Genomic DNA, 70,302 nt, shown 5'->3' with positions numbered 1-70,302 from the left:
CTGAACAAAGGGGGAAGCCCTTGCCTTCTCAAGTCAGAGTTTTCTGGTGGGATTCCAGCCCCAGGCCAGTTCTCCTTACAATACCCACTCCCTATCACAGCCATGTGCACAGGCACACACAGTCCCTCTCAGAGAACATCACAGGTACCAGCAGTGGGCCAGAGTTTGCCATACAATAATAATGAGATCTGCACTTACCCCGAATTGCAATCTGTCTTATGCAGCAAGAATCCCTGCCTCTTTCCTGATTGTTTGATTTTAATACCACACTCGGCCTCCTTTAAAAGTTGGAGGCCTCCATTGAAAGTTAGAGGCCAGGTGTGGGGGCTCATGCCTATAATCCCAGCACTTTGGAAAGCCAAGATGGGTGGATTGCTTGAGCTTACAAGTTTGAGACTAGCCTGGGCAACATGGCAAAGCCCCATCTCTACAAAAAATACAAAAATTACCTGGGTGTGGTGGGACCTGCAGTCCCAGGTACTTGGGAGGCTGAGGTGGGAGGATGGCTTGAGTCCAGAAGGCAGAAGTTGCAGTGGGCCAAGATCGTGCCACTACACTCTAGCCTGGGCAATAGATCCAGACCTTGTCTCAAAATATTTATTTATTTATTTATTTATTTATTTATTTATTTATTTATTTAGAGATAGAATTTTGCTCTTGTCACCCAGGCTGGAGTGCAATGGTGCCTGGTCATAAATATTTTTTTAGAAGTTAGAAAGCAGGAAGAATACAAGAAAAAGGCCTACTGGGTGCAGTGGCTCATGCCTATAATCCCAGCACTTTGGGAGGCTGAGGCAGGTGGATCACCTGAGGTCAGGAATTCCAGACCAGCCTGGCCAACATGGTGAAAGCCTGTCTCTACTAAAAATACAAAGTTTGCTGGGCATGGTGGCATGCGCCTATAAGCCCAGCTACTTGGGAGGCTGAGGCAGGAGAATTACTTGAACCTGGGAGGCAGAGTTTGCAGTGAGCCGAGATCACTCTACTGTACTCCAGCCTGGGTGACTGAGTGAGATGAGACTCTGCATTAAGAAAAAAAAAGTGGGGGGCGGGCACAGTGGCTCACACCTGTAATCCCAGCACTTTGGGGAGGCCAAGGTGGGTGGATCATGAGGTCAGGAGATCGAGACCATCCTGACTAACATGGTGAAACCTTGTCTCTCCTAAAAATACAAAAACTAGTCAGGTGTGGTGGCATGCGCCTGTAGTCTCAGCTACTTGGGAGGCTGAGGCAGGAGAATCGCTTGAACCTGGGAGGTGGAAGTTGCAGTGAGCTGAGATCACGCCATTGCACTCCAGCCTGGGTGACTCTGTCTCAAAAAAAAAAAAAAAAAAAAAAAGAAAAGCGATTCAAAATAGGAAAAAACAAATCGTTCAAATGATTCTCCTACCTCAGCCTCCCGAATAGCTGGGATTACAGGTGCTCCTTACAACCTTGCCATTTGCCTTAGTTTATCCAGGCTGTTTTGGCAAAATGCCATAGACCGGGTGGCTTACAAACAATAAAGTGATTTCTCACAGTTCTGGAGGCTGGAAGTTCAAGATCAATGTACTACAAGATTCAGTGTGTGTTGTGGGCTTGCTCTCTGGTTCATAGATGGCACTTTATTTTTCTTTTTTCAATTTTTCTTTTAGACTCAGGGGTTACATGTGCAGATTTGTTACAAGGGTATATTGCATGGTGCTGAGGTTTGGGGTATGGTTGAACCTGTCATCCAGGTATTGAGCATAGTACCCAACAGGTAGTTTTTCAACCCTTACCCCCCTCCCTCCCCTCTTTTGTAGTCCACAGTGCCTTTTGTTCCCATATTTATGTCCATGTGTACCCAATGTTTAGCTCCCGCTTATAAGTGAGAACACACAGTATTTAGTTTTCTGTTCCCACATGATTTTGCTTAGAATAATGGCCTCTAGCTGCATCCTTGTTGCTGCAAAGGACATGGTTTCATTATTTTTTATGACTGTGTAGTATTCCGTCATATATATGTATCACATTTTCTTTATTCCATCCACCACTGATGGGCACCTGGGTTGACTCCATGTCTCCTGCTATTGTGAATCACGCTGTGACAAACGTACATGTGCATGTATCTTTTTGGTAGAATGATTTATTTTGTTTTTTTGAGATGAAGTCTCACTCTGTTGCCCAAGCTGCAGTGCAGTGGCACGATCTCCGCTCGCTGCAACCTCCACCTCCCGGGTTCAAGAGATTCTCCTGCCTCAGCCTCCCGAGTAGCTGAGACTACAGGCATGCACCACCACGCCCGGCTAATTTTTGTATTTTTAGTAGAGATGGGGTTTCACTATGTTAGCTAGGCTAGTCTTGAACTCCTGACCTCGTAATCCACCCGCCTCGGCCTCCCAAAGTGTCGGGATTACAGGCGTGAGCCACCACGCCCAGCCATGATTTATTTTCCTTTGGGTGGAATGGTAGTTCTATTTGTAGTTCTTTGAGAAATATCCAAACTGCTCTCCACACTGGTAGAACTAATTTACGTTCCCACTAGCAGTGTATAAGCATCCCCTTTTCTCTGCAGCCTCTCCAACATCTATTTTTTTTTTTTTTTTTTTGAGACGGAGTCTCGCTCTGTCGCCCAGGCTGGAGTGCAGTGGCCGGATCTCAGCTCACTGCAAGCTCCGCCTCCCGCGTTTACGCCATTCTCTCGCCTCAGCCTCCCGAGTAGCTGGGACTACAGGCGCCCGCCACCTCGCCCAGCTAATTTTTTGTATATTTTTTTTTAGTAGAGACGGGGTTTCACCGTGTTAGCCAGGATGGTCTCGATCTCCTGACCTCGTGATCCGCCCGTCTCGGCCTCCCAAAGTGCTGGGATTACAGGCTTGAGCCACTGCGCCCGGCCCCAACATCTATTTTTTAACTTTTATTTTATTTTTTATTTTTGTTTATTTTTTAATTTTAATTTTTTTTTTTTTTTTTTTTTTTTTTTTTTTTTTTTTTTGAGACGGAGTCTGGCTCTGTCGCCCAGGCTGGAGTGCGGTGGCTGGATCTCAGCTCACTGCAAGCTCTGCCTCCCAGGTTCACGCCATTCTCCTGCCTCCGCCTCCCAAGTAGCTGGGACTACAGGCGCCCGCCTCGTCGCCCGGCTAGTTTTTTGTATTCTTTAGTAGAGACGGGGTTTCACCGTATTAGCCAGGATGGTCTCGATCTCCCGACCTTGTGATCCGCCCGTCTCGGCCTCCCAAAGTGTTGGGATTACAGGCTTGAGCCACCGCGCCCGGCCTTTAATTTTAATTTTAATTTTTGAGACGAGTCTGGCTGTGTTGCCCAGGCTGGAGTGCAGTAGCGCCATCTCGGCTCACTGCAAGCTCCGCCTCCCGGGTTCACGCCATTCTCCTGGCTCAGCCTCCCGAGTAGCTGGGACTACAGGCGCCCGCCACCACACCCGGCTAATTTTTTGTATTTTTAGTAGAGACAGGGTTTCACCATGTTAGCCAGGGTGGTCTTAATCTCCTGACCTTGTGATCCGCCTGCCTCGGCAACCCAAAGTGCTGGGATTACAGGTGTGAGCCACGGCGCCGGGCCATTTAACTTTTTAATAATACCCATTCTGACTGGTGTGAGGTGGTACTCATTGTGGTTTTGATTTGCATTTATTGGATGATTAGTGATGATGAACATTTTTTCATGTTTATTGACCACTTGTATGTCTTTTTTTTTTTGAGAGGAAGTCTCACTGTCATCCTGGCTATAGTGTGGTGGCACAATCTCGACTCACTGCAACCTCCACTCCCCAGATTCAAGTGACTCTCCTGCCTCAGCTTCCTGGGATTACAGGTGTGCGCCACCACACCCAGCTAATTTTTGTATTTTTAGTAGAGATGGGGGTTTTTACCATCTTGGCCAGGTTGGTCTCAAACTCCTGACCTCAGGTGATCTGCCTGCCTCCGCCTCCCAAAATGGTGGGATTACAGGTGTTAGCCACTGTGCCCAGCCCTCTGCCCACTTTTTGATGGGGTTCTTTGTTTTTTGTTTGTTGAATTGTTTATTTTCCTTATAGATTCTGGATATTAGAGCTTTGTCAGATGCGTAGTTTGTAAATATTGTCTCCCATTCTGCAGACTGTCTGTTTACTCTGTTGATAGTTTCTTTTGCTGTGCAGAAGCTCTTAAATTCAATTAGGTCCCACTTGTCAATTTTTTTTTTTTTTTTTTTTTGGAGACACAGTCTCACTCTGTCACCAAGGCTAGAGTGCAGTGGTGCAATTATAGTTCACTGCAGCCTCAACCTCCTGGACACAAGTGATCCTCCCACCTCAGTTTCCTGAGTAGCTGAGACTATAGGTGTGCGCCACCATGCCAGGCTAATTTTTGTATTCTTTGTACAGATGGGTTTTTGCCATATTGCCCAGGCTGATTTTTGTTTTTGTTGTAACTGCTTTGGAGGACTTAGTCATTTATAAATTCTTTGCCACGGTTGATGCCCAGGAGGGTATTTCCTAGGTTTTCTTCTAGGATTTTAATAGTTTGAAGTCTTACATTTAAGTCTTCAATCTGTCTTGTGTTAATTTTTATATATGGTGATAGGCAGGGGTCCAGTTTCATTCTTCTGCATATGGATAGCCAGTTATTCCAGCACCATTTATTAAAGGGGAGTCCTTTCCCCATTGCTTATTTTTGTCCAATTTGTTGAAGATTAGTTGGTTGTAGGAGTGTGGCTTTATTCCTGTGTTCTCTATTCTGTTCCGTTGGTCTATGTGTCTGTTTTTGTACCAGTACTATGCTGTTTGGGTTATTGTAGCCTTTTAGCATAGTTGGAAGTCAGGTAATGTGATGCCTCCAATTTTGTTATTTTTGCTTAGGATCCTTAGGTTATTCTGGCTTTTTGTTTAATATAAATTTTATAATAGTTTTTTTTTCTAATTCTGTGAAAAATTATGTTGTTAGTTTGATAGGAACAGGATTAAATCTGCAGATTGCTTTTGGCAGCATGGACATTTTAATGATATCAATTCTTCCAATCCATGAGCCTGGAGTGTTTTTCCATTTGCTTGTGTCACATAGATAATGCTTTCTAACTGTGTCTTTACTTGGTGGAAAGGATGAACAAGCTCTCAGGCCTCTGCCCTGATGATAATCACATTTCAAAAGCTCTGCCTCCTAATACCATCATCTTGGGACTTAGGATTTCAGCATATCAATTTTGGGAGATAAACATTCATACTATAGCCCCATTCTAATAAATCATTTCTAGAACTGTCTTTTAGAGGTTGTATATTAGTTTCCTATTGCTGTTGTAACAAACTACCAAAGACTTAGTGGTTTAAACAACTCAGATTTATCATTTTACAGTTCTAGAGGTCAGAATTCTGAAATCAGTCTCTCTGGGCTAAAATTAAGGGAGCATCAGGGCTACCTCCTCCTGGAGGCCTTGGGAGAAGAATCCATTTCCTTGTCTTTTTTATTTTTTTTATTTTTTTATTTTTTTATTTTTTTATTTTTTTATTTTTTTTTTTTTGAGACGGAGTCTGGCTCTGTCGCCCAGGCTGGAGTGCAGTGGCCGGATCTCGGCTCACTGCAAGCTCCACCTCCCGGGTTTACGCCATTCTCCTGCCTCAGCCTCCCGAGTAGCTGGGACTACAGGCGCCCGCCGTCTCGCCCGGCTAGTTTTTTGTATTTTTTTAGTAGAGACGGGGTTTCACCGTGTTAGCCAGGATGGTCTCGATCTCCTGACCTCGTGATCCACCCGTCTCGGCCTCCCAAAGTGCTGGGATTACAGGCTTGAGCCACCGCGCCCGGCCTCCTTGTCTTTTTTAGCTTCTATTGATTGCCTACATTCCTTGTCTCATGGCCCCTTCTTACATATTCAGAACTAGCGATATAGCATCTCCAATCTCTCTCTCCCTCCCTCCCTCCCTTCCCTCCCTCTCTCTCTGCCTTTCTTTCTCTTTTTCTTTCTTTCTTTTTTCTTTTCTCTCTCTCTTTCTTTCTTTCTGTCTCTGTCTCTCTCCCTCTCTTTCTCGCCCACTGTCCCACTCTGCTTCTGTCATTAAATCACCTTCTCTCATTCTGACCCTCTTGTCTTCCTCTTATAAGAACTGTAGGCTGGGCATGGTGGCTCATGCCTGTAATCCCAGCACTTTGGGAGGCTGAGATGGGTGGATCATCTGAGGTCAGGAGTTTGAGACCAGCCTGGCTAACATGGTGAAACCTTGTCTCTACTGAAAAAACAAAAATTAGCTGGGCCTGGTGGCAGACACCTGTAATCCCAGCTACTTGGGAGGCTAAGGCACAAGTATCGCTTGAACCCGTGAGGCGGAGGTTGCAGTGAGCTGAGATCGCACCACTGCACTCCAGCCAGGGTGACAGAGTGACAGTCTATCTTAAAAAAAAAAAAAAAAAGAACTTGTGATGACATTCTTGTGATTACATTCTTGTGATCACTTGGATGATCTAGGACAATCCTCCCATGTCAAGATCCATAACATCTGTATGATCTCACTTAAATGTACAATCTAAAATAATCACTCTCATAGAAACAGAGAGTACAATGGTAATTTTCAGGGCTGGAGGGAAGGGAAAATGGAGAGGTGATGATCAAAGGGTATAAGGTTTAGTTATATCAGATAAATAAATTCTGGAGATCTATGCATCTGACCAAAGGTCTAATATCCAGAATCTATAAGGAACTTAAACAGTTCAACAAGCAAAAAACCAAATAACCTCATTAAAAAGAGGGGCAGAGGGGGCCGGGCACAGTGTCTCACACCTGTAATCCTAGCACTTTAGGAGGCTGAGACAGGCGGATTGCCTGAGCTCAGAAGTTCGAGACCAGCCTGGGCAACATGGCAAAATCCCACCTCTACTAAAAACGAAGAAAAAAATGTGGGCAGAGGACATGAACAGGTGCTTCTTAAAAGAAGACATACAAGTGGTCAGCAAACATATAAAAAAAGTTCATCATCACTAATCATTATCTACTGTACATCACTGTGCCTACAGCTAACAATACTGTACTGTACACTTAGATTTGCCAAGATGATAGATCTTAAATGCTCTTACAAAAAATAAAAGGGAATGGGGATGGGGGAGGAAACTTTGGGAGGGGTTGGGTATGTTTATATGCTTTATGGTGGTGATGGTTTCATGGAAATATCTTAGCTCCAAACTCATTGACATATATATATTAAATATGTACAGCTTTTTATATGTCAATCCTATCTCAATAAAGTGGTTTTTGTTTTGTTTTGTTTTGTTTGTTTGTTTTTTACATTCACAGGTTCCAGTGAGTAGGATGTGGATATCCTTGGGGGGCCATTATTGTACTTACCACAGTTTGCCTCCACAGTTTTTAATGTTGGGGTTGCAGTAATACTGAACATAGATTACCTTCCATTAACACTGTAACAGAAATATTTCCCCTTAGGAAGTTTTTTTTTTTTTTTTTTGAGACAAAGTCTCACTCTTGTCCCCCAGGCCGGAGTGCAATAGCGTGATCTCGGCTCACCGCAACCTCCGCCTCTCGGGTTCAAGCGATTCTCCTGCCTCAGCCTCCTGAGTAGCTGGGATTACAGGCACCTGCCACTACGCCTGGCTAATTTTTTTTATTTTTGTAGAGACAGGGTTTCATCATGTTGACCAGGCTGGTCTTGAACTCCTGACCTCAGGTGATCTGCCTGCCTCAGCATCTCAAAATGCTGGGATTACAGGCGTGAGCCATCGTGCCCGGCCCCCACAGGAAGTTTTTGTAACCATATTTCCTCAAGGTTGTGAGTGATTCATGCCCAAGCTGGAAACCAGGTTGTGTTCCATCCTGGGCTGCTGTCCATTTTCCTGCAGCGGGCATTCCCCATACTTACAATGATGGTCTTAGCGTGGGTTCCCAGCAGCAGATCAAGGGGGGTGGAATAGGTTTATGATTCTTATCGCATATAGCCTAATTGCTTTTCAGAAGGATTGTATCACTTTACACATGTCCTGATGAACCTCATATGACTTTCTTAAAGCTGAAAAAAGTTCGTTCTTTTTTTTCTTTCTTTCTTTCTTTTTTTTTTTTTTTTGAGACGGAGTCTCACTCTGTCGCCCAGGCTGGAGTGCAATGGTGGGATCCCGGCTCACTGCAACTCCGCCTCCCAGGTTCACACCATTCTCCTGTCTCAGCCTCCTGAGTAGCTGGGACTACAGGCGTCCGCCACCATGCCCGACTAATTTCTTCTGTATTTTTTAGTGGAGACGGGGTTTCACCGTGTTAACCAGGATTGTCTTGATTGCCTGACCTTGTGATCTGCCCACCTCGGCCTCCCAAAGTGCTGGGATTACAGGCATGAGCCACCGCGCCCGGCCTGCTCTTTTTATAATCAAGGTATTATGTCCTCATTAAAGCATATTTGGAGGCTTTTAAGAATATAATTATATATATATATAATTATATATATATATATATAATTCTTAAAAATCATAGTTATGATGTTGGAACTTCTTGGAATTGTTTTAGACTAGATTTAGGACACCTCATGTTTTGGGATATGCAGGAAAACATTATTGATTGTGTTTATCTTGGGATGGTTTCTGTCCTGTTTCCCCAAGTGATTACTGCTGTCACTCAGAACCTGGAGGCCTGGCTGGGTCCTTCCCTGGATGCTGAGTGTCAGGGCACAATGCCAGAGATCCTTGACCACAAATACGCCATCTTGATTCTTCCTACTCAAACTCTAGTCTGAGGAGTTCGCTGGAAAATGATCGGAAGGCCAGGTTTTATGACAATGCAACTTTATAATCCAATTAATTGATGCTGATTACAAGCAGAATATTTTCTCTTTAAAAATTAATTTACATAAGTTACTACCATTTCTGCCTTCATGAACTTCATCTTCAAGCTCTGGTACTTGGCATAGACAATGCTAACAAACCACACAGAAATCCAGGGACATCTGGCTCTGAAAACAGAAGAGTTGGGAGTGTTTCAACCTATGTTCTTGAAAGGGTAATTGGCTGCTTTCCACTTTGATAAATATCTACAGTAGAAACCCTAAGGCTGTAAGTTAGAGACAAGAAAAAAACCAAAAACTCCCTAAAATGAAACAGTCTTACATTGGTAACCCATTCCAATATTAACAATAAAAGAAAAATCTCATTTTTCCCTGGATGCTTTACATTGTTCTACTTGAAGGGAGGAGAGGAACTGAGTTAGCATCTGGAAGCAAACAATTCAAACTGGACTAGGCAAAATAGGAATCCGTTGGCTCAGGCAGCTGGTAAGTATAGGTTGTAGGCTCAGGAATGGCTAGATTCAGGACCTCATCTCTGCCTTTCTCTTATGGGCTGACTTCATTTTCAGGGAAAGTCTTCGTTTCCGTAGCCCCAGGAATTCTCATCTGGTCTCATTGGTCCATCCCTGTGGGGCGGGGCTGGGGTGGGGGCGGGGAGGAGGGGCAGGAGAGGTATACAGGGCTCTAATTGGTCAGGCTGGGCCATGAGGCCACTCCCAGGAAGGCTTTGGAGTCAGAGATGGAGTCAGCTCCATGAAAGTTTGCTGACAGTAAGGAGAGGGAAACAGAGAAAAACTGACGTTGGGATTGTCCTGTCCTCACAAACCTCCTTCTCCACCCATCAAGATTTGACTGTCTTCACCAGGGACTTGCTCTAGCTGGGTCAAGCTCAAGTGGGGTTATTGAAGTGGCATAGGGAAACCTACACATAACAAGAACAGGGGAGCACTCAAGGAACAAGGGCCCACAGCCACCCTCTGCAGCGGCTGCTCCATGCTCTGCTCTGTGAAATGCCCTCGTTAGTTTCCCAACGCGGACAGGGATGCCAGACCCAGGTCTACCCAAGCGCCTTGAAAGCTCCCGCATTTTCCCCTCTGCCGTACTCATCTCTGGGTTTCTCAGTTCAGATTTGCAAGAGAGGATCTGATTGACCTGGCTTGGGTCAGGGGCCCAACCCCGGCCCAATCAGCTGTGGCAGATGGAGTGGAGATGGAGGGGATTCCCCTCTCCCTCAGCGTTGTGGTGGGTCAATGGATTCTAGTGATTATGGGACCTGCAGATCTCAGCTGATTTTCTCTTTAAAAAAAATTACTAGTACTATTTCTTGAGACAGGAACTCGCTCTGTGGTCCAGGCTGGAGTGCAGTGGTGGAATGCTAGCTCACTGCAGCCTCAAACTTCTGGCCTCAAGCCATCCTACCTCCTTGGCCTCCCAAACAGTTGGGATTACCCACGTGTGCCTCCAAGCCTGGCCCAGTTACTGAGTGCCAACTCTTTTTTTTTTTTTTTTGAGGCAGAGTTTCACTCTTGTTGCCCAGGCTGGAGTGCGATGGCAAGATCTCGGTTCACTGCAACCTCCGCCTCTCGGATTCAAGCAATTCTCCTGCCTCAGCTTCACCAGTAGCTGGGATTACAGGCATGTGCCACCACGCCCCGCCAATTTTTGTATTTTTAGTAGAGACAGGGTTTCTCCATGTTGGTCAGGCTGGTCTCGAACTCCCGACCTCAGGTGATCCGCCCGGCTCAGCCTCCAAAAGTACTGGGATCACAGGAGTGAGCCACCGCACCAGGCCAAGTGCTACTCTTTATGTGTTCCATTTTAAACTTACACCAATACTCTGAAGCTGAGGCTCTGAGAGGCCAGCCTTCTTGCACGGGGTCACGCAGCCAGTAAGTGCACGGTTAATCCGAAACTAGCACCTAGGGGGGCTGGTGAAGGGGCCCAGTGTAGCAGAGGCCATGGAAAACTCTCCCCAGGTTGTATTTTGTTTGTTTGTTTTTTGAGACAGTCTCACTCTGTCACCGGGGCTGGAGTGCAGTGGCTCCATCTCAGCTCACTGCAACCTCCTCCTTCCAAGTTCAAGCGATTCTCATGCCCCAGCCTCCTGAGTAGCTGGGACTGCAGGCGCACGCCACCGCGCCCGGCTAATTTTCATATTTTTAGTAGAGACAGGGTTTTGCCATGTTGCCCAGGCTGGTCTCGAACTCTTGTGGGGAAAAGATAGAGAGATCAGCCTGTTACTGTGTCTATATAGAAGGAAGTAGACATAAGAGACTCCATTTAGTTCTGTATTTGAAATGCCGTTAATCTGTGACCCTACCCCCAACCTTGTCCTTGCAAGAAATATGCGCTGTGGTGACTCAAGGTTTAATGGATATTGGGCTGTGCAGGATGTGTCTTTGTTAAACAAGTACCTGAAGGCAGCTTGCTGGTTAAAAATCCTGCCCGTCCCTGGGCAATGGAACATCTCCGGGTGAAACCCATTGTGTGCTTTGTTTACTGAGCAAGGAGAAAACCGCCTTTAGGAATAAGGTGGGGCTTGCTGGAGCAATACTGCTAAAAGGCTTATGGAGATGTTCGCATATGCATCTCAAGGCACAGCATTTTCCTTTAAACTTATTCATGTTACATGGATTTTTGGTCGTATGTTTTACTGCTGATTTCCTCCCTACAATGATCCTATTGTCCAGCCACTCCCTTATCTTTTTGATGGTAAAGGTAATTATCAATAAATACTAAGGGAACTCAGAGGCCCGTGCGGTGTGGGTCCTCTGTAAGCTGAGCACCGGTCCCCTGGGCCCCACTTTTCTTTCTCTATACTTTGTCTCTGTGTCTTATTCCTTTTCTCAAGTCTCTCGTTCCACCTAACGAGAAACACCCACAAGTGTGGAGGGGCAGGCCACCCCTTCAGAACTCCTGGCCTCAAGTAATCTGCCCGCCTCGGCCTCCCAAAGTGCTAGGATTACAGGCATGAGCCACTGCGCCTGGCCCAGACTGGTTCTTTTTTTTTTTTTTTTTTTTTTTTTTTTTTTTTTTTTTGAGACGGAGTCTCGCTATGTCGCCCAGGCTGGAGTGCAGTGGCCGGATCTCAGCTCACTGCAAGCTCCGCCTCCCGGGTTCACGCCATTCTCCTGCCTCAGCCTCCCGAGTAGCTGGGACTACAGGCGCCCGCCAGGTCGCCCGGCTAGTTTTTTGTATTTTTAGTAGAGACGGGGTTTCACCATGTTAGCCAGGATGGTCTCGATCTCCTGACCTCGTGATCCGCCCGTCTCGGCCTCCCAAAGTGCTGGGATTACAGGCTTGAGCCACCGCGCCCGGCCCAGACTGGTTCTTGAAAGCCGAGTTGAGAGGTGGCTCTGGAGGGGAGGAAGCTCTTCGAAATTTGCTCCCAGCCTCAAAACTGGGCTGCACTAGCATCTGTTCCTAGCCCAGTGAGGTTCCTGGAGACCCGCCTTGTCCCACCCGGCCTCCCTGAGTTCTTGTCCTCCCCCTGCCCACCAGTCTCTGTGTGTGGGGTGGGGACCACCAGGCTGGGAAGCCCAGAGTCCCCAGGCAACTCGTGGGCCTGGGAGGGTCATAGAATCCGTCCTACACTCCCTAGGATCTTGAAGGGGGCTCTTCCTTACATTCCCAGTCACCCCTCCCCCAGCCCCTACATAGGGCCTGGGCACCCTGTCTGCACCCCACTTCCACTCTGTATCAGCTGCCCTCTTCCTCAGCACCCTATCCCACTGGAACAACTTTTCTAACTCGAGTCGCCACGTTCACATTTAATCTGCCGCCTCTTTCCAGCAGCCAGTCCTGATTGCCTCCTCCCCAGCCCCAGTTGCCTGCTGCTTTAGCTAGTGTCGCTGCTGGCTGTGAGGAGTGTCCTGATTCTGTAACCCGGCACCTCCTCCACAGGGCCCTAGACGCCTCAGGCATTCGAGGACGTTTGTTGATCAAAGGCGAAGGGTGTGCAGAAGCTTCGTCCGTCTACGAATTAATTATCGAAACCTGCTTCAAGTGGGCCTCGCGCGGAACACAGGGGACACTCAGTGGTAAACGAGACCACTCGCTTAGGCCTAGCAGGGAGAAGGTGACCGTTCACACAACACATACTAACTGGGTCCCACAAGAGCACAGGCCCCGGCTGGTCGCGGGTTCCCCGGGGTGCCTTCAGCCGGCCGGCCGGCCAGAACCGGCGTGATTTCCTCGCGCCGAGAGACCCAGCAGGAGCCTCGCAAAACCCAATTCACGTTTTATTTTATTATTTTGCCTCTCAAATGCATGGAAATTGGCTGTTAGTAGCTTTGCTACAGGAGAAAATCGCTAATCTGCGGTGCAAAATCGGCACACAGGGGTTTTCTCCGCGATTGTCTAGACGCCATGCGGGCGGGTCGGAGGCGCCAGACACATTGTATCCGGGGCGCGGAGCTCTGGAGCAACAGTCGCCGCTGCTACTCAGTATCTGCGCCCCGCCAGCGCCCAGTGTCCGCGCTGGGCCTGAGACTGACCTCGGGGGATGGGGCCCACCCGGGCTTTGATGGGGGGCCGGGAGTCACTTCGTCCACCCAGGCAAGGCTCGAGTCCAGCGCCGGCCATATCAACTCCTGGGGGATCTAGCAGCGCGGAGGCCGACCAGGAGGCCCAGAAGCCCCGCGCGTCTTCCATTAGTGCAGTGACCTCGGGGCCACCGCTCAGAGAATCGGAAGGCCTCCTCCCCCTTCCCGAGCGCTGCCACTGGGGCCGAGGTTTCCAGCAAGAACCCGCGTGTCCCTGCGCACGCACACACGGTGCACACGTCAGTCCGGCGCCTCCCCGTGCCCGGGCTCACGCAGGTCCTCCCGCGCGCCCGCAACGCGCCCGCAGGCTCCTGTGTCTGATGCCGGGGCCACGGGGCCCGGAAGGGTAAGAACGCGACTAGCGAGCGGGATGGTGACCCAGGCCCGGCCCGGACGCTGTCCCGGGCGGGGCCTGGGGGCGGAGCGCGCCGGGTCTGGCGCGCGGGAGGGGAGGCGGGTCCGCGCCGCCGCCGTCCGCGCCGCCCCGCCCTTGGCCCCGCCGCTTGCTCGGCTCCGCTCCCTGCCTCCGCGCCGCAGCCCCCGCTGTAGCCGCCTCCAAGCCCGCCGCCACCGCCTCTGAGGTAGGCGCAGCGGAAAAGGACCCCGGCTCCCTTGCGCCCTGGACGGCGGGAGCCGGGCCCCTGGGGAACTGAGAGGGAGGCGCTGAGGGAGGAGCGGGCGAGGGGCCTCGGGAGTCCGGCCCCGGGGAGGGAGCCCGAGCGGCCAGCGCTGGCCTGGCTGGTTAGCGGGTGGGCAGAGAAGGCCACGCAGGCGGGCGCCGAACGGGTCCGAGCTGGGGACCGTGAGGCCGAGGGTCCGGAGACGCTTGCGGCTGGCGGCGAGAGGCGGCCCGAGCTTGCGGGCGGAAGGGCAGGGGCGGCCGCGTGGAGGCCCGGCGGGCCGCGCGTCTAGGTGACCTTCCCCGGCGGCGCTCTCTGGCCCTGGATCCCACCAGCGTGGATCCGGCGGGGACCCGTTCGCCGCCCACGCTCGCTGGACCAGGCCAACAGGCGGGTGCCGGCCACGCTGCCGCCGCGGGGATGAGCTCACGTGACGACCGTGGCCCCGCGTCCCCAGGCCCACGGGTCGTGGCCGGCCCACGCCCGCAGAAGCTGGCGCCCGGCACCGCCCGCCTGTGCCAGAGCCTTCTAGGGCGGAACCCGCCGGCCGAGAGTCGACTTAGGCCGTAGAGGCCGGAGCTCCGGCCTGGGCTGGAGGTTTGGCCTCGGAAAAGGAGGCCCCACGGGGAAGGATGTGGCCTTCTTGGCCTTAGGAGTGATTCCTGGTTCGGTTGTTCATTCATTTGCCAAACGCGGCAGTGCATTTGGGAAACTGTTTCGGAGCCTGACGTTGGATCAGAGGCCCGCAGTCCTAGTCATTTGTACAAGGTCACACAGCTGGGAAGACCGCAAACCTTCGTTTTCTCATCTGTAGGATGGGAGCAATTATACCTCTCCTTCGTTGAGTTTTGGGGAAGAATAAAATGAATTAATTAACATGAAACCTTTAGAACAGTGCCGGTATGGAGAAGGGCTAAGTAGAAACCCTGACACCCTTGGGGCTTTTTGGGTGAATCCAGCCCATCCCCTGCAGACCATTTTGCTACTACACGTGGCGTTGTGGAAAGGGTTCAATAAATGTAGCTCCTGTTTTTAAGCATTTTTGTACTATTATTGACAAGCATTTGTATACCAGGTATTGAGTAACTTTCACGTTAATTTATGAAAAGTCTTGTAAGTTTACAGATGGACCTTGTCAAGCTCGAGCAGTAAGTTTGCATGTGGAGACCTTGAATGCAGGAGCAGACCCTGTTTTAGAGGCCCGATCCGCCCGGGGTCCCTGTCCCCTTGACTGGCCTCTCCTTTCCTGGGGAGATAAGGGAAAGGGCTCCTCTGTTGCCTAAACTTCTCCACTGAGGCAGGGGAAGGCCAGGGCAGACTACCGAGGGCCTGCCTTCATTCTGCCCACCCCAGCTCTGGACCGACTCAGCTTTTAAGGGTCAGACTGAGGCACTGAGGCCCTGTGCTACTTTGTCTTCAGTGCCTGTCGTGATGCTGCCTGGCACACAGTAGGTGCTTGAGAACGGTCTGTAGGGGTAAATGCACTCTTGTATCAGAATTCACCCACCTTTATTGACAGAGTTTTACTATTCCAGTACATGGCACATAGTAGGTGCTTATTAGGTATTTGTGGAATTTTTGAATGGGCATATGAAGGGCTGCAGGCCCAGACCATAGTCCTTTGATCCTGAACGTTTTTTCTTTTTCTTTTTTTTGAGACGGGGTCTTGCTCTGTTGCCAGAGTGCAGTGGCACCATATTGGCTCATGGCAGCTTGTATCTCCTGGGCTCAATCAATCCTCCCACCACAGCCTCCCAGAGTATCTGGGATCCTAGGCACACACTACCACACCTGTCTAATTTTTGTATTATTAGTAGAGTGGGGTTTCACCATGTTGGCCAGGCCGATCTCAAACTCCTGGCCTCAAGCAATCCACCTGCCTCAGCCTCCCAAAGTGCTGGGATTACAGGTGTGAGCCACCACGCCCGGTCCTGGACATCCTTTTGAGGGACACAGACATCTCACTTGTGGAAAACAGCCTCACCTAGCAGAGAGTCACAGATATTTAAAGAACTGTAACAGTCTATATAGTCTCTTGAAATAAGTGCTTTGAACACATTGTCTTCATTCTCTGGTTTTCCAAGTCCCGAGGGAAACTTGTTGAACTGGTGTTTCTGGGCTTGCAGGGAGGGTGACGTGGGTGATTGGGATTCTACAGAAGGAGTTGGGTCTGTTACCCCTTCCCTCGTGATGGGTGGATGGACAGCTTATGCTGGGGTTGTCCTGAGTAGGGTGCCTGCCTCTGGGTAGTGGGGACTATTCATTGTTGATTATTTAGTTTTATTTCTGCTATTCTAGAATGGGGCTGTAGGCAGGGGTTATTTGTAGCACAGAAAGTGGGGGACCATACAGGGATGAGGTGCCTGTGGGCCCCTGGCCTTGCTGAACACTAGGCGGGTGTGGACAGTGAACTACATGCTGGGGTGGTGAAGGGCATCCACCCTCTACCCTTACCAGGAAGATGCTCCTGAAGCACTGAAGTCCACTTCGCCCTTGATGGAATTTCCCATGGTGCAGTGTCTTCAGTGGTAGTGACTGGCAGAGGTGCATGTATGGCTGAGGACCAGCCCAAGCCTGGAGGCAGCGCCTCCCAGTGCTCCAAGATTCTGTAGTCTGCGGCTTTGGGTTTTCCATGGACTCCTGTGGTAGCCACTGAGAAAAGGTGACCAGTGGGCTTCTCAGCTGGGTCTGGGCACATATCTCCATTTTACCGCGTACTCAGGGGATTTGGGATGAGTGGGACTTGAAGTTATTTACTCAGAACTGTGCTGCAAAGAGCACTGGAGAGTAGCTTGGGCCCACACTACAGGTCTAATGAGCCACAGGGTCTGTCTCATACAGGTCAAGTCACTTTCTTGTGCCTTAGTTTCTCTGTCTCTGTTTTTTTTTTTTTTTTTTTGCGATGGAGTCTCACTCTGTCGCCCAGGCTGGAGTGCAGTGGCATGATCTTGGCTCCCTGCAGTCTCCATCTCTCGAGTTCAAGCAATTCTCTGCCTCAGGCTCCTGAGTAACTGGGATTACAGGTGCCCGCCACCATGCCCGGCTAATTTTTTTGTATTTTTTAGTGGAGACGGGGTTTCAACATCTTGGCCAGGTTGGTCTTGAACTCCTGACCTCGTGATCCATTTGCCTCGGCCTCCTAAAGTACTGGGATTGCTGGTGTGAGCCACTGTGCCTGGCCCAGTTTCGCTGCTATAAAAGTATGATTGTCATCATCACAGTGATTGCTGATTGAGGGCTTGCTCAGCACCTTTCTAGGGGCTCAATGAATGTTCTGTGATGTTGAGTTCACCACCCTATACCCTGGGAGAGAGGTAATGTGTTTCCATTTCACAGGTCAGCAAACGAGCACAGAGAAGTGAGGTAACCACTCTGAGGTAACAGCCTGGCAGGAGTGGAGTTGGGATTGAAGGCCTGATCTGAATGGTGGTGCTCTCACATTGCAGTTGCCCTCCCAGGGACCCTTGCAAGGTGCTAATAGATGTGAATGCTTTTTGGAAAGTCAGAATTGGTGTTCAGATGAGAGACATTATTATTCTTCCACACCAATCAGAGTGAACTTACGCATGACTGAGTGTGGGCCAACTGGCAGTGGACAATGGAGTCACCTCTATTTCTTGCAAGGACAGTGGTGCTGAGTGTCTATTATAAGGGTCAGTTTTCCCTGGGATCTGGTGGGAGGCGTTCTTCCAGGACCTGGTTAGCTAAACAATGCCTCATTATGGACATGAAGGACTCTGGACCCTGTGGTTCAGGGTGACCTTTTGAACATGCTCAGCAGCCGTTATTATAATAAATACACAAAATGAAAATGTGTGATAAAATACTGTGTGTGTTCCCTGCTTACCATGCACCAGCCACTGTACCAAGTGTATATTAACGAGCTAATTCAGTCCTCGCAGTGTCACCAATCCAGGCTGTCTTTCTCCATATTAGAGCTGAAGAAAAAGGAGTGGAGAGGTTGCGACTTGCCCAAGCTCACATATCTAGAAAGTGGTAGGATGGGTTAGAACTCAGATCTATTTGATTCCCGAGGCTACCTGCCCAAGCACTGTCTGTCTCAAGCCTACCTGGTCAGGCCAAGCAGTGAGGCTGCAGGGAACTTGAGGTGCCTGAGGTCAGGCAGGAGTCCCGAGTGTGCCTGGGATCCAGACCATAGTGTACTGGCTGCCAACCCAGGCCATCTCCCCTTGATAGGTGTGTGGGCAGGCTGCCCTGAGTCAGCAACCTTCTCCTGAGCCTAGGAGCTCAGCATGGAACTCAGCTGTGCTGGTGGTGGCCCAGCTGCCAGGGTGTTTGAAAATAGAAGCTACCCCTGGAAAGCTCTACTGCCCACTGCGCGACTGTTGTGGAAGGATGGAGGGGAGAACAGCTGCATTGGGTACACAGACTTGCTACCAGAGCACAGGGCCATCGGCCTTTGCCAGCATCCTGGAGTTCGAACCAGGAACTGTTCCCCTGGGCTGTTTCTTCCTGGCAAGAAAGAGAAAGTGCTGGAGTGTATGTGTGTGTGTGCATGTGTATGAGCGAGCTGCTGACTGTGTTCGCCCCCACGTTGGCTTTTAGAGCTAGGGTTGCCTTCTGCTGGGGAAGTTGCTTTTCCTGGTCCTCAGGGCTAGGAAGAGGTGCTGTTGCTGTGATCCCTGGCTGGTCTGATACCCCTCCTATAGGCTGGCCTAGTTCTGCCCTGACAAACCACCTAGAATGGTGTTGGTGAAACAGCGGGACCAGAGACTTTTCCATAGTATTCTCTTCCTCAGCAGAATCATAAGATGAGGGCAATGATGATGATGATGATTGTGATTGCTCTGTTGGTTAGGTTCCTTGCAGGGATCTGGTGCATACTTACACTTGGTAATCCAAAAGAGTTTAAGGAAGACATCATTTGCAAAGCCGTGGACAGGGTGTCAGGTCTGGTCTGTCACCCTGAGGCCTACAAGAGAGGGAGCTTCTTGGCAGGAGCTGTGGCCTTGGGTAGAGGAAGGTAGCCATTACCCATCTGAGGCCCAGCAGGGAGGGAGACTCGGGGTGACTACTCCGACTTCATTCTTCCCTAAACTCTCATCTTCTGCAAGTACCTCACATTGATAGGCTAAGCCCAATCCTAAACCCACGGATAGCAGTCCATAATGATCAGTTCTGGGGGCACAGAGCAGGGTGAAAGGGAGGAGAATGGATCTGGAGGGGCAGACAGAGTATCCAGTTTAGTGGATTATGGTTACCACTGCCATTTGTCGAACACTTAACTCCATGCCAGATACTTCTGCTGTTCTGTGTGTTTCACTTCTTTCTTGTAACACCTTCCTTAGGCCTAAGGCCTTTCCTCCCAGCTGTTCTTAGCTGAGTCTTGGAGACCCATGGGCACCCTGCTTCCTGTATCAACCATTGCAGTAGTTGTTGGCTCTCCCGGGATGCAAAGCTCGCCTGCCTGCATCCTTCTATTGTTACTATTTATTTCTTTTTATTTTTTATTTAAAAGAGACAGAGTCTGACTATATTGCCCAGGCTGGTCCCGAGCTCCTGCATTCAGGCCATCCTCCTGCTTTGGCCTCCCAGAGTATGGGATTAGAGGCATGAGCCACCATGCCCGGCACATGCCTGAATCCTCTTGAGGGAGCCTCTGCAGAGAAAAGAGCATATTTCTACCAGATGGGGGCCTAGTAGGTGCTTAGTGCAGGGACCACCCTGAGCTGCTGCTTCTCAGTGGCACCTGGGGGCAGCCCTGCCTGTTAGGCACAGGCTGAGAGGTGGGGCAGGAGGAGTTCCACCTCCTCTGGCAGGCTCTTCTTGAACAAGTGCCTCCGGTGATTCTTGTGCACACTGAAGTTAGGGAGCTCCGCCCTGCTCATGATTTCTGGCAAAGTGGCCAAGCCACTAGTGGTCACCTGGGAGTGAAATGTGCCCCAACGTATCTTGCCTGATAGCTCTTCTATCTCAGTGTAGTTTAAATCTGTTCTTGCAATCTGTATGGACACTCTAGGTAGCCTTCTGGCATCGCTACTGTAGCAGCCTTGGAACATGACTTGGGACACAACACAGCTCAATTTCAGGCACAGTGGTTGGCTTTTAAAATGCTTTTTTTTTTTGAGAGGGAGTCTAGCTCTGTCACCCAGGCTGGAGTGCAGTAGCACGATCTCGGCTCACTGCAACCTTTGCGTCCGGGTTCAAGTGAGTCTCATGCCTCAGCCTTCCAAATAGCTGGAATTACAGGCACTTACCACCATATCTGGCTAATTTTTGTATTAAAATTCTTTATCCTTAAACAAATTATCAGTATACACAAACAGTTTAAATATTGAAGCAGAACAAAAAAATGAAAATTCGATTTGAAGTCCATTCCTAAAACTCCTTCTCCAGAAGCATATCTAAGCCAGCCCCAATTTGCAGATTGGCTTGTATCCTTCCACATGCTTTCCCATCCATTCATGAACATAGAATGATGTGTGAAAGGTTTTCCTCCAATTACACGGAATTACAAATTTTCTGACTTTTTTCATTTAACTGTATCTTAGCTATCTTTCAATGCCACCACATATATCCACTTTATTCTTTTTTTTTTTTTTTTTTTTTTTTTTGGTGAGGCAGTCTTTGTCATCCAGGCTGGAGTGCAGTGGCATGATCTTGGCTCACTGCAACCTCTGCCTCCTGGTTTAAGCTCGTGCCTCAGCCTCTCAAGTAGCTGGCATTACAGGTGTGCACCATCACACCTGGCTGATTTTTTTTTTGTATTTTTAGTACAGATGGGGTTTTGCCATGTTGGCCAGGCTGATCTTGAACTCCTGGCCTCAAGTGATCCACCCACCTCAGCCTCCCAAAGTGCTGGGATTACAGCATGAGCCACCCACCTTATACTTTTTGATTGCCATGTGGTACGCCTTAGTTTGCAAGTATAGTACCTTAATTTCTTTTTCATTCGTTTTCCCTTTGATGGACTTTTAGTTTGTTTCTGGGTTTTGTGTTACAAATACTGCTACAGTGAGCATCCTGATGTACATGTCTTCGAGTGTCTTAGTTGCTACAGTGAACAGCTTCCTAGGAGTGGAATTGCCACTAGGGTTAATGCTGGTTAATTGCTTTCCAAAAAGAGTGTACCTGTAGTACTCCCACTTGGCATGAACGAGAGTGACTGTTTTCCACACCCTCACTGACACTGGATATTATTTATGTTTTTGCCAGTCTGCTGGTTAAGTGAGCTTCTGAAACACAGATGTGGCAGTCACTCAACAGTGGCTCTTGGTGGCCCTGAGAATAAAATCCATGCGTGGTATTGAGGTCAGAAGCAACCAGTGCTTCTGAAGGTACTTGGTCTCCTCAACCTGAGTTCAGCTCTCCTTAGGCCGGGGTGGGAGCAGGCAGAGAGAGTGGGGGTCATTGCCAGTTGAGGGTCTCCCCAACTCCCCCACTCTTGGTGGTGCTGCAACAGTGGCACTGCAGAGGGAGCTCTTACTTCCTGGTTGCATTATAATGAGTTCCTATTGTCAGATTCCAAGTTTCAACTTTTCCCCCCACTAGTCAATAATACTTTGATGCTCATTTCTCATTCACTCATCAAACACATTTATATTGAATGCCTATTATATGCCAGCCAGGCCTTAGCATCTTTATATACATAGCTTTTTCCATATTTTGGATAAATGTATGTATGACAGGCTCTGGGGTGCTTTGAGTTCAAAGGTGTGATTTGGGGGTAGGTGTATGAGGTAGGGTGGGGTGGGGGCACGGTGAGCAGAGCAGCTGTCATTGCCATGCAGCTGATGAGCCAGGAAGGATGTGTACCCCCAAGACAGAGGTTACGTAAGTATTATGCAGACTGCGCTGGGTGATAGATACACTATCCTTCCCCTCTGAGCTTCCAGTATGGGCCAGATTTTCATTCCTCAGCTGGAATGGGGCTTGCATAATTTGTTCAAGGTCAGCCAAGGAAAGGTTGGGTAGGTAGACTGGCAGGCTGTGGAGGGGAACCAGGGACTCCTGTATCCTGGCGTGACTTGCTGGTCCTTCTCAAAGTCTTCAGTGACTGCAGGCAGGTCTGCTCAGCCTGGCCCTACCCATCCCTCTCTTTCCTACCAACCAGTGGGAACGAAGCCCCCAGGCTCTGCCCTGAAGCCATCAGTCAGGCAGAGAGGCCTGTGGTTTTGTCTCCCCCAGGACGCCCTCTGACTTCTGTCTCTCCAGGGCTAGCTGCTTTGCTGATGTCAGACTGCCCTGCTTCATATGCAGCCTCTAGAGGCTTGGCTTGTGAAGGCCCCTGGGGGGTGGATGGTGCAGAGACAGCTGTGTGTCAGTAGCCAACTGTACAGACTCCGATTTGGAGCAGATCTGGGTGGAAGGAGTGACTGGGAGGGGTGGGGGCCAGGGTTCAGCCTTCAAGTCAGCGCCCTGGCAGGGTGTTAAGTGAAAGCAGTTTGCCGACTTTTCTTTCCTCCAGTCCTTGCCTTAGAAAACGAATGCAGATTATTTCTGAAATGGGTTCAAGAGCTGTGTAAAAATGGGCATTTTGGGGGTGCTGTGCTGGGGAGAATGCTTACCTGGGGGTCCAGAACGGGGGAGATTATGCTTCATTGTCTGTGTTCAAGGAGATGGGGAAGAGAGCATGACACACAGAAGAGAAAGCCAGCATCCAGCATCCAGTGTGTTTACAGTGAGGTGTTGGATAAGGAATATGTTTTAGTGAACCAGCAAGTTCACTTGCATGCTGCTGGTACCAACTACGTGGTTGTTGTGGGACCCCACAGCCCCAAAAGAGCTTGGCCATGTTGGAGCTCCCAGAGGCCCCAGGAGGGGTCTGGTCTGCTCTTCTGAGCTCTGCTATCTGAGTCCCTTGTCCTTGGGTGGTAATCTCCTTAGTGGCCTTGTACTTCAGGCTGATGTTTGCTGTGGGTGGGGTGTTTTTTGACAGGTGGCTGTGCTTGTTGGGTTTTGGGGATTAGCGATGAGAGAAGGCATTTGGGGAACATTAAGTGGATGAGTGTTCTGCCTTTATCCTGAGCGGGGACCAGTCCAGATGTGAAGGCTACTGTGTCTGGGAGGCATCTCTTCTGTGGGGTCGGGAGAGTCATGGGGAAGGCTCTGGCTCCTAAGGTCCAGGGAGGTCTTAGCTGACCCACAGATATTACCACGGGACTGCTTCTCCTCCTGCCTCCCTAGCCCCAACCCTGAGCTGAGTTTGTAGCCCAGCTGGGAGGGATAGCACTGAAGGAGGGTGCTTGGTTCACTGATGGTTTGTTAACCCTGTCCGGTGGAGAATGTTCTGGCCATTTGCTGTTATGTTCTGTGTCTGCCTGGGGTTACATTGCCTCAGCTTTCAATCCAGAGTTGTTCTCCTAGGAAGGGGTCAGGCAAAGGATATTTCTTGAGGATCTGGTGGATGGTTTCCTGGTCTATCCCAGGGGAATGTACCTACAGGGTTAGTTTGGGAGGGAGGAACAGGTGGGAAGAGGGGAGCCCCCAGACTTGAAAGAGCCAGTGGCGGGCAGTGTAAAATGGTTCTTCCCCCCTCATCGCTCTACCCTGATCCTAATGTGGGCTGACCTGTCCATGCTTCCAGCCTGATCATGTGCAAGAAATAACACAGCAGCGACAAAAATAGGACAGAGTAAACAGCTCGCTGCTCTTCTGTCTCTGCTGTGACACAAAAGTGAGCTGGGATAAAATTAACAAAAGCATCTGGAAAAAGTAAAGTAGGACCTGGACCACAACTTCACAATTTAAAATTGTAGAAGTTTATACTGTTTCTTTTGCAAGGTACTCAGTGAGTCTGTGGCCTCCTGCAATGCTTTTGAAGTTAAAGCTTTGGCCAAGAATGCAACTTCCATTTGTTATATTGTTCCCCCCAGGATCACTTGAACCACTTTTTAGTAGGCTCCCTCCCACTTACCAGGAGCAAGTCATACATGTGTTTACTTGTGTGAGTATATATACATGTAACTTCAGATGGTGTATATGCAGATGCATTTTGATAATTTAGCTATACTGTTTTTTTTTTTTTTTTTTTTTTTTTTTTTTTTTGAGACGGAGTCTTGCTCTGCCGCCCAGGCTGGAGTGCAATGGCCAGCTCTCAGCTCACTGCAAGCTCCGCCTCCCGGGTTCACGCCATTCTCCTGTCTCAGCCTCCCCAGTAGCTGGGACTACAGGCGCCCGCCTCGTCGCCCGGCTAGTTTTTTGTATTTTTTAGTAGAGACGGGGTTTCACCGTATTAGCCAGGATGGTCTCGATCTCCTGACCTCGTGATCCGCCCGTCTCGGCCTCCCAAAGTGCTGGGATTACAGGCTTGAGCCACCGCGCCCGGCCGCTATACTGTGTTTTATTTATTTATTTATTTATTTATTTATTTATTTTTTTGAGACGGAGTCTGGCTCTGTCACCCAGGCTGGAGTGCAGTGGCCAGATCTCAGCTCACTGCAAGCTCCGCCTCCCGGGTTCATGCCATTCTCCTGCCTCAGCCTCCCGAGTAGCTGGGACTACAGGCGCCGCCACCTCGCCCGGCTAGTTTTTTTTTTTTGTATTTTTAGTAGAGACGGGGTTTCACCGTGTTAGCCAGGATGGTCTCGATCTCCTGACCTCGTGATCTGCCCGTCTCGGCCTCCCAAAGTGCTGGGATTACAGGCTTGAGCCACCGCGCCCGGCCTATACTGTGTTTTAAAACAAATGGAATGGTCCTTCTGGTTGAGACTAATGATGCTGGGAATGGAGAAGGTGCAGGAGATGAGACTTTCTCATGCTTGACCCCCTCTGCTCATGGGCAGAGCACACTGTACATTCCCAGATGAGGATATTAATCCTGTGTACACGGCATATACAGCATGCTAAAGCAAAGCCTTCCAGGAATGCAGTGTGGTCCTCAGGGCAAAGACTATTTCAGTTACTCTCCTTCCTTGAGCACTGAGGTGCTTAATAAATGTTTGTTGATTGACTTAGTGATATGCGGCAATCCCAAGTAGTCCTTTGATGGTTGGTTTTGAAAATAAAGTTACACTGGAGCTTAAAAAAATGTTTATTTAAATTAATTTATTTGTAGGATGTATTTGGGTTTTTTCCACGTGAAGAGCTGCCAAATTGGTTAGGTTTTACTGGATTTTCTATGAGAAATAGGAAGTGGGTTCCCATAAAGTCCAAAAGTTTTGTGAAAAGTTGGTCCCATCCTGGCATATAGTAGGTACTCTATAAATATTTGTTGAATGAATGAAATCAGAGCCACATGGAAAATGATGTTCCCATGAAAAGCTCTTATTTCTGTTCGGCGCATTTAATGTCCTAGTAGCTGGCATTTTGTAAGAGGATATGTTTTATTGGCAACAGTCCTACAATTCAGTAAAGTCATTGGCTCATGGGAATGTGTCTTTGACAGTTTATTCATTAAGCAAATATTTCCTGACTCCTACTCTGTTCTGGACCTGGGCTCAGTCCTGGGGATGCTGAGGAGGAGAGGTCTAAATTGTTGATCCTCTGTCAACAAAGACTCATTGAGTGTCTCAAGCTCTGGCCACAAAATGAAGTACAAGACAGCAAGGGCTTCTTGGCCCATCTGGGAGGATAAGCTACCTGGAAGTTTTAGTGCTAGGTGATTTTTATTGGTTGCTAATTACATCTAATAATTGTTATTGATGGAAAGCTAATTTCCCTAATTACCAATGCATTTATTCTGGTGATTCTTTTATCGTAGCAGAAGATGGCTGTGCCACCCACGTATGCCGATCTTGGCAAATCTGCCAGGGATGTCTTCACCAAGGGCTATGGTGAGTGTTGCAGAGAGGGGGTGCCTTTCAGCTCCCAGACTGAGTTGGCACGTTTGAGACTTTACCGATAACTGTTTAGGAGACCTGGGTAGGTCAGCTGTTCTGAACTTTCACGTGAAGGAAAAAAGAAGCTTTCATTTGTGTGGCAAATGAAGCAGTTTTGGTTGTGCCCCCAGTTGGACAGGCTCCTGCATTGATGCTGTCAAGTGGGTATTCCTGTTTTCTCTTCCAAGTGTGGAGCAGCCCTGTGGAAGCTGCTGCAGTGGAGCGCGGCTTCTATATTTAGCCTGTGCTTAGGCACATGCCCACGAGGCCCGATGACTGTGTCTCTGTCAGCTGTCAGGCATCTTCTTCTCAGACCCTGCTGGGAGTGCAGGTGGGACCCAGGTGGGCCTGTGCCCATTCTGTCTGCTGCTGTTCCATGGCAGCTGAACTCCCCCCATGAGCAGCAGCAGAGACTGGGTGCCCTCAGCCCGTGTGGCAGTAGTGTGCTTCTTCTAAAAAAGCATTTCGAAGCAACCGTGAGGGAGGCAGAGGTGCTGTTCTCTAGATAGTTATTTAACCTATTAACAGTTGTCTTCTTCTTTCTTTAGGATTTGGCTTAATAAAGCTTGATTTGAAAACAAAATCTGAGAATGGATTGGTAAGTTGTCCAACCTACATGGAACATGAGTATTTATTTATTTTTATTTTATTTTATTTTATTTATTTATTTTTGAGATGGAGTTGCGCTGTTGTCACCCAGGCTGGAGTGCAATGGCATGATCTCAGCCCACCGCAACCTTCACCTCCTGGGTTCAAGCGATTCTCCTGCCTCAGCCTACCGAGTAGCTGGGATTACAGGCGCCTGCCACCATGCCCGGCTAATTTTGTATTTTCAGTAAAGACGGGGTTTCTACGTGTTGGTCAGTCTGGTCTTGAACTCCCAACTTCAGATGATCTGCCCGCCTTGGCCTCCCAAAGTGGTGGGATTATAGGCATGAGCCACCCATACCTGGCTTGTTTCTATTTTGAGAAAAGATTTTAGATTCAGGCTGTACATGTCCAGGTTTGTTACATGGATGTATTGTGTAACAGTGAGGTTTGGGCTTCTAGTGTACCCATTACCCAAATAGTGACCATTGTACGGAACATGGGAATTTGTTGTAGATCAACAAATAACTGTCATGACCTGGCCGGCAAAGCCAAAAGAAGGTACTTTTTTTTTTTTTTTTTTTTTTTTAAGTTCTGGCAGTTTGTGGTTTTCACATTCAGTCCATTTCCTACATGATGGGTGGTCCAGGGGAACCATGCCAATAGGGCCCCAATTCAGCAGCGGGTAATACTCAGAGGAGAAGAGGGCAGGTCTCAGTTTCAGTTTTCCTTGTGCTTCTTATTTTCAAGTTCACCTGTGTTCAACCACATAAGTGTTTTTAAAGTAATCTTAGTAGTCCCTTTTAAATTGTGTGTGCAGTAATTGTTGGAAGGAAGAAGTTTTGGGTTTGAGTTACTGCTGTGTCAGCTTTAGCTCGGTGCTTTTTGTCTGTACCGGGCTGGAGCCAGGATGGAGGGGAGATGCTTTCCTGTCCAGACTGAGGAGTTACAGGGAGGAAGGAAGCTGTCTGCTGACAACGAATTCCCCATAAGATTTCTTTACATAGCAGGCTCCTTTACTCCCATCTGTACTTTAAATATCTATTTGAATTGTAGAGTTAGCCTTGGCCCCGCCACATTCAGGGTCTTGCCTCTTGCAGAAAGGCAAGTATAGTGTTTAGGAGTGGAGTGAAGCCAAGTGAGTGCTGTGGTGCAGGCTGTGACTCTCTCTCTCCTTTGAAGGAATTTACAAGCTCAGGCTCAGCCAACACTGAGACCACCAAAGTAACAGGCAGTCTGGAAACCAAGTACAGATGGACTGAGTACGGCCTGACGTTTACAGAGAAATGGAACACCGACAATACACTAGGCACCGAGATTACTGTGGAAGATCAGGTAATGGCTGCTGTGAAAAGACGCGGATTTGCTAATTCACATCTGCCGGCCCACCTTGTGACTAAACCTACTGGCAAATTTCTTTTCTGTTCAGCTTGCACGTGGACTGAAGCTGACCTTCGATTCATCCTTCTCACCTAACACTGGGTAAGATTCTCATCTGTTTTCTCCACAAGGATGTCCTCTCATGTTGCAGGTGGTGGAAGCCCTTTGTGACAAAATGTTTTAGGGGCTGATAGCACCTAAAATATGGCCTCTAAGACCTGGCGATTTAAGTCCTCTGGTTTTTTTTTTTTTTTTTTTTTTTTTGAGCCAGAGTCTGGCTGTGTCGCCCAGGCTGGAGTGCAGTAGCCGGATCTCAGCTCACTGCAAGCTCCGCCTCCCGGGTTTACGCCATTCTCCTGCCTCAGCCTCCCAAGTAGCTGGGACTACAGGCGCCCGCCTCGTCGCCCGGCTAGTTTTTTGTGTTTTTAAGTAGAGACAGGGTTTCACCGTATTAGCCAGGATGGTCTCGATCTCCTGACCTCGTGATCCGCCCGTCTCGGCCTCCCAAAGTACTGGGATTACAGGCTTGAGCCACCGCGCCTGGCCAAGTCCTCTGGTTTTAATTTGGTCCCGGGCTCGTACCCACATCTATGCATTAACAGACTGTGCTATAATAAGCACTTCCTAATTCAGGGTTGGTGTTTACCCAACAAATGTTTTCTAAGTGCCACCTGTGCTTGGCCCTGCGCCCATCTGGAGATCTAAGGATGCCCAGGCCATGATTGTTACTACCCCCAAGGAGCTCACTTTCTAATAGAGGATTCAGAGCAGTGTTTAGCAGTGTTTCGTAATAAGATTCTGCATTTTGTTAGTGTTCTCCTGGCTTCAGCCACGGAGGCTGCAGGATTTCTGGTTCAGTAATAGCCATTTCATGTGAGTTAGGCTGTTGGTGATGTAAGTGGCCATGGCCAAATGGGAGTGGGTGACATTTGGAAGCAGGGCCTAACTGGTCACTGTCGCCAGCCTCATTTCTTCAGGTGTGGAAGTCCTTCTCCCAACTTTCTGCTTAGGGACACTGAGACCCTGTGGGTGTAACTGCAAGGTGGCTCCTGAGGCTGTACTTTCTCCAGGCCTTCTGGCCACAGATGTATTAGGCTTGTTACTTCTTAACCCATCAGTTGGCAAGATAGCATGGCGGTCTGCCTTAATTCCTGGGTGCTTTTCAAAGTACCTAGAAGGAATTACTCCCTTTTAGAATACACCCTTGTTTTTTTCCATTCATATTGGTGGGTCTTCTAAACCTGGGGAAGACTGTTTTATATACTGATGATGGGATCAAGGGCATGTACTGAATTTCAGTTTTTAAAAATCATGACCTGGGCATGGTGGCTCACGCCTGTAATTCCAACACGTTGGGAGGCTGAGGCAGGCAAATCACCTGAGGTCGGAAGTTTGAGACCAGCCTGACCAAAGTGGAGAAACCCTGTCTCTACTAAACATAAAAATTAGCTGGGCATGGTGGGCGCATGCCTGTAAGCCCAGCTACTTGGGAGGCTGAGGCAGGAGAATTGCTTGAACCTGGGAGGCAGAGGTTGCCGTGAGCCTAGATGGCGCCATTGCATTGCAGCCTGGGCAAGAAGAGTGAAACTCCATCTCAAAAAAAAAAAAAAAAAAAAGGGTCGGATGCAGTGGCTCATGCCTGTAATCCTAACACTTTGGGAGGCTGAGGTGGGTGGATTGCTTGAGGTCAGGAGTTTGAGACCAGCCTAGGCAACATGGCAAAACCCCATCTCTAATAAAAATAAAAAATTAGCCAGGCATGGTGGTGCATGCCTGTAGTCCCAGCTACTTGGGATGTTGAGGCACGAGAATTGCTTGAACCCAGGAGACGGGTTGCAGTGAGTTGAGATCGCACCACTGCACTCCAGCCTGGGCTACAGAGAGAGACTCTGTCTCCAAAAAAAAAACTGTGGTAAGATATACATATAAAACTTAACATCTTTAAGTGGTGTAGTTAAATGGCATTATGAATTTTTCAGTTTTGCCATTTCATATGTATTTTTTTTTCTTCCTTTTTTCCTTTCCAACAAATATTTATTAGAGGGAGGATCTACCAAGTCCAGACCTGTGCTGGGTGTGTGGTCCACACAAGTGACTGGGCACACAGGGTTCCTACCCTCTGGAGATGGCTTCTTATAGCCTGGCTATAGATGATCTGAAGAGACCATTGTTTTTTTTTTTTTTTTTTTTTTTTTTTCTGAGACGGAGTCTTGCTCTGCCGCCCAGGCTGGAGTGCAGTGGCCGGTTCTCAGCTCACTGCAAGCTCCGCCTCCCGGGTTTACGCCATTCTCCTGCCTCAGCCTCCCGAGTAGCTGGGACTACAGGCGCCCACCACCTCGCCCGGCTAGTTTTTTTGTATTTTTTAGTAGAGACGGGGTTTCACCGTATTAGCCAGGATGGTCTCGATCTCCTGACCTCGTGATCCGCCCGTCTCGGCCTCCCAAAGTGCTGGGATTACAGGCTTGAGCCACCGCGCCCGGCCGAGACCATTGTTAAGGGGCTGATTTACTCTCATTCCTCCTCTCTGCTGTAGTTTCTTCTGTAAGACCACTGCCTTCTTGCAGTGCTGTGTACTTTCCCCCCAGGAACTCTGCCATGATATCAGGGAGAGGTTATCCAGAAAGATCCTGGGATAGGATGAGGGGCTGGAGGATGTGCCCACATGCTTGAATTTGCTGCCTTGGACTTTGCCTGCTGCCCTGGGATAGCACACTTTGGAATTTGTAGGTAATTTCCTTCCCATTACCTTAGGGAGCTTTGCAGAGGTCGCCAGGCCCTGCAGTATAAAACGCAAAGGAAAGTTTATTTGCTTTTTTTTTTTGGGTGTAGGGGGGACGGAGTCTTGCTCTGTTGCCCAGGCTGGAGTGCAGTGGTGTGATCTTGGCTCACTGCAACCTCCTCCTCCTGGGTTCAAGTGATTCTTCTGCCTCAGCCTCCCAAGTAGTTGGGACTACAGACATGGGCCACCACACCTGGCTAATTTTTGTATTTTTAGTGGAGACGGGGGTTTCACCATATTGGCTAGGCTGGTCTCGAACTTCTGACCTCGTAATCTGCCTGCCTTGACCTTCCAAAGTGCTGGGTGGGTTCACGTGTTTCTCCTGCCTCAGCCTCCCGAGTAGCTGGGATTACAGGAATGCGCCACCACAGCCAGCTAATTTTGTATTTTTAGTAGAGACGGGGTTTCTTCATGTTGGTCAGGCTGGTCTTGAACTCCTGACTTCAGGTGATCTGCTTGCTTTAGCCTCCCAAAGTGCTGGGATTACAGGTGTGAGCCACCACACCCACCCTTTTTTAAAAAAAATTTGCTTTTTATTTCAAAGTAATTTTATACTTAGAAAAATGTGGTAAAAATAGTATGCAGAGTTCTCCTGTGTTCTTCCCCCAGCTTCCCCTAACGTTAATGGCTTATATAACTATAATGATCAGAATCAGCAAGTTAATGTTGATGTCATACACTTAATCTATTGTCACAATGACGTCTTTTTTCTGATCTGTGATCCAGGTCAGGATCCTAAATTGCATCTAATTGTTTTTTTTTTTTTTGTTTTTTTTTTTTTTTTTTTTTTTTTTTTGAGACGGGGTCTCTCTCTGTTGCCAGACTGGAGTGCTGTGGCATGATCTCGGCTCACTGTAACCTCCAACTCCCTGGTTCAAGCGATTCTCTTTCCTCAGCCTCCCAAGTAGCTGGGATTACAGGCATGTGCCACCATGCCAAGCTAATTTTTGTATTTTTAGTAGAGATGGGGTTTCACCATGTTGGCCAGGATGGTCTCGAACTCCTGACCTCGTGATCCGCCCACCTCAGCCTCCCAAAGTGCTGGGATTACATGCATGAGCCGCTGCACTCGGCCAATTGCATCTAATTGTTAAGTCTTCCGTAATCTGGAATATTTTCTGACCCTGACACTTTTGAAAAAGAGTGGCCTTGGCCGGGCGCGGTGGCTCAAGCCTGTAATCCCAGCACTTTGGGAGGCCGAGACGGGCAGATCACGAGGTCAGGAGATCAAGACCATCCTGGCTAACATGGTGAAACCCCGTCTCTACTAAAAATACAAAAAACTAGCCGGGCGACCTGGTGGGCGCCTGTAGTCCCAGCTACTCGGGAGGCTGAGGCAGGAGAATGGCGTGAACCCGGGAGGCGGAGCTTGCAGTGAGCTGAGATCCGGCCACTGCACTCCAGCCTGGGTGACAGAGCAAGACTCCGTCTCAAAAAAAAAAAAAAAAGAATGGCCAATTATTTTGTTAAGATGTCCCTCAGTTTGGATTTGTCTGATGCTTCCTTATGATTAAATTTAGGTTTTACATTTTTGGCAACCATAAAAGTTATTGTGTTGTATTCTTCTCAGCACGTGATGTTAGGAAAAATATTATCAATATGCCTCATTTTTGGTGATCAGTTTTGAAGTGGTGTTTGCCAACTCTCTTCACTGTAAAGCTACTATTTTTCTCTTTGTAATCAGTAAGTATCTTGTGGGTAGACACTTTGAGATATGCAAATATTCTATTTCTTATCATACCTTTGCTGACAAATAGTAACATCCATTGGTGATTCTTGCCTGCAACTGTTATGCTTGGCAAATGGTGACTGGAGTGCAGTGGTGTGCAGTGGTGTGATCCTGGCTCACTGCAACTTCTGCCTCTTGGGCTCCAGCAGTCCTCCTTCCTCAGCCTCCCAAGAAGCTGAGACCACAGGCGCGTGCCACTAAGCCCAGCTAATGTTTGTGTTTTTGGTAGAGATGAGGTTTCACCATGTTGGCCAGGCTGGTCTGGAACTCCTGAGCTCAAGTGATCCACCTTTCTCAGCCTCCCAAATTGCTGGGATTACAGGTGTGAGCCACCACACCCGGCTACAAATGGTGATTTTCTTTTCTTTTTTGGCTTTTTGAGGTGGGGTATCACTGTCACCCAGGCTGGAGTACAGTGGTGTGATCTCGGCTCATTGCAACCTCTGCCTCCCCGGCTCAAGGGATCCTCCCTCCTCAGCCTCCCCAGTAGCTGGGACTACAGGTGCCTGCCACCACCCCTGGCTGATTTTTATATTTTTGGTAGAGACAGTGTTTCACCATGTTGCTCAGTCTGCTCTCGAATTCCTGAGCTCAAGTGATCTGCCTACCTTGGCCTCCCATAATGTTGGGATTACAGGTGTGAGCCACCACACCCAACCTCAAATGGTGATTTCCTATTGCCATCCTTCCTTCACTTGTTACTTGGTATTCTACTGTAAGGAAGGGCTATTCCTTCTTTCCCGTGTATTAATTCAATCAATTATTTATTTATATTAGTATAGATGCATGGATGTTTAATCTATGGGCTGTAATCCACAGTGTCATTTATTTTGTCGCTCAAGTTGTCCCAGATATGGCCTTTGGGAGAATACATCCTGTGTGCTTTTTGACAAACCTCTGTCGTTTTTCAAAGCATGTCTTTATTTCTGGTTTCAGAAAATGTACGATGCTCATCTAGTACTTGTTTTTCCCCAGTCCTGCTATCTGCCATTTCTCCAAGGAACCTTGGTTCTTTATGTTGGAGAATGATGTTTAGAAACTAAGATTGTGGGCCTGGTGTGGTGGCTCATGCCTGCAATCCCAGCACTTTGGCATGCCGAGGCAGGTGGATCACGAGGACAGGCGTTTGAGACCAGCCTGGCCAATGTGGTGAAACCCTGTCTTTACTAAAAATACAAAAATTAGCTGGCTGTGGTGGCACACACCTGTAATCCCAGCTACTCAGGAGGCTGAGGCAGGAGAATTGCTTGAACCCAGGAGGTGGAGGTTGCAGTGAGCTGAGATCATACCACTGCACTCCAATGTGGGCGACAGAGCAAGACTCCGTCTCAAAAAACAAACAAACAAAAAACCCTAAAATTCTGGGTGCTAGGTGTACATATTGCTACTGGGTATTTGAGGAAAGTTCTGGTGATGCATGATGGAGATTAGAAATGAAAGCTGGCTTTCCAAAGTGACTGAGGGTATAGCCTGGGAAAACACCTGGCTTCCAGGAGGAGCTGAGTGTAGACCACATCTGGATGAGGCTGCAGACCTCAATAAGGACCAGCACCCACACTGAGTATCTACCACAAATAAAGCTTGCTTGTTAACCACAAATCAGTCAGGCCTCTCTCGGGTGCTTGTCAAATTAGCACTACTGTTGAAATAGCTTAAAAATAAATCCCAATAATATCTGAAAAAGGAAGACTCCACAGACATAGTGTGCAGTGTTAGAAAGAGACCTGGAGAGAAGCCTGAGCACTCCCCAGCACTGCCCTTTCTCTTGGGGATCGTGGGCCCTGGCCAGAATCCAGTGAGACGGTGGGGGTGCCATGTAAACTGGTGCAGGTGGTACATACCACTGGTCAGAGGCCCTGCCATAGGCATCATAGTTTGTGATCATCAGCAGCTTTTTATTAAAAATTAAAAAAGAAGATGGTTAGAAGATGCGTGATTTTATATTTCTTGGTCTTTTTGCCTTTCTAAATGTCACCCTCTCAGCAGCTGTCTAATCATCAGTCATCTCAACCAGCCTGGTGCAATCACATACTTGTTCGAAACCCAGGCTTCTTTCCCCAGAGAGCAGGCAGATGAAGATAGGTTTCTTTTTTTTGTTGAGACAGTCTCACTCTATCGCCTAGGCTGGAGTACAGTGATGTGATTTCAGCTCACTGCAACTTCCACCTCCCGGGTTCAAGCAATTCTCGTGCCTCAGCCTCCTGAATAGCTGGGATTACAGGCACATGCCACCATGTCCTGCTAAGTTTTGTATTTTTAGTAGAGACAGGGTTTTCCCATGTTGGCTAGGCTGGTCTCCAACTCCTGACCTCAAGTGATCTGCCCCCCTTGGAGTGCTGAGATTACAAGTGTGAGCCACTGAGCCTGACCAGTTTTGGATTTTTCTTATTGAGAGATAATTTAGTTTTTACTCCTTTCCTTCAAACCTTGCCAAAATGTATAGAAGTAACTTAAACAAAGTTGAGGTTCCAAGGCATAAGTTTCATTGTCACTTGTTCTGTTGGTGAGCAGGTCTGTGCACACCTACCACCCAACTGCTGAGGGAGCTGAGCAGCCAAAGAAAGAGACTGACAAATCCAGTTTCTCGGAAAGAAACATTTAATAGAGACTTGCAAAAAGAAGCAATGTCTCAAGCAGCCAAGAGACAGTGGATCCTTGCACTTATCCTCCAGAAAGTATTCTTTATATAGCAAGCTTTTAGAGTAAAGACGTGTGCATATCTTAGACCATCTTGTAAAAAACTTGCAAAACTTGTGACCATAGGGAGGTTAGATAAGCATCTTTACTTTTTAAATTTTTATTTATTTATTTTTTTGAGACAGAGTCTCACTCTGTCACCCAGGCTAGAATACAGCAGCATGATCTTGACTCACTGCAACCTCTGCCTCCCGGACTCCAGTGATTCTCTTTCCTCAGCCTCCTGAATGTCTGGGACTACAGGTGCATGCCACCACACCCAGCTAATTTTTATATTCTTAGTAGAGATGGAGTTTTGTCATGTTGGCCAGGCTGGTCTTAAACTCCTGACCTCAAGTGATCCACCTGCCTTGACCTCTAAAAGTGTTAGGATTACAGGTGTGAGCCACTGTGCCTGGCTGGCATTGTTTCTTTTATGGGATTGTCTGTGATGTATTTCTTGATTGTCATGGTTGTATTAGGCTGTTCTTGTATTGCTCTAAAGAAATACCTGGTCAGGCGAGGTGGCTCACGCCTGTCATCCCAGCATTTTCGGAGGCTGAGGCAGGCAGATTGCTTGAGCCCAGGAGTTGGAGACCAGCCTAGGCAACATGGTGAAACCCCGTCTACACACACAGGCACGCACACACTAGCTGGGCATGGTGGTGCGCACCTATAGTCAGTTCCAGCTACCTGGGAGGCTGAGGTGGGAGGATCACCTGAGCTCAGGAGGTAGGGGCTGTAGTGAACCATGATCACACCACTGCACTCCCGCCTGGACAACAGAGTGAGACCATGTCTCAAAAAAAAGGAAAAAATACCCGAGGATAGGTAATTTATGAAGAAAAAAGGTTCAATTGGCTCATGGTTCTGTAGGCTGTACAAGCATAGCACAGGCATCTGTTCGGCTTCTGGGAAAGCCTCAGGAAGCTTTTAGTCATGGCGATTGATGAAGCAGGAGCAGGCACATCACATGGCAAGAGCAGGAGCGAGAGAGAGAGTGGTGGGGAGGTGCCACACTCAACCAACCAGATCTCATGATAACTCATTATTGCAAGGACAGCACCAATCCATGGGTGATCCACCCCCATGATCTAATCACCACCCAGCAGGTCCGACAGTGAGGACTGCATTTCAACATGAGATTTAGAGGGTACAACATGCAAACTGTATCAGTGGTGGTTTTGCTTCAAGATGGTGTCACTCTTGCCATGAAACAGGCTATTTTCCTTCATCACTTGGGAGGGGGGTTCTGGCCTTATTTTCAACTACGACCTCTGAAATTCTTGTCTCATTGAGAATTTGGAATGTTTAGCCTTTATTTATTTATTTTTTAAATGAGAAATCTGAAACATACAAAAACATACAAAAAAATATGTTTAATCCTCACTCTATTCCTATCACACAGCTTTGATGGTTACCAACCCTGTGGCCGATCATGTTTTATTTATACAGCCATAAATATAGCACTCCTCCATGCCCATATTATTTTAAATAAATAACAGCACGTTAATTTCATCTGTAAACATTTTATTATGTATCTTTAAATGGCAAGATTCCATTTTAAAGGAGCATAACCATGGTATTTATTATTATATTGAAAAAAGTTGACATTTCTTTTTTTCTTTTTTCTTTTTTTTTTTTTTTAGATGGAGTTTCACTCTTGTTGCCCAGGCTGGAGTGCAATGGCACGATCTCAGCTCACCGCAACCTCCGCCTCCCGGGTTCAAGTGATTCTCCTGCCTCAGCCTCCCGAGTAGCTGGGATTACAGGCATGCGCCACCACACCCGGCTAATTTTGTATTTTTAGTAGAGATGGGGTTTCTCCGTGTTGGTCAGGCTGGTCTCGAACTCCCGACCTCAGGTGATCCACCTGCCTTGGCCTCCCAAAGTGCTGGGATTATAGGCATGAGCCACCGCGCCTGGTGGATCATTTTTAAATATTGTCAAATCTCTAGTCTGTTCAAATTTACATGATTGTTTCATGATTTTTTTTTTTTTGAGACTGAATTTTATTGTTGCTGCCCAGGCTGGAGTACAGTGGCGCAATCTTGGCTCACTGCAACCTCCACCTCCCAGGTTCAAGTGATTCTCCTGCCTCAGCTTCCTGAGTAGATGAGATTACCGGTGTGCGCCACCACGCCCAGCTAATTTTTGTATTTTTAGTAGAGATGGGGTTTTGCCATGTTGGCCAGGCTGGCTTTGAACTCCTGACCCATCCGCCTCAGCCTCCTAAAGTGTTGGGATTATAGGTATAAGCCACCGCACCCAGCTTTTTGCTCTTTTTAAAATAACAGGTTGGTTCTCTAGTCTCTAAAGATGACAGCTATGTGATCTGAGTGTTATTATAATTATTTATTTATTTATTTATTTACTTATTTTGAGATGGAGTCTTACTCTGTTGCCCAGGCTGGAGTGCAGTGGCGCAATCTTGGCTCACTGCAACCTCTGCCTCCTGGGTTGAAATAATTCTCCTGCCTCAGGCTCCTGAGTAGCTGGGATTACACATGCCCGCTACCACGCTCAGCTAATTTTTGTATTTTTAGTAGAGACAGTGTTTCACCATGTTGGCCAGGTTGGTCTCGAACTCCTGACCTCGTGATCCACCCGCCTCAGCCTCCCAAAATGCTGGAATTACAGGCATGAGCCACCACGCCCGGCCCTGAGTGTCATTATAATGCCTAGAATAAACATATTGTTTAATATGTTTCAGCCTTTTGCTGATATTTTCCATATTGAGGCTCACATTGCTCCATTGTTGAATCCCTTGGGAGCCTCTTCAGGTTAGCTTGTCCTTTTGCCTCCACCCCAGTAGTCTTCAATAGCTTTGATAGATGTTTTAGGTCACTGTGTACATCTCCTGCCTAAGATCTATAGGCAGCCATTTCTCCAAGGAGCACTGGTTCCATTTAGGAGGAAATGGTCTAGGTGCTGAGGATGAAGCATTAATCTCAATGTGAATAAAGCTAGAAGTGAACAGTGCTGTGTAGTCCTTGAGGCTCTGAGTGGATCTGGTTCCTCCTGTGGTCTCTGCTGAGAATGCAGCTTCCTGTGGGAGATGTTGATCTTGTAACTGAATGATAGAAACAAGGAGATAAAAATGGCCATGTTTTATTTGTTAGATGTGATCTTGTTCTCCAGTGGGTACTTTTGGTAAAAGACATGGTAATAATAGGTCTGCAGGTAGCGCTATTCACCTGCTCTTCCTAAGGGATGCTGGGTCTTGAGGAACAGGCAGTACAGACACTGAACTGCTTATAGACTCACATCTGGTATCATCAGGTTGGACGTGGGTACTGTCTGGCTAACTAACACTTCCTGGCCCCCATGTCTGCAGAGTTACAGGTTCTATATCAGTACCCGGTTCTCTGAAATACATACTCATTGGGGTCTCATGAGTATGGTATTGAAATCCATTTTACTGTTGTATTCACTTGGAAGGAACATAGCCTATGTTTCCTTACTTAACTGTGTGAGCCACAAAGTAAGAAGATAACCGTCTCTTTAAAAGCTGCTATTTAGGTAGCTGTCTTCATGACAGATAAATCTTTTCCACAGGTTTGGAAAACATCAAAGATGCATCTGTCTCATAATTACGTTGTGGCTTTCTACCTAATGAATGCCTGTGTAGGCTGCTACATTAAGCATACAAAGAGGATAGGACAAGCAAGTTACTTCGTATTTATTTTCCAGGCTTTTCCTGTCTGTGTTCTCACTTCATTAGTGTGGGGTTTCTGCAGACTGGGTCGCCGTGGAAGAGAGGTTGTGTCCTGCTCATTGTGGTACAGCAGTGCCTTAAGGGAGAACTGGAGCCCTGACTTCACCCCCATCCCACTCCCTTTATTTGACCTAGGATTAAAAAAAAATTAAAAAAAAAAGGCATTTCAAGGTGAGTTAGCTTCTGATCTTAATACAACTTCTTTTCCTTTAGGAAAAAAAATGCTAAAATCAAGACAGGGTACAAGCGGGAGCACATTAACCTGGGCTGTGACATGGATTTCGACATTGCTGGACCTTCCATCCGGGGTGCTCTAGTGCTGGGTTACGAGGGCTGGCTGGCGGGTTACCAGATGAATTTTGAGACTGCAAAATCCCGAGTGACCCAGAGCAACTTTGCAGTTGGCTACAAGACTGATGAATTCCAGCTTCACACTAATGTGTAAGTGTACCATGGGGGCAGCGGGGTGAGGGGTGGGGTTGGAGTGTGTGTGGTAAGGGGATTGCTTTCATTAGTTTTTTTTAAAGAAAGCCCAATTTTAACCACTGTAAAGTGAGTTTGTTGGCATTAGATGAGCCAGATGGCCTGCTGCTATCATTTGTTTCCCACCTACCCATTTCCTAGAGTGTCTTACATCATTTCCACTCTACGAACAGTAAATATTGCAACAGGTACACAAAGTGGCTGATTAATTACAGCAGGGACATGGTGTCAGTCCAGAGTGGGTCCATTCCCTGCAGTTTTTGTTTTAGTTAACAAAACAGCTCTCAGCTCTCTTTCTCTGTCTAATGCCTGAGGATTAGCCTGCTGGGCTTGATGACATGTAGACATGGTAGACAAATTTAGGAGCTGATTGTCTGAGTTACAAAGTATCTTCTCTGTACAGTGAAACATGTAAAAGTAACTATTGGACAGTATGGTGAAGGGAAACAGTGATTATAGGTTAGGAGAGAGCCCCTTGAGAATTGAAGTAGATTGATGATTTAGGTTAAGGGAAACACATTTCATTCATGGGTCTTGTTTTATCATAAATCTTGTTTTATTCAGTTTCACGAGGAATTAACCTGTGACAGGCACAAGCTGGGTGCAGAGCTACCATGTTTATTTCTTTCCACTAGAGGTCACTAAAGAATTAACTTCTTAAACTTAAGGCAAATCAATGGTATTAATGTGTAAACTAATATTATTTCCATTAATAACTTTTTTGAGGAATTTTTATCATTAATTTGGAATCTGTTCCAGCTAAAAAGTCACAGGAAAACAATAGAGATGGACAATCTAGTGGTTGGCAGGGGGTGGGGAGGGTATGGCTACAAAGTGGTGATTGAGGGAGTTTGCGGGAGGGAACTATTCTATATCCTGACTGTGGTCATGGTTACATTAATCTGTATATGTGTGTTAAAATTCATAAAAATATATACCAAGAAAATAACCATTTTGGCCGGGCGCAGTGGCTCATGCCTGCAATCCCAGCACTCTGGGAGGCCGAGGCGAGTGGATCACGAGGTCAGGAGTTCAAGACCAGCCTGGCCGAGAAGGTGAAACCCCATCTCTACCAAAAATACAAAAATTAGCTGGGCGTGGTGGCGGGTGCCTGTAATCCCAGCTACTCAGGAGGCTGAGGCAGAGAATTGCCTGAACCTGGGAGGTGGAGGTTGCAGTGAGCTGAAATCACATCACTGCACTCCAGCCTGGGCAACAGAGGGAGACTCCATCTCAAAAAAAAAAGAAGAAAATATCAGTGTTATTGTATGTTTAATTAAGAAAAGGTGAAACATACAAAAAAGGTATAGGAAACATACCACATGCATAGAAATGTTTTTGAATGTAGAATTCTGATTGGCATGGGAAGTTTTTTCCTTAGTTTGAAATTGGGCATTGGTACCAATTCTAGGAGGAACAATGGCTGTTAGCCATTTCCCCCACATATCTGAGCTTCAACATTTTTAATAAGCAACAAGTGGGTATGGTTTATTTTTGGAACCAGCGTGAAGGCAGCTGACACAACTCATCTGGGTTGCCCTGGTGCTTGCAGGGGCCCGGATGCATAACAGAAAGTCTTTGTGCTTCATATAGATGAATTTGAACAGTTCCAGCTGTTTATTTATTTAATAAATTATTTTTTGGTGACAGGGTCTTGCTCTCTCACCCAGACTGGAGTGCAGTGGCACGATCTCTGCAGCCTCCGCCTCCCAGGATCAAGTGATTTTCCTGCCTCAGCCTTGCAAGTAGCTGGGACTACAGGTGCACACCACCACACCTGGCTACTTTTTGTATTTTTTGTAGAGGCAGGATTTCACCATGTTGCCCAGGTTGTTCTTGAACTCGTGAGCTCAAGTGATCTGCCTGCCTTGGCCTCCCAAATGCTGGGATTACAGATTACAGGCGTGAGCCACTACGTCTGGCCTCTTGTTTATGGTTTTGAAAGCTCTGTATAGGAAGGCAATATTGTGTTCCTGGTTTTAGGATATTCTGAAAAGTCTGGCCTTTTTAAAAACATGTAAGCCCAAGAAACTTCCCCAACTGAATATATTACTAAAGTCATTAAAAAATCTGTTATTTTTGACAGGCTGCTGTTTTATTGTAGCATACTTGGGCTGTCTAAAGAAGACAGGATTCCCTGTGAATCAGGCAGTGCCTGGGTCTCCCTGTACTCTCTAGAAGCATAATGTCTGTCTTGCTGAATTTCATGGGGAAGCGAGAATTTACAATGTGTGGCTCATATGTGTAATCCCAGCTACTTGGGAGGCTGAGGTGGGAGGATCACTTGAGGCCAGGAGTTTGGAACCAGCCTGGGAAACAGAAATACGTGTCTCTAAGAACATTTTTAAAAATTAGCTGGGCATGGTGGCAACATGCCTGTGATCACTTGAGCCCAGGAGTTTGAGGTTGCAGTGAGCTATGATTTTGCCACTGCTCTCCAGCCTGGGCAACAGAGCAAGATCTCATCTCGGGGAAAAAAAAATTTAGAATGTATTCTCTAATTTAGGGAGAGTGTCTTGTGAAATCTGGAGTTTTTGTTCTTAGGTCCTGAAGCCCTTTGCTGGATTCCAAAGTACATTGGCTCTGACGCACAGTTACCAATGCCATTTCCACTGGCAATGCCCATAATGATGAGGCAGAACTCAGACACTGATTTTATGTTAAAGATGTCTGAGAGAGTTTAGGCAGGCTTGAAGACCATCTGATGCAAGGAGGATGGTCATTCCTTTTTAAAAAATTGCAGCATTAAAATTTTTCTTAATTTTTTTAATCAAAGGAGTCTGAACCCATGGTTGTAAAATCAGACAGTACAGATGGGCTTATGAAAAGCAGTGATTCCAGCCTTTAGGGGTGGCAGTGACTGCAGAGTTTGTACAGGCTGTTCAGCTGAGTGGGGCAGACTTTCAAATTCTGAGAGCTTAAGCAGGGCCCCCAAAGAGGAAGAGGAGAATTATAATGACTGAAGAAGGGAAAGGGATATTTGCAGCAACTGGAGTCATTCAGTGTGTTTGTAAGAGAGGAGGGAGCTTGACCAGCTGGGGTTTCGTTCTGAATATTTCTGAAAGAGCGAGACATTTTATGATGTAGCAAAAAACTCCCTTTCAAATCCTGCCGGGACCTTAGATGTTGCAGCATGGGTGAGGAGTATGCACAGGTGGACGAGACGAATTGTGGATTAAGCTCTTCTGAAGTGCTGCTCCTCCAAGAGGCTGGGTCAGTGCCAACCGTATCTCCCCAGCAGTGGCTGCAGCAGGTTGTGCCAAGGGCTCTAACTTGCCTTCTGAGGCATATGTGCAGCCCTGCCTTTCTTGCCATTTCTGGCTGTGTTCTTTTCTCATTTTCTTCTCTTTCCATACCATTTTTTATTTTTATTTTTATTTTTTGAGCCAGAGTCTCTGTTGCCCAGACTGGAGTGCAGTGGTGTGATCTCAGCTCACTGCAACCTCTGTCTCCTGGGTTCAGATGATTCTCCTGCCTCAGTCTCCCAGGTTGCTGGGATTACAGGCACCCGCCACCATGCCCAGCTAATTTTTATGTTTTTAGTAGAGACAGCGTTTCATCATCTTAGCCAGGCTGGTCTTGAACTCCTGACCTCAAATGATCCGCCTGCCTTCGCCTCCCAAAGTGCTGGGATTATAGGCATGAGCCACTGTACCCGGACTTCCATGCCATTTTTCTGGTAGAATCATTTATAAAAGTAATAATATCAGTAGCAGTAAAAATAAATCCCTCAGAATCTCAGTGCTCTACTTGCTTCTTTTCTTTTCTTTTTTTTTTTTGAGACGGAGTCTTGCTCTGTCGCCCAGGCTGGAGTGCAGTGGCGCGATCTCGGCTCACTGCAAGCTCTGCCACCTGGGTTCACACCATTCTCCTGCCTCAGCCTCCTGAGTAGCTGGGACTACAGGCGCCCGCCACCACGCCTGGCTAATTTTTTGTATTTTTAGTAGAGGCGGGGTTTCACTGTGTTAGTCAGGATGGTCTCAATCTTCTGACCTTGTGATCTGCCCGCCTTGGCCTCCCAAAGTGCTAGAATTACAGGTGTGAGCCACCTCGCCTGACCTGCTTCTGTTCTGTTCTTTTTCTTTTTCTTTTTTCCTTATAGAGACAGGATCTTGCTGTGTTGCCCAAGCTACATCCTGGGCTCAAGTGGTCCTCTTGCCTCGGCCTCTCAAAATGCTAGGGTTACAGGCATGAGTCACCATGTGCCCCTTCTTCCCCGGCTTTTTCTTTTTTTGTTTGAGACAAAGTCTTGCTCTGTCACCCAGGCTGGAGTGTAGTGGCGCAATCTCGGCTCACTGCAACCTCCGCCTCCCAGGTTCAAGCAATTCTCCTGCCTCAGCCTCCTGAGTAGCTGGGATTACAAGTGTGTGGCACCAGCCCAGCCAAGTTTTGTATTTTTAGTAGAGACAGGGTTTCACCATGTTGGCCAGGCTGGTCTCAAACTCCTGACCTCAAGTGATCTGCCCATCTTGGCCTCCCAAAGTGCTGGGATTACAGGCATGAGCCAGTGTGCCTGGCCAGGTGCCTGTTCCATACTTATCAGACTTCCTGTAATTTAGTACCTGTTTTGTGAAATTTGGTGAACTTCTGACTTCCCTTAATATCAGTATTGGTTCAGTCCGTTTCTGGCATCCCTGTCTTCTGGGAGACTTGGGTGGATCTGTCTGGGCTGCAGCTCGCCTCCCTGGGAAGCTCAGCATCTGTGCTGTGCTTGTTTGCAGGAATGACGGGACAGAGTTTGGTGGCTCCATTTACCAGAAAGTGAACAAGAAGTTGGAGACCGCTGTCAATCTCGCCTGGACAGCAGGAAACAGTAACACGCGCTTCGGAATAGCAGCCAAGTATCAGATTGACCCTGACGCCTGCTTCTCGGTGGGTATCTGTGGAATCACGCATCTCACAGGCAGGCCCATCTGCTCTTTACGTTGGAGTCCTTCAGGTTTGCTGGAGTGCTGTGCTTCAGCTTATTCAAAGTGAGAGATGCTGCTGGGTGTGGTGGCTCACGCCTGTAATCCCAGCACTTTGGGAGGCCAAGGCAGGCAGATCAGTTGAGGTCAGGAGTCTGAGACCAGCCTGGCCAACATGGTGAAACCCCGTCTCTACTAAAACTACAAAAATTAGCCGAGCGTGATGGCAGGCGCCTGTAATCCCAGCTACTTGGGAGGCTGAGGCAGGAGAATTGCTTGAACCGGGGAGGCGGAGGTTGCAGTGAGCTGAGACCAAAAGACTCCGTCTCAAAAAACAAAAACAAAGTGAGAGATGTTCTCACTTTGAAAAGAGTTCCAAATGAGTACAGTGATCATACTACTAGTACTTCTTATGGGTACCAGGCACTGTGCAGAGCCTTTTATGTATAGACTACTGTGTTTTAATCCCATTTGAAATAGGTGCTTTGTTTTTTTAATCATCTCTGGGTTTTTTTATTTCTTGTTTTTTTGAGACAGGGTCTTGCTTAGTTGCCCAGGTTGGATGCAGTGGTGTAATTGCAGCTCAGTGCAGCCTCAACGTCCTGTGCTCAAGTAATCCTGCCACCTCAGCTTCCCAGGTAGCTGGGACTACAGGCACACCACCATGCCTGGCTAATTAAAAAATTTTTTTAGACAGAGCGAGACTCCGTCTCAAAAAAAAAAAAAAAAAAAAAAAAATTTTTTTTAGTAGAGACAGTGTCTCGCTCTGTTGCCTGGACTGGTCTCAAACTCCTGGGCTCAAGCTGTCCTCCCACCTCAACCTCCCAAATGTTGTTGGGATTACAGGCATGAGCCACCATCCCTGGCCAATCATCTCTGTTTTTTTTTTTTTTTTTTTTTTTTTTTTTTTGAGACAGAGTCTTCCTCTGTTGCCCAGGCTGGAGTGCAAGTGGCACGATCTCAGCTCACTGTGCAACCTCTGTCCCCCAGGTTCAAGTGATTCTTCTGCCTCAGCCTCCCATGTAGCTGGGACCTACCACCACACCTGGCTAGTTTTTGTATTTTTAGTATAGATGGGGTTTCACCATGTTGGTCAGGCTGGTCTCGAACTCCTGACCTCAGGTGATCTGCCTGACTCGGCCTCCCAAAATGCTGGGATTACAGGCATGAGCCATGGCCCCCACCCAATCATCTCTGTTTTTACAAATGAGGAACTAGAAGCTTAGAAAGGTGAGTAACTTGCCCAAAGGAACACAGCAGGAAAGAAATTTGAGCCAGATTGGCTTACTGTTGAACCTCTTCCATTAATACCAGTTCCTGTTCTATAATGCAGACTGTTAAAAGGGGCACTCTGAAATCTAGGGTTCTAATTGATAATTTCCCCCCACCTCACTTTTCATTCTCCTTTTCAGCTCCTGCATTGCATATTAAGAAATCAATAGTCAGTTGGCATCTTGCAGACTCTCCGGCATTGCTCACAGGCCCTCGAACTACTTCCCAGTTTTTGCAGTAAATCCTAATGGGCTCATTTCTCTTGTCACAGGGCACTGGAGGTTGTATCTCTTTGGGGTGGAATGAGGGAATCTCATGTTGCAGAATGGTGTCTGTACTGATTTCCGTAATTTATGGACAGCCCATTTTAAGTCTCCTAAACTAGAACCGAATTTGGCTCCCTTAACAGGCACTTAAAAACAAGAGAAAAGGAGCCTCATTATTTATATGAGCAAAAGGACACGGGCCCCTAAGAGGCCTTCCTTCTCTCTGCTTTGTTCTTATGAGGGGTGTCAGATCTCAGAACACCATTTGAACAGGAAAGTATGCACCTAAAATTGATATATTTTGTATTGAATTTAATGAATCTCATGAACAAGATGGTCATAAAAAAATTTGATTCTGAAGTCAAAGGTTGGTTGACCAAAAAGCTCTTATTAATTTTGGAGATGGAAGTGCAAAGTATTATACTTAATGTTTTCTCTGTTTTGTCGTTTCCTTGACTAGGCTAAAGTGAACAACTCCAGCCTGATAGGTTTAGGATACACTCAGACTCTAAAGCCAGGTATGTGTTGCTTGTGTGTGAAATCGGTTCTTTGTCTTAAAAAAAATTGTGGTGCTGGTTTGCTGATTTATGTCATTGCTTATAAAATGTTTATATAATACAGTGGGTATATATAAAGTATAATTAAATGTTTATAAAGGAGTACGGGGTCATTATAAAACATTTGGAGAATATGAGATGTGGCAAGCAGGAGGAAAAAGGCTGAGGCTAACATATATTCTTTGCTATTTTCTTCCATCCTTTTTTCCAATGTGTACATAATGCTTGATACTTATTTCTGGCAGATTCTCAAAACTAACATAAATCAGTCCCACTGTAAAAAGACAAAGAAATAGGAAAAGTGGTTTGCAGGTTTCCTCTGCACAGTTGGCTAGGCCAGTCCATGGTGTATTATAGTTCTAGCATATAACCACCTTTGAGCCCTGGAAATCTAAGATTACCAGCTACTTCCCGTATCAGGTTATTCCAGGGAAGGTCAGTTTGTTGTGTGCATCTGTGGATGTGCATGCACACTACCCATGTGTGTACACTGAATATGAACATGTAAGACCTTAGGTTGGATTCAGGATTGAGGTTTCATTTAAAGGGATGATTGCCAAAGAAGCTTACTGTATGCTACCAGTACTAGAGACTAATTGTACCAGGGGAACAGTGAGAGGAAAAAGGAAAGTGGGGTTCCAGAAGTAGATTTGGGTAGGCTCTCTGGGCGGTGGGATAATTAGTTGTTTTATAAGTCCACTCTAAGATACCTGTTGGTCAGATAGTGCTAAGTAACAAGGATTGAAGGGCCATGTAGTTTGGACCCTGCTGATAATATCTGGAACAGGTTCTGAATTTGTTGTTAATCTTTCTGTCATTTCTTTCCTCCATTCCTCCTCCTTTCTTCTCCCTCATTTTTCTCCCTGCAGGTATCAAACTGACACTGTCAGCTCTTCTGGATGGCAAGAACGTCAATGCTGGTGGCCACAAGCTTGGTCTAGGACTGGAATTTCAAGCATAAATGAATACTGTACAATTGTTTAATTTTAAACTATTTTGCAGCATAGCTACCTTCAGAATTTAGTGTATCTTAATGTTGTATGTCTGGGATGCAAGTATTGCTAAATATGTTAGCTCTCCAGGTTAAAGATGATTCAGCTTTAAGATGTTACCCTTCCAGAGGTACAGAAGAAACCCATTTCCAGAAAAGGTCCTTTCAGTGGTAGACTCGGGGGGAGCTTGGTGGCCCCTTTGAGATGCCAGGTTTCTTTTTTATCTAAAATGGCTGCAAGTGGAAGCTGATAGTATGTAGGCACTTTGTAAATTCATATTGAGTAAATGAATGAAATTGTGATTTCCTGAGAATCGAACCTTGGTTTCCTAACCCTAATTGATGAGAGGCTTGCTGCTTGATGGTGTGTACAAACTCACCGGAATGGGACTTTTTTGGACAGATCTTCATAACCTGTTCCCACCCCAGTTCATCATCACCTCTTTTACACCAAAAGGTCTGCAGGATGTGGTCACTGTTTCTTTTGTGCCATTTTGGGGTGGAGAAGGTAGATGTGATGAAGCCAATAATTCAGGACTTATTCCTTCTTGTGTTGTGTTTTTTTTGCCCTTGCACCAGAGTATGAAATAGCTTCCAGGAGCTCCAGCTATAAGCTTGGAAGTGTCTGTGTGATCGTAATCACATGGTGACAACACTCAGAATCTAAATTGGACTTCTGTTGTATTCTCACCACTCAATTTGTTTTTTAGCAGTTTAATGGGTACATTTTAGAGTCTTCCATTTTGTGTGGAATTAGATCCTCCCCTTCAAATGCTGTAATTAACATCACTTAAAAAAACTTGAATAAAATATTGAAACCTCATCCTCCTTCTGTTGTCTTTATTAATATAAATAAACAGAGCATTTATTTAGATTTGTTTTCTGTCTCCATGCTCTGTGTATGTATTATATATTATTCGTTTTCACTTGCTGTATAACAGATTACCATAAATTTAGCTGCTTAAAACAACACTCATTTATTTTACAGTTCTGCGGGTCAAAGCTAGCAGGTATGCATGCCTACCTGGGCTCTGCTTAGGTTCTCACAATGCTGAAATTAGGGTGTCGACTAGTCTGTCTTCTCATTTTATCTAGGGGCTTGGTGTCCTCTTCCAGGCTTACAGCGTTGTGGTGGAATTCAGTTATATTCAGTTGTAGGATAGAAGTCCCTATTTCTTTGTTGGCAGAGGCACTCTCAGTGCTTAGAGGACACCAGCATTCCTTGCCACGTGGTCCCCTACATCGCCAAAGCCAGAAACAGAAAAACTCCCTCATGTGAAATCCCTCTCACACTTCCAGTCTCCTCCAGAAGAGCCCCAAACCTTTAAAGGACTCACCTGATTAGGTTAGCCCACCAAGGGTAATCCCTCTTTCTTCAAGTTCACTGCCAGGTAAAGTAACCTAATCACTGGTAATATGCTTTCATATTTGTAGGTCCCTCCATGTGGGTTATGGGAAGGGGTGATTTTGGAATTCTCCCATATATTTCTATATTTTTAATAACTTGATTGTGGAATTTTTTTTTTTTTTTTTGAGACGGAGTCTCGCTCTATCGCTGGAGCTGGAGTGCAGTGGCCGGATCTCAGCTCACTGCAAGCTCCGCCTCCCGGGTTCCCGCCATTCTCCTGCCTCAGCCTCCGGAGTAGCTGGGACTACAGGTGCCCGCCACCTCGCCCGGCTAGATTTTTGTATTTTTTAAGTAGAGACGGGGTTTCACCATGTTAGCCAGGATGGTCTCGATCTCCTGACCTCGTGATCCGCCTGTCTCGGCCTCCCAAAGTGCTGGGATTACAGGCTTGAGCCACCGCGCCCGGCTTTTTTTTTTTTTTTTTGAGACAGAGTTTCGCTCTTGTTGCCCAGGCTGGAGTGCAATGGTGTGCAATGTTGGCTCACCGCAAGCTCCACCTCCTGGGTTCAAGCAATTCTCCTGCCTCAGCCTCCCGAGTAGCTGGGATTACAGGCATGTGCCACCACACCTGGCTAATTTTGTATTTTTAGTAGAGACGGGGTTTCTCCATGTTGGTCAGGCTGGTCTCGAACTCCTGACCTCAGGTGATCCGCCTGCCTTGGGCTCCCAAAGTACTGGGATTACAGGTGTGAGCCACCGCACCTGGCCAATTGTGGAAATTTCAAACACAAAGAATAGTAATGAACTCTATGCATGATCCAGCTTCAACAAATACGAACATTTTTTTCCATTCATGATTTTTCAGCAGAATTCCTTTTTTTTCTATGTTTGAAAGTGACATTCAGAACAGGAACCGTCTATTTTTAGCATTTTATGCAACTGATCACCGAAAAACCATGGGCCTCAGTATTTGTCATACTGTCTTCAGGGACTTGCAACTATTTGTAAGTGAATGTTCATAGAATTTGTCCAGAGATTATGGCACATAGTGGTTGCTGGGTACATCTAGTCAGATGTCAGGTACAGTTTTTTTTTTTTGAGATGGAGTCTTGCTCTGTTGCCCAGGCTGGAGTGCAGTGGCGTGATCTTGGCTCACTGCAACCTCCGCCTCCCAGGTTCACGCCATCCTCCTGCCTCAGCCTCCTGAGTAGCTGGGACTACAGGCACCCGCCACCACGCCTGGCTAATTTTTTGTATCTTTAGTAGATACAGGGTTTCACCATGTTAGCCAGGATGGTCTTGATCTCCTGACCTCGTGATCCGCCCGCCTCGGCCTCCCAGAGTATTGGGATTGCAGGCGTGAGCCACTGTGCCTGGCCAGGTACTGTATTAAAATATTTTACTTTTAGAGACAGAGTTTTACTCTGTCACCCAGGCTGAAGTGCAGTGGCATCATCATAGCTCACTGTAGCCTTGAACTCCTGGGCTCCAGTGATCCTCCCGTCTCAGCCTCCTGAGTACTTGAGATTACAGGCACAAGCCACCATACCTGGCCCTAAAATATTTAAAAATGTATAAAGGGTTCTCTTGAGTATGAGGGAATATTTCCCTCACTAGTTACTTATTGTCTGCCTGTGGCATGCAGCATGTTGGAATATCATTGTGCAAAATGCCTTGAGTTCATAATATCTCACCAGTTAAGAGAACTGAGACAACCTGGTATGAGGACACAAATGGACAAAGTGGACAATGAGTCAGGGAAGAGGACTGCAGTGTGTTTATTATAGATGAACTTTAAAGTCAACAAGCAGAAACTAAGATTGAGAAGCTCATTTGTTGAACTGAGTGGTTTTACAGACAACTTGAGTACAGCTCAAAGAAGGGAAGCTCCTGGGGGGACTGGGAGGACTTTGCACCTTGGCTGAGGTGGAGAGTTTCCAATAAGGACACCATTCAGTCTATGTGGGCTTCTGGGGGATTTCGGGAAATGTGCAGATGAATGACTTCTTAGTTTTCTTCACACAGAGTTTGTGTGTTTCTGAGCTGTCACCAGGGTGAGATAAAAGCTTAGGGGAAACCAGATTCAGGAGTAGAACACAGGCCCTTTAGAGAGGCAGCTCAGCTGTGTCTCTGTGGGATAACAGCAATCTTCGCAGGGAGTCATAGAGACCAGAGTGGTGAAGCTGTGGGTACAATAAATGTCTTGCTTAACGTCACATTGATTTTCCTGAAATTGATCAAATGGAACTTCTATGAATTGAAGCCTGTATCTGTTTATTAAGGAGACATTCACAGAACGTACACACAGAGCAAAGTATGGTGCCAGGGCCCCAGGTGAACTTCTTGGAAGTTTCTAAGTTTGCATTTTTATATACTGGGGATTTGAAGTAACAAAATTTAAAAAGAGAAGCTTATTTTAGGAAATCGAAATTACTTTCAATGGCAGCCAGCCCCTCACCCCTACTTCCTAGCTACCTACCTTTCCGCCACAATTTTTTTTTTTTTTTTTTGAGACAGTCTGTCTCTCTGTGGCCCAGGCTAGAGTGCAGTGGCATCTCGGCTCACTGCAGCCTCCATCTCCCGAGTTACAGCGATTCTCCTACCTCAGCCTCCTCAGTAGCTGCGATTACAGACACGCGCCACCATGCCTGGCTAATTTTTGTATTTTTAATAGAGACGGCGTTTCTGCATGTTGGCCAGGCTGGTCTCGAATTCCTGACCTCAGGTGATCCGCCTGCCTCGGCCTCCCAAAATGCTGTGAGCCACTGCACTCGGGCCGGTCCATAATATCTTTATCATCTTGCATAGTGTGTATTTTACACCACAGTCGCCCTCACAAGAAAATAAACGCTACCAAGGCTGGGGGTTCGTTTTGTTCACTGCTGTATCTTAAATAGGGAGAGGTGCTAAATCTTTTGTTGAAAAAAATAAATGACTGTGGGGAAAGAATTTTAAAAATTACTTATAATCCCATCACCCAAATAGGACTACTTAATATTTGTGTTTCTTTCGCCTTTGAGAGAGGAAGAGCAGTTACTTCGCTTTCGTGATCAGTCTATTCTACAGCTTGATTTTCCTTTTTAAAATGGCGAAAACGCTTTTTTTGGCTGTATAGTACCCAATCTTGCAGGCGGCAGGGAGGGGCTCGGTTTGGCCCTCTTCAGCATGTTACATTCTACCTTTAACCCGCAGCCAAGCGTGTGACAACCCCCACACTCGCCTAGCTGCAACTCCCTCCTCCCTGAAATCCTTCCTTTTTATTCCGGTTTCCAGAGCACGTCTCCAGGCTTCGACGACACCACGCTGGGACGTAAGTGCCGAGGGCCGCGGCGTCTGACGTCATGGCGTAGAGCCTAGCAACAGCGCAGGCTCCCAGCCGAGTCCGTTATGGCCGCTGTCGTCCTGAAGAGGATGAGGGGGCCAGAACAAGCGAAACTGCTGCCCGGGTCGGCCATCCAAGCCCTTGCGGGGTTGGCGCGGCCGCTGGTCTTGGCGCTCCTGCTTGTGTCCGCTGCTCTATCCAGTGGTAAAGGGGGCGCGGCGGCCGTGCGGGCTTAGCAAGGCTGGGAGGGCTCGGGGGCAGGCCAGGAGACAGGCCGGGCCAGGGAAAGGGCGCTTCCGAGTGTCAGGAGCAGACGGCGGTGTCTGGTTGGGGCAGGGTCTCTGCGGGCCTGAGAAAGGAGAGTATGGTGTCTGAAGGGGTCCAAGGTGGTAGGGTCTCCAAGGGGCCTGAGCAGTGGGGTCCCTGAGAGATGCAGGGACCCTGGGAGCAGGGAGCAGGATGTGTAGATGGGCGGGAAGGGAGGAGTGGTGTTGGCGCCTAGAGATTGTTGAAGAATGGGCTGCCACAAGGAATGGCGGTGGTGGGGTCTCCAAAATTTCTTGGATCGGAAAGTTAGGAGACTCTAGAAGAGAGAGTAGCGACAGGGGCTGAGGAGACGGCCGGGGCTGGGGGTGTGGTGTCTGGAAAGGGTCCTGAGATTGGGGCACTCAGGAATCTTGCAGGACCAAGGAAAGGTGGGGGTTTTCCAGAATGGGAGAGGTCAGTGGTAAAGACCGAGGCGGGCAGGGGCAGTAATCCAGTGACTGGACTGAACCAATGGAATATTTCCGAGAGGGAACGTGAAAGGGAAAGAGCTGTCTTCGGGTACGGGTGCATATTTGAGGCCTGGGAGGTTCTGGTGTTTGATAAAGATTCAGAGTACTGGGGCGTTGGGCCTCTGAAGGCTTGGGAGGCGGAGAGGAGTTTGGGGACAAGGGAGATCATGATTCCTCTTCCCTGTGTTCTGAGTTAACCAGGATAACCCTGCCTCATTTTAATGGATCTGTAGGATTTGATAGATAAAAGATTTCATTTCTTGCAAATGTTGCATGGTGAAATCAAGAGATTGAAGGTTTTTATTGAGAAATTAGGAAATCTGTAAACCAGTGCCTCATACTTGGTGGGAAAAATCCACTAATAAGAACTTGTAAGGATTAAACGGTATTTTGTTTAGTAGTTCCATTTTTCTTTCAGGCCAAGACACAATCCTGCGTTTCTCCCTAAAAGCTGAATTTTGGCCGGGCGCGGTGGCTCAAGCCTGTAATCCCAGCACTTTGGGAGGCCGAGACGGGCGGATCACGAGGTCAGGAGATCGTAACCATCCTGGCTAACACAGTGAAACCCCGTCTCTACTAAAAATACAAAAAACTAGCCGGGCGAGGTGGCGGCGCCTGTAGTCCCAGCTACTCGGGAGGCTGAGGCAGGAGAATGGCGTGAACCTGGGAGGCGGAGCTTGCAGTGAGCTGAGATCTGGCCACTGCACTCCAGCCTGGGTGACAGAGCGAGACTCCGTCTCAAAAAAAAAAAAAAAAAAAAAGCTGAATTTTCAGCTGCAAAACAGTATGACCTGGTATAGTGTTTTCTTTCTTGCCAACAGGACCTGTCCAGCCCTACATTCGTCTGCTACAGTACTGTGGGTACATACTTATGTTTCCTCAGCAACATTTCAGTGTTGCTAACTGGACGCCCTCTCAGAAGTCTTTGCAGTCTCTGAGGAAGGACTGCTGCCCATTTCCCAAGGCCCTTTCATCATTAGTGAACTGTAATGAGGATTTCCCTGGTTGATGCAGATGTTTCCATTCCTAAAGAACTTAAGTAGCTTGTTTTGGCCATTTAATCATCTAAGAAAAATAAAATACAGACATTTATATTTCCTGCTGGAATGCTTAAGGGATATATATCTGGCAACTGTAGTTTCAGAAACAGCTTTTTTCCCCTAAGAGGTGGTTGAAAATTGGGCAAGCAGTGAGGCAGAATGTGGAGTGTTAAGTGTCCTTTAGTCTTTACTTTTATTTGTTAGAGACCTATAAATATTGTTCTAACTATACTGAGTCATTTTAGAGAATCTTTATCCTTTAAATTAAGTCTTTACATATACCAGTTTAAAATGTCATAAATTCAAATGATTCTGTCCTGAAAAGAACCTAAATGAAAACAAACATACATGGTTTTAATAAGCGAGCAGCTCCAGTGCACTAGTGTAGCTTGGGATATAAGTATTTTTTGTAAATATACCTTATAATTTCAAAGTAGTCATTCCTATAGTAAGAAAATTAGTCTAGAATGTGTTGAGTTCCAAATTTCAAGTGACTTTACAAAGGTAGATTGTAAACCACATTAGATTTATTTAAATTTGTTCCATATTAGGTTTTAAAAAATGTCAATGCTTGGTTATATGCTTGTCAGTCTGTAAGAATTTTTGTTTTATGTTTTTGTTTTGATAAAGTCTGAAAAATTAACATAAGCAGTTCAGATCACTGGGTGATTAACTCTTGGTCATGCCATTTCAAAAATGCCTGCTTCTCTCCATTTGCCATTATATTGTCCCCAGATGATCACCTAAACTTAATGTATAATGCATTTCATTTTTAAGGCATTGTTTCTCAAACCAGTGTGTGAATGAGTTCTCGGGGTCCTCTACATTCTTCAGTTTAATACATGCTGATATAGTTTTATTTTAGGGCAGTTTTTAAAAAGGGACCAGTGGAAGGGGAGAATGAAATTTAGAAAGGTGTTTTTTTTTGAGTCTGTTGCCAGGCTGGAGTGCAGTGGCACGATCTCGGCTCATTGCAACCTCCACCTCCCGGGTTCCAGTGATTCTGCTGCCTCAGCCTCCTGAGTAGCTGGGACTACAGGTGTATGCCACACCTGGCTAGTTTTGTATTTTTAGTAGAGACGGGGTTTCATCGTGTTAGCCAGGATGGTCTCCATCTCCTGACCTCGTGATCTGCCCGCTTTGGCCTCCCATAGTGCTGGAATTACAGGCCTGAGCCACCGTGCCCGGCCTTTTTTGTTTGTTTGAGACATGGTTTTGCTCTGTCGCCGAGGCTGGAGTGCAGTGGCACAAACTTGGCCCACTGCAACCTCTGATTCCTGGGCTCAAGCAGTCCTCCCACTTCAGCCCCCTGAATAGCTGGGACCACAGGTGCCTGCCACCGTGCCCAGCTAATTTTTGTATTTTTGTAGAGATGGGGTTTTGCCGTGTTGGCCAGGCTGGTCTTGAACTCCTGAGCTTAAGCCATCCGCCTGCCTCGGCCTCCCAGAGTGCTGGGGTTACAGGTGTGAGCCACCATGTCCAGCCTAAGCTTTATTTTTAAAATGTCAAACTTCAACTAGAGAGGTAATATCAATTAGGAAAGGGAAGATTTAGAAGTCTTATTTATATGCTCGTAGAGAGTCAGCAGTTAAATCCATAAAGTCAGAGTTGTACCTTTGTTCTGAATACTCTTTATATCTGACTTAATCAACTTAATCAACTTCTCTGATGGAGAGGAGTTTGAGGAATTTGATAGCCTTTGTGTTACATGTTTCAGATCAATTATTTGTTTTTTCTTGTGCTGTATTTGTGTATTACTTTCAAGATTTTACTGCTTGACTAATACATATTCTGCTCCTACTTGGTGCTAGGTATTGGAGTTAAACAATGAATAGGGTGATATTGGAGGTATCCTTAGAAGAATGAGTGGCGTTTTGCTGGGAACCATGGGATGGCTTCTTGAGGGAGTGCAGTAGGTGCATAGATACTATGTGGGATGTGGTGTGGGATTTGTGGTGAAAGTTGAATCAAGAGCATATTTAATAAATATTGAGTGCCTGCTGTCTATTAAGTAGGTAATGGGGATAGAACTGTTAGGGAGATTAGTAAGATAATGAGAGTGAGGTAATGGGGGCCAGATCATGTAGGATCTTGAAGGCTGTTATAAAAACTTTCCCTTTTGAGAGAAATGGATGGCCCTGGAGGGTCTTAAGTACAGGAGTAACATCTGGTTTTTACAGAATGACTCTGGCTGCTGTGTTGAGTATAGACAGTAGAGGTTAGGGTGGAAGCAGGCAGATTAATTAGGAGGTTATTGTAATAATCCATGTGAGATAATGGTTACTTGGACCAGGCAGGAGCAGTGGAGGGTGAAAAGCCCTTAAATGCTGCATTTGTTAGAATAACAGATTGGATGTGGGATGTTAAAAAAATGACAACTCCAAGGTTTTTAGTGTTAGTAACTAGATATAGTTGCCATTAATCGAGATGAAGACTAGGTAGAACAAGTTTTTTTTTTGTTTGTTTTTTGAGTGGGTCATAGGAATTTATTTAAACTTTTTATTTTGAGATAATTATAGATTCACTTGCAGTTGTAAGAAATAGTATAGAGATCCTGCATATCCCCTACCCAGTTTTCTTAATAGTAACATCTTTCAAAACAATAGTGCAGTATCATGACCAGGATATTAACATTGGTACAGTCAAAATACGGGGCATTACCATCACCATAAGGGTATCTCAGATTGCCCTTACAAAGCCACCCCACTTCCCTCCTACCTCACCCCTCCTGAACTCCTGGCAACCACAAATTATCCATTTGTATAAGTTGGTAATTTTGAGAATCTTACATAAATGGAATCATACAGTATGTAACTTTTGGGATTGACTCTTTTCACTCAGCATAATTCTCTGAAGATCCACCCAGGTTGTTGCATGTGTCAATAGTTTGTTCCTTTTTAAATTTTAATTTAATTTAAAAAATTTTTATTGTTATTATTATTACTTGACACAGAGTCTCGCTCTGTCGCCCAGGCTGGAGTGCAGTAGTGCTATCTCGGCTTACTGCAACCTCCGCCTCCTGGGTTCAAGCAGTTCTCCTGTCTCAGCCTCCTGAGTAGCTGGGATTATAGGTGCACACCACCACACCCGGCCAATTTTTGTATTTTTAGTAGACACGAAGTTTCACCATGTTGGCCAGGCTAGTCTCGAACTCCTGACCTTGTGATCCACCCGCCTCAGCCTCCCAAAGTGCCCGGATTACAGGTGTGAGCCACGGGTCCTGGTCGTTTGTTCCTTTACATTGCTGAGTAATATTCTATGGTATAGATAGACTACACTTTGTTTATCTGTTGAAGGATGCCTGATTGTTTCCAGTTTTTGGCTGTTAAGAATAAAGCTGCTATAAATGTGTTTGTGCCACTGCACTTCAGCCTGGGTGACAAAGTGAGACCCTGTCTCAAAAAAAGAATAAAATAAACTTTCTGTGGATATCATATAGTTGAGTGCCAATCTCTGTTTTTTAACTGATGTATTTAGGTTATTTATATTTAATGCACTGTGGATATGTTAGGGATGAAGTCTGCCATTTTATTTTTTGTCTTTAACCTGGGATATATGAGGTAAAAAGAAAAACCCAAGGAAGTCACCACCATGTTGTTTCACATATCCTGAGGTCTCTGACAGTTCTACCCAGTTCTTTCCAACTTTCAGAGTGTTCTTGTGTTATTTTATACACAATGTCTAGAGCTTTTAGTTGTTATTAGTGGGAGAAATAAGGAAGAGTGTGTTTGTCTTCCTGAAAGCCAGCCAGAATTCATTTTGAACATATTAATGTCAATGTCAGACATCCAAGAGGCGATGTCAAGTAGGTGGTTGGATTTATGAGTCTAGAATTCTGGTAGTTCTTGAAAGTTCTTTTAATTTTTCTCAGAAAAGTTAGGAAGTGATGTCATCAGTTGAAAATGAGGGTAACAGAGAAGACATTTGAAGTTTGTGGATAGAGGAAAATGTGATTGGTGTCCTAAGAGAGTGGAAGGGTAAGTGGACTAGGAAAATATAATTGCCAACAATTTTAATTGCCAACAACTTTAAATGTATACCTGAATCTTTGGTGTTGAATTTAAAATGAAATGAAAACAGTAGCATGGTTGTATATTTTTTCCAGCCATGTTCAGCTGCTGGGTGCAGATGTGAGTAGTCAGAGAGCTTGATTTATTAATAAATAGGGATGAGTATAGTCTCACCAAGTGAATGGGTCCAAGTGGACAAAGGGGAAGGGAATTGACGATGGATGTAAGAGAGTGATTATAAAGCAATTATAATAGCTGACACAGAATTGAATCTGAATAAAGAGATAAGAGAGTGTATTGGGCAAGGTTTGGTGGTGACCGTAAAGGAATGAAGAGGATTAGAGGGTTGGAGGTGTTGATGGATTGAGAATACCAGGGAATGAACTGGAAGGATAGGAGGTCATGTCAGCAAGTAGAATTCAAGAAATTGAGATTATGGAAGAGTTGTGATAATAGATAATGACTCTGGGAGTGAGTGGCTGAGGTAAAGAGGAGGGCTAGGTCATGAGAAGAGAGGAGGTCAAAGATTTTGAAATCAAGGCAGGAGACTTTTCTTAGATAGAGTGAACTCTAGAGCCAGGAGCTAAAAAGATCATTAAGAATTAGGGGGCATGACCTTGGAGTTGGTGGATGAAAGTAAGTTAGTGGATGATAGCTTAAGATAAGAGAATCAAAGCTGGAGGCATTTAGGGAGGAGAATGGGAGAATGGTCTGAAAAGGGCAATGAGGAGGAGAGCTGTGCCTCCTCGAGACTCAGTGGTACAAGGATGTGGGAGAAAAAACAGCTATTACTTAAACAGGCTGAAGGGAAAATGTGTCCTTAAGGGAGAGTCAGGTTTCAGTAATAACAAGAAAGTGAAGGGTGAAAGAAGGGATTTGCTGATGACTGTGAATTCTGTACTGCGTGGTGGAAATTTCTTTATAATCATTCCTCCCCTAGCAGCATGTGTCCTTTAAAGGTGCTCACCCATAGCAAAACTGTTCTTTTAAAAGTTTAGTTAGTTGGCTCTCAGTTATTTCAATTTTAAATTTTATTTTAAAACATGTTTTTTGTACTTTGGCAGGAAAATTAAATGTATCAGAAAACAATAATTTATAAATTCCTGAATTATAACTAAGTTGAAGTGATAAATGCAAAAATTATTTTCAGAAATTCCTGTTAGTAGTTTTCTGAGTAATGTACTCAGTTGTAGGTCCTGTTTATTTCTCTTTTCTTCAGTAAAAAATTTCAAGGAACTCAATTATTGAAAATGTTTTAAGAGTTTTACTGTAATCTCAGCACTTTGGGAGGCCAAGGGGGGAGGATTTCTTGAGCCCTGGAATTCGAGATCAGCCTGGGCAACATGGCGAGATGCTGTCTCAAAAAAAAAGAAAAGAAAAAAATTGCATGTGACATTGGACAAATATATGAAAAATAAAAAAAGCTGGGCAGGGTGGCATGTGCCTGTGGTCCCAGCTACATGGGGGCTTGAACCCAGGAGGTCGAGGCTACAGTGAGCTATGTTTGTGCTGCTGTATTTCAGCCTGGGCAACAAAGTGAGACCCTGTCAAAAAAAAAAAAGGGGGGGGAGGGGAAAGAGTTTTACTAATTTATTGTTTGTTTGTTTGTTTGTTTTGTTTTGTTTTTTTGAGACGGAGTTTTGCTTTGTTGCCCAGGCTGGAGTGCAGTGGCGCTGTCTGGGCTCACTGCAAGCTCCACCTCCCGGGTTCACGCCATTCTCCTGCCTCAACCTCTGGAGTAGCTGGGACTACAGGCGCCCGCCACCACGCCCTCCTAATGTTTTTTTTTTTTGTTTTTGTTTTTGTTTTTTTTTTGAGATGGAGTCTTGCTCTGCCGCCCAGGCTGGAGTGCAGTGGCTGGCTCTCAGCTCACTGCAAGCTCCGCCTCCCGGGTTTATGCCATTCTCCTGTCTCAGCCTCCCGAGTAGCTGGGACTACAGGCGCCCGCCTCGTCGCCCGGCTAGTTTTTTGTATTTTTTAGTAGAGACGGGGTTTCACCGTATTAGCCAGGATGGTCTCGATCTCCTGACCTCATGATCCGCCCGTCTCGGCCTCCCAAAGTGCTGGGATTACAGGCTTGAGCCACCGCGCCCGGCCCTAATGTTTTTTTAAGTAGAGACGGGATTTCACCATGTTAGCCAGGAATGGTCTCGATCTCCTGACCTCGTGATCTGCCCACCTCGATCTCCTAAAGTGCTGGGATTACAGGCGTGAGCCACCGCACCTGGCCTGTTTTTTTTTTTTTTTTTTTTTTTTTGTTGTTTACTAACTTACTACATTATTTTTCTGAGATCCTCTGTTCATTACAATTGACACCAGCTATTTCTTTTTTTTTCCTACACAAAATAGATGTCAACTGTGATGCACAAACCAGAGTGTATTCACATGAAGAAAGGGTTGTCTGTTGGATTGTTAACTTGTGTGAATGCACATGTTTGTGAAAGCACTAGAATGACTTGGTTTAATCTTACCCCTATAAAATATATATATATATATATATATATATATTTTTTTTTTTTTTTTTTTTTTTGAGACGGAGTCTCGCTCTGTTGCCCAGGCTGGAGTGCAGTGGCCGGATCTTGGCTCACTGCAAGCTCCGCCTCCCGGGTTCACGCCATTCTCCTGCCTCAGCCTCCCCAGTAGCTGAGACTACAGGCGCCCGCCACCTCGCCCGGCTAGTTTTTTTTTGTATTTTTGAGTAGAGACGGGGTTTCACCTTGTTAGCCAGGATGGTCTCGATCTCCTGACCTCGTGATCCGCCCGTCTCGGCCTCCCAAAGTGCTGGGATTACAGGCTTGAGCCACCGCGCCTGGCCACCCCTATAAAATATTTTAGTTTAATGTGATAGACTTTAAAATATTGTCTGAGGCCGAGCACGGTGGCTCACGCTTGTAATCCCAGCACTTTGGGAGGCCGAGGCGGGCGGATCACGAGGTCAGGAGATCGAGACCAGCCTGGCCAACACTGTGAAACCCCATCTCCACAAAAAATACAAAAAATTAGCCGGGAGTGGTGTCGGGCGTGTGTAGTCCCAGCTACTCGGGAGGCTGAGACAGGAGAATGGCGTGAACCCGGGAGGCGGAGCTTGCAGCGAGCCGAGTTTGGGCCGCTGCACTCCAGCCTGGGCGACAGAGCAAGACTCTGTCTCAAAACAAATAAACAAACAAACAAATATATATATAGTCTGAATATGTTTAGATCTCACGACAGAGGTTTTTTTCTTTGTTTTTTCTTTTTTTTTTTTTTAGTGTAGTAGAGATCCTTGAAGTTCTTCAACAGATATTACCTTAGATTATAAATTAGAGGCAGGGATTCCTCTGTTGAATCTTCCTCTGTTGACTCTTCTTGATAGAAGAATAATAAGAATTCTTCTTACGTAAATAATTTTGCCTTTAGTAAACTATGCTGAGTAGGTAGCAGCACAGGGAAATAAGAATGTGTGTGTATTTGGTGACATTTCCCATACCTACATGTCTTCCCCCATCTTTAAAATAGTCTAGTTGTCCCTTAGCTCTCAGGGATTATAGGCGTGAGCCACTGTGCCTGGCTAAAAACATAATGGATTCATGGTTTACAATTTTTGGTTCAGAAATAATATTGTGATGAACATTTCTGTGCTGTTACCAGTTTGCTGGATTACATGAGGCACGAGAGACATCTATAGGACAAGATACATCACATTGAGTGTGAGGGTACATGTTGGCACCGAACAGTCCCAGAGCTGAATAGTTAAGCCTTTTAAAATACTTAAAGGAGAAGCATCCAGTTTCGGATGCTTCTCCTTTAGAAGTTTTTTCTTCTTTGTAAGGATCCTTCTTTTTTTTTTTTTTAATTTAGGAGAGGCAGTCCTCTAGTTAAAGTATCACTTAGAATTACTGTCTACAGCTTGCTTTTAGCTTCCTCTGAATTTGTTATATTGTGTTGAAAGTATTTAGGTCCAAACTCCATATCTTTTCTTGGACCTACTTGAGTGAGAATCAGCCACTTACTGTACTGTTCTAGGGATCAGGTAGAGTCTGGGCAAGATAACTGAAGTCCACACTCTTTTTTTTTTTTTTTTTGAGACGGAGTCTCGCTCTGTCGCCCGGGCTGGAGTGCAGTGGCTGGATCTCAGCTCACTGTAAGCTCCGCCTCCCGAGTTTACGCCATTCTCCTGCCTCAGCCTCCTGAGTAGCTGGGACTACAGGCGCCCGCCACCTCGCCCGGCTAGTTTTTTGTATTTTTTAGTAGAGATGGGGTTTCACCGTGTTAGCCAGGATGGTCTCGATCTCCTGACCTCGTGATCTGCCCGTCTCGGCCTCCCAAAGTGCTGAGATTACAGGCTTGAGCCACCATGCCCAGCCTAAGTCCACACTCTTTATGAAATGAAAACAGAGGGGATGGGTGATGTATGTGGACTTTGCCACCGTGACCTAAAGTCAGACCTTTTTCTTTTCTTTTGGTGGCAGGCTGTATAATGCAGTAGGTCTTTTATGCTGCTTAAGTTGTTAGTATCTAGCAAAGCAGTTATCTGAAGAATAACTGACTAAGAAGAAATGTAACTGATTGCTGGCTATTGAGACTTAATAACTAGTTTTCGAGAAAGTTATAGGAATTTAGCAGAGAGAAATGCTTAGTGTAAAATTTGGGTAAATGTGCTTTTAGCTTGGTGGAGATAAAGTTGGAGATTTCAGTTTAATATTCTTTGTTTCAGTTGTATCACGGACTGATTCACCGAGCCCAACTGTACTCAACTCAGCTATTTCTACCCCAAATGTGAATGCTTTAACACATGAAAACCAAACCAAACCTTCTATTTCCCAAATCAGTACCACCCTCCCTCCCACAACGAGTACCGAGAAAAGTGGAGGAGCATCTGTGGCCCCTCATCCCTCACCTACTCCCCTGTCTCAAGAGGAAGCTGATAACAATGAAGATCCTAGTATGGAGGAGGAGGATCTTCTCATGCTGAACAGTTCTCCATCCACAGCCAAAGACACTCTAGACAATGGCGATTATGGAGAACCAGATTATGACTGGACCACGGGCCCCAGGGATGACGACGAGTCTGATGACACCTTGGAAGAAAACAGGGGTTACATGGAAATTGAACAGTCAGTGAAATCTTTTAAGATGCCATCCTCAAATATAGAAGAGGAAGACAGCCATTTCTTTTTTCATCTTATTATTTTTGCTTTTTGCATTGCTATTGTTTACATTACATATCACAACAAAAGAAAGGTAAGTTTGGGATTTTTTTAGCCCTTTATTTCAGTCATAATGCTTTTGATGATTCATGGTTCTTTTTTTTTTTTTGCAAAAAAATGTGTAGTGGGTTTCACTCTGTCACCCAAGCTGGAGTACAGTGGCACAATCACAGCTCACTGGAGTCTCCACCTGCTAGGCTTAAGTAATTCTCTTGCCTCAGCCTCTCAAGTAGGTGGGACTACAGATGCACACTACCACACCCGACTAATTTTTAAAAATTATTAAATTAAATTTTTAAAAATTACTATTATTTGTAGAGACGAGGTCTCGCTATGTTGCCCAGGCTGGTCTTGAACTCCCAGACTCAAGCAGTCCTCCCACCTTGGCCTCCCAAAGTGTTGGGATTATAGACATGAACCACCATGCCCAGCCCTCTTTCCTTTTTTTCAGTGAAGTTTAAATTCATAGTAAAGTATTGAGCTGTCTAATCAGCATGTAAATCTGTTGTGTATTTTAACACATTGCAGACAGAATGCTTGAATGTATGTACTTCTAAAAAAAGAAATAGTCCTATTTCTTAATGAGCAATACCAAAGCCCAGTGATTTTTTTTTTTAAGGGTTTATGTCTTAATTTGGCATCATTACTTCAGTAGGAATACTTGTGGAGAAAGTGTTAATACTTGTCTTTTAATTTATTAATATTGAACTTAATGATCTTTTAATTTTTTTTCTGGTTATAAAGTGTTACATGTTTATTTTAGGGAATTGAGAATACAGAAGAGTTTAGAAAAGAAAATTTAAACTACTTTTCAGCATTATTAACATTTTGGTGTATTTCTGGTCTATAAATGTGCACATAATTTATACATATAGGTGTATGTTATAATTTTTAATGAATATTATCTCACAGTTTTGTTTGTTTTTTTTTTTTTTTTTGGAGACAGAGTCTTACTTTGTCTCCCAGGCTGGAGTACAGTGGTGCGATCTTGGCTCACTGCAGCCTCCACCTCCCAGGTTCACCCAGGTTCAAGCAATTTTCATGCCTCAGCCTCTTGAGTAACTGGGACTATAGGCGCGGGCCACTACGCCTGGCTAATTTTTGTATTTTCAGTAGAGACGGGATTTTGCCGTGTTGGCCAGGCTGGTCTCGAACTCCTGGCCTCAAGGGATCTACCCACTTCAGCCTCCCAAAGTGTTGGGATTATGGGCGTGAGCCACCGCACCCTGCCTATCTCATAGAGTTTTATGTCTTGAATTTTACCTGACCAATCATGAGCATTTTCCATATCCTTAATATTCTTTAAAAACATTTTTTTTTTTTTTTTGAGACAGGATCTTGCTATGTTGTTCACGCTGGTGAACTCCTGGCCTCAAATAATCCTCCCACTTCAGCCTCCCAAGTAGTTGGGATTATAGGCGTGAGCCACTGTGCCTGGCTAAAAACATAATGGATTCATGGTTTACAATTTTTGGTTCAGAAATAATATTGTGATGAACATTTCTGTGCTATTACCAGTTTGCTGGATTACATGAGGCATAGAGATATCTTTAGGACAGGATACATTCACATTGAGTGTGAGGGTACATGTTGGCACTGTACAGTCCTAGAGCTGAATAGTTAAGCCTTTTAAAATACTTAAAGGGAGATTAAATACACAATTCCTTTTTTAATACTTACTGGTCAGGAAGTTTCAGTTCTTGACTTTATTGTAACTTGCTTTGTAACCCTGAAAGCCACCTTCCCCTTCGGGGCCCTGATTTCCTTACCTGACAAATAGTGAAACTGGACCTGATAATTTCAAAATGCCTTCCAGCTTTGAGAATCGGTGAATCTAATAATAGTTCACAAAAAAGCAAACCAACCAACTGTTCTGGTTGTTTGTATTTAGTGATATATTGCTAGCTTTGTAAGTGTTTATGGGTAGACAGAACCTTGAGTGCTGCTGATATTATATCCCACTGTTTAGTGTTTGGCCATCTCTATTATGAACATCTAAGGGTCTTGTTAAACAAGTAGATTCCTGGGCTCTTCCTATGTATATTGAAATTCGAGAAGCACTGTTTAGCCTTGTTTACAAGATGGAAAGCAAAATAGCTTTTATTTATTTATTTTTTTGAGACAGGGTCTTGCTTTGTCACCCAGGCTGGAGTGCTGTGGTGCTGTCACGGCTTACTGTGATCTCTGCCTCCTGGGCTTAAGAGATCCTCCCACCTTAGCCTCCTGAGTAGCTGGGACTATAGGCAAGCGCCTCCATGCCTGGATAGTTTTATATTTTTTCTAGGGATGGGGTTTCACCATGTTGCCCAGGCCCGTCTCGAACTCCTGGGCTCAAGTGATTTGCCTGCCTCGGCCTAAAATAGCTTTTTTTGTTGTTGATATTTTGTGTTTTATATTTAGAAACCTAGAAGAGAGATATTTCACTTGTTGTAAAAATGTTTACCATATTCTCTGTTTTCTCTTTTGCCTATTTAATTACTTTTGTTTTCCAGATTTTTCTTCTGGTTCAAAGCAGGAAATGGCGTGATGGCCTTTGTTCCAAAACAGTGGAATACCATCGCCTAGATCAGAATGTTAATGAGGCAATGCCTTCTTTGAAGATTACCAATGATTATATTTTTTAAAGTAATGTGATTTGAATTTGCTTATTATGTAATTTTATTTGCTTGACTTTTTATATGCTATTGTGCAGATGTTTGCCATAGGCAATTGGTACTTAAATGAGAGGTGGGTCTCTCTTTTGCCTTGGTGCTTTGGAAATTAAATGTCACAAACGAGTATATAATTTTTTATCTGTACTTTTAGAGCTGAGTTTAATCAGGTGTCCAAAATGTGAGTTAAGCATTATCTTATATTTACACTGTTAGTTTTTATTGTTTTAGATTTATTATGCTTCTTCTGGAAGGATTAGTGATGCTACTTTCAAAAGATCCCAAACTTGTAACTAAGTTCTAACATATCTGTTACTGCTGACTCACATTCATTCTCTGCCATTCGAATACTATTTTTTATCCACACATTTTTTTGTGTTCCCAAACTGTAATGTACAAGGACATGTGTGATAATGCTTTGGATTTGAGTAGTATTTTTTTTTCTTCCAAGAAAACTGCTTTGGATATTTTTAGATAATTTAAACATAATTTAGGATAACGATATTGCTCAATCTGACCACAATTTTAGGTAAAACATTAAATGTGTCAAGAAGTCTTGGCAACAGGGACTCTGCAGCTTGCAGTGGACATAGATAAAATGTTACAGAGATACTACTATTTTTTTGGTTGGGATTACTATATTTAGAAGTAGAAACTGGTAAAATGTTAAATACATGTACAATTGCTTTTAGTTAGCAATTGATTGTAGCATGGGTTCCTCCAAGGTTTCAAGCAATGGGCAGAGTTTAAAGTTATATCAGATTTGTTTACTTCATTTATTATTTTACAGTAAATTTGAATAAATCTTAGGGGCCATTATCAAATAATACTGTATCTAGGTCTTTCAAGTTAAAATTATACCTGAATGAAATTGTTTGTATACATAAAGGATATTTGTGTACAATGACCTTTTTTCCCCCACACTTGCTTTCTTTTCTTTTTTATGGCAACTGGAAATTATTTACTATATTTCATTTATGTTTGTCTTTCTATCATAAAGAATTGATCAATATGTAAATATGTGATTTGAACCATGGTTAACTTACAAGTGTTACTACAGCTTTTTAGAAAACATAGCCCTAAGATATGTTAAGCAGGGCCCGGGTGAGCCAGTGGGCTTGCGCTTTATGTAGAGCTGGAAGAAGGCCGTCCATCCCGTCTCTCGGGTGGAGAGTGTACTTTCCTAATAAGAAAGGGAAGCACAATGGAAATACCCCGAACCATTTTATTGCAGTAATTTTTTTCATATCTGAAACTATTATTTAATATTTTGAATAAGATTTTAAAAAATAAATGGCAAAGATATAAATCTATGATTTCATGAGTGTGTTTCATTTCAGTGATGACATTTAGGTGGTGACAGGGGAATAGCGTATGTCTGGGAGCAATCTAACCTGACTCACTTGCAGGTGTCCCTCTCAGCAGTGCAATTCTGCCTCTGTGAATTCCACTTACGTTTCTAAATTCTTCTTTAGGTCCAACTTACTGCTAGGTACTGAAGTTTATTGGAAACTGTAGCAAAGTAGGATGGCAAAGAAAAGCAAAGTGGCTAAATCAGTATGCTCTTTCTAGCATCCTGGGGTCCCTATCTGGGATGGAAGGCTCCCCAAGTGTGGAGGCTCATCCCCCTTAATGGATCAGGGATTCTTGGGTACTTACTTCTTGGTGGTCCAGACACCTAGGTCACAGTGCTGCAATTAAGTAGCCTCAGACTTTTGGAGCATCAGATCATACATTGATTAAAAATGCCGCTGGAGTCTCATGGAGGCACTTGAGCACTAGGCACTAGTGCTAGGGACTAGGCACCCAGGGGCCATGGTTGAGCCTCACAATACTCATGCCGCCTCCTCCTGTATGGTGTTATCTGCTCCCTTCTCCCAGACTCACTTTCTGGACAGACCAGAAGCTCTGCACCCGATTTTGGTACTAATGGTATAATGGATTACGTTTTAGCTCCTGTTTCTGTGTCTTAGCTGAAAAGGAATGTGTTGGAACTTGTGGGGCAGACAGAAACAGACATTTAGAATTTGGGCAGTCAGGCAGGCATGTTGCATTAGTCTGTTCTCACATTGCTATAGAAATACCTGGGACTGGATAATTTATAAAGAAAAGTTTAATTGGCTCACAGTTTTGCAGGCTGTGGAGGGAGCATGATGCTGGCATCTGCTCAGCTTCTGGGGAGGCTTCAGGAAGCTTACCATCATTGTGAAAGATGAAAGGGGAGCAGTTGTCTCATACGACAGGAGCAGGAGCAAGAGCAAGAGAGAGTAAGGGGGAATGTACTACACAGTTTTTTTTTTTTTTTTTTTTTTTTGAGACGGAGTGTCGCTCTGTCACCAAGGCTGTAATGCAGTGATGCAGTCTTGGCTCATTGCAACCTATACCTTCTGAGTTCAAGTGATTCTCCTGACTCAACCTCCCAAGTAGCTGGGACTACAGGCACCTGCCACCACTCCCAGCTAGTTTTTGTATTTTGTATTTTTTATTTTTTTTAGTAGAGATGGGGTTTTACCATGTTGGCCAGGCTGGTCTTGAACTCCTGACCTCAAGTGATCCATCTGCCTCGGCCTCCCAAAGTGTTGGGATTACAGGCGTGAGCCACTGTGCCTGGCCTTACTATACACTTTTAAATCACCAGCTCTCATGAGAACTCACTATCCTGAGAACAGCACCAAGGGAGATGGTGTTAAACCACCCCCATGATCCAGTTATCTCCCACCAGGCCCCACCTCCAACACTGGGGACTACAATTCGACATGAGGTTTGGGTAGGACACGGGTCTAAACCATACCACATGCCTTTACTGGGCTTTCTTGATTTTAAATGTGATCTCCTGAGGGTGAGTGCAAGCTCTTGTGGAGTGTGTGTCGTTTGCCCCACTGAGTGAGTTGCTTGAGAACAGGAACTGGCTCTTACTCCTCTCCAGCCCCAAGCTCATTACTCTGCCTGGCACCTGCTAGGCCCCTTTAAATTGTTATTCAATGAAGTATTTGAGAAATTAGTTGAGGAGAAAACCAAGACAACTCAGCTCTGCACAAGATCACATAGTCTGCATAGAGTCCAATACTACTAACCTGGGTACACAGCATGTGTGGGGTCAGAGCCGAGTGTAGTGTGTCAGTCCTTATCTGCACATCCACAATTCTACGGGAAGCTAAAGCCCACACTAGTTGTATGAGATATCACCCCTTCCTCCAAATCCCAGGTTCTGATTAGAGCAGGTGCTGCCTGTCGAAGGTGAAGGAGGTCACTGCCGGCACTGCTGCCGATGTTTCAGTTCTTCCCCATCCTGCGTGTGGGGTGGGGTGAGCAGGGCTGGCTTTGCCCTTCGGCCTTCTTTCAGCCTGGTTTGCTGGTGCAACAGTTTGTCTCCCTTCTGGGTTCAGCATGAAGCAGTTCATCCTTCCCAGCTAAAGTTCAAAAGGTTAAAAGTCTTTTGAGGACCAAATGTCTTCCAAGGGAACAGAAAAGAAGGCTGTCCTGAGGTTGTCAGTCTGGCCTGACCCAGCACAGCCTGAGCCAGGATACATGGGGTGGTTCTCTTCAATTAGCTGGATTCTGTTTTCATTTTGACGTTAGGAGCGGAAGTTGCTGGGACAGATTCTGGAAATGGAGCCAGGGCTATTTCTGTGTAAGTACCACGCGCTAACCAACTGCACCGCTGGAGCTCAGAGCAGGAGCTGTTTCTGACTCACATCTCAGTAGCCGTCTGTGGTGATGGCCTGCTGTCTAGGCTGTTTAAGTGGCTCAAGGGAGCATGATTTTGGACCAGTAAGCAGCAGCTTCTACCCTGTGAGGTTTAAGCCCACCTCTCTTCTAGCTCCATCCTAAAGAATCCCAGACCCATCTGTACCAGCTGGTACCAGTGGGCACCATAAGGGCAGAAACAGCATCTGACTTGAAGCACTCTGTCATCTCCGCACGCAGCACAGGGCCTGAGTAAAAGGAATCCAGGTGTTTTGTTTTTTTTAATGCAGTGCCTACCCTATGAGGGTTTTTTTCTTTTTTTTTTAATGGAGTTTTGCTCTTGTTGCCCAGGCTGGAGTGCAGTGGCACGATCTCGGCTCACCGCAACCTCCGCCTCCCGGGTTCAAGTAATTCTTCTGCCTCAGCCTCCCGAGTAGCTGGGATTACAGGCATGCACCACCATGCCTGGCTAATTTTGTATTTTTAGTAGAAACAGGGTTTCTCCATGTTGGTCAAGCTGGTCTCAAACTCTGGACCTCAGGTGATCTGCCCGCCTTGGCCTCTCAAAGTGCTGGGGTTACAGGCGTGAGCCACTGTGTCTGGCTGAGGGGTTTTTTAATCTAATGAGGCTCTAGATTTAAAAAAAACCCTACTCCTTACTTAGGAAGCCTTTCTCCACCTATCTTAATTGTTCCACTCTGAAACCCTATTCTTTCTCTTACAAACTCTAAACGGCTTCATTTATCTGCTGGGAAACCCAGAGATGCCATGTTCTGGGGATCCTTGACTTCCTGGATGCCTTTCTTCTTATAGGGCCCTTTGTACTTCTCTCCCCTCGGCATGTGGATTGGATAGCACTCCCACCTGAGGAGGCCATGCTTTGCCGTGGGCCCTGCAAGAGCTATGATGGGCCATGAAATCATACAGGTCTGGGTTGGAATCCCTCTCTGGGCCTAACCCCTAGGCTGAGTGTCCTCCCCAGGCCATTTTTCCTGACTGTTCCTTGGAAATGAGGAAGGGTCAAGGGTCTTGAGGGCTAACTTGAATGTCCTGCACCTTGCGGGGACTAAGGTCATCCTGGCCCATGTGGCACCTACCTGGTCTTCTAGGAAGACAGACCTAGGGAGAAATTGAAGGAAAGGAAGGATAAGGGTTGAGGTCAGGGCTGGATGACCATAGTCTGAGCTTGCTGTGCCTGTTGCAGCCTCCTACCTTGTAAAATGAGTGATAGATTAGCTCGCTGGCCTGTTAGGAAGAGTAAATGGATTG

General features: G+C 46.0%; 2 protein-coding genes across 4 annotated transcripts; both read left to right on the top strand.

Moving 5' to 3' along the window:
* The first annotated feature begins 12,904 nt into the window (after nt 1–12,904).
* VDAC1 (voltage dependent anion channel 1) lies at nt 12,905–47,836 on the top strand. 3 transcript variants are annotated; one of them, XM_010359956.2, is made up of 9 exons: nt 12,905–13,613; nt 25,550–25,622; nt 26,216–26,265; nt 27,438–27,590; nt 27,685–27,737; nt 38,751–38,978; nt 43,742–43,892; nt 45,926–45,983; nt 46,892–47,836. In XM_010359956.2, exons 2-9 carry the CDS (start codon nt 25,556–25,558, stop codon nt 46,981–46,983), a joined length of 852 nt encoding a protein of 283 aa, XP_010358258.1. In that variant the 5' UTR covers nt 12,905–13,613; nt 25,550–25,555; the 3' UTR covers nt 46,984–47,836. The 3 variants fall into 3 exon arrangements, with proteins under 3 accessions (XP_010358258.1, XP_010358255.1, XP_010358256.1); XM_010359953.2 differs by lacking the exon at nt 12,905–13,613 and adding an exon at nt 13,736–13,848; XM_010359954.2 differs by lacking the exon at nt 12,905–13,613 and adding an exon at nt 13,745–13,848 and having other exon boundaries at nt 25,553–25,622.
* Nucleotides 47,837–51,547: 3,711 nt separating this feature from the next.
* On the top strand, nt 51,548–66,662 carry C3H5orf15 (chromosome 3 C5orf15 homolog). Its single transcript, XM_010359957.2, has 3 exons — nt 51,548–51,887; nt 62,203–62,729; nt 65,188–66,662. The coding sequence occupies exons 1-3, from the start codon at nt 51,749–51,751 to the stop codon at nt 65,317–65,319; spliced, it is 798 nt and encodes a 265-aa protein (XP_010358259.1). The 5' UTR covers nt 51,548–51,748; the 3' UTR covers nt 65,320–66,662.
* Nucleotides 66,663–70,302: the final 3,640 nt, after the last annotated feature.

The sequence above is a fragment of the Rhinopithecus roxellana genome, chromosome 3, assembly GCF_007565055.1.
Source record: "Rhinopithecus roxellana isolate Shanxi Qingling chromosome 3, ASM756505v1, whole genome shotgun sequence".
Lineage (NCBI taxonomy): Eukaryota > Metazoa > Chordata > Mammalia > Primates > Cercopithecidae > Rhinopithecus > Rhinopithecus roxellana.
The sequence above is the reverse complement of the archived record's forward strand: the minus strand, read 5'-3'. Positions and strand labels throughout refer to the sequence as shown.

What these genes read in the sequence shown, in the direction of transcription:
- C3H5orf15 (XM_010359957.2), top strand. Translation starts at nt 51,749, where the DNA reads ATGGCCGCTGTCGTCCTGAAGAGGATGAGGGGGCCAGAACAAGCGAAA. An exon ending in GTCCGCTGCTCTATCCAGTG is followed by an intron (nt 51,888 to 62,202) that starts GTAAAGGGGGCG and finishes TCTTTGTTTCAG; the next exon opens with TTGTATCACGGACTGATTCA. An exon ending in CATATCACAACAAAAGAAAG is followed by an intron (nt 62,730 to 65,187) that starts GTAAGTTTGGGA and finishes TTTGTTTTCCAG; the next exon opens with ATTTTTCTTCTGGTTCAAAG.
- VDAC1 (XM_010359956.2), top strand. Translation starts at nt 25,556, where the DNA reads ATGGCTGTGCCACCCACGTATGCCGATCTTGGCAAATCTGCCAGGGAT. An exon ending in TCCTTCTCACCTAACACTGG is followed by an intron (nt 27,738 to 38,750) that starts GTAAGATTCTCA and finishes CTTTTCCTTTAG; the next exon opens with GAAAAAAAATGCTAAAATCA. An exon ending in TTCCAGCTTCACACTAATGT is followed by an intron (nt 38,979 to 43,741) that starts GTAAGTGTACCA and finishes GCTTGTTTGCAG; the next exon opens with GAATGACGGGACAGAGTTTG.